The sequence below is a fragment of the Chiloscyllium punctatum genome, unplaced genomic scaffold (assembly GCF_047496795.1).
Source record: "Chiloscyllium punctatum isolate Juve2018m unplaced genomic scaffold, sChiPun1.3 scaffold_375, whole genome shotgun sequence".
NCBI lineage: Eukaryota > Metazoa > Chordata > Chondrichthyes > Orectolobiformes > Hemiscylliidae > Chiloscyllium > Chiloscyllium punctatum.
Window position 1 is genome coordinate 11,096 of NW_027310109.1, and position 72,089 is coordinate 83,184.

The 72,089-nt window shown below is 44.6% G+C and overlaps 1 long non-coding RNA gene across 1 annotated transcript; it reads left to right on the plus strand.

Moving 5' to 3' along the window:
* Positions 1-4,333: 4,333 nt before the first annotated feature.
* LOC140472593 (uncharacterized) lies at positions 4,334-36,473 on the plus strand. Its single transcript, XR_011957752.1, has 4 exons — positions 4,334-4,473; positions 14,347-14,472; positions 15,484-15,856; positions 36,176-36,473. It is a non-coding gene; the product is annotated as an uncharacterized lncRNA (long non-coding RNA).
* The last annotated feature ends 35,616 nt before the right edge of the window (positions 36,474-72,089 follow it).

Below are 72,089 nucleotides of genomic sequence, written 5' to 3' on the forward strand. Positions count from 1 at the left end.
AAGCTGATAGGCTTGTTAAAAAGGAATATATTGTGTTGGATTTCATTAGTTTGAGAATTGAGTTTTAATGCCATGAGGTTATGCTGCAGCTGTACAGAGCCCTGGATCGACCCCACTTAGAATATTGTGTTAAGTTCTGTTCCCTTCATTACAGGAAGGATGTGGAAGCTTTAGAGAGGGTAAAGAGGAGATTTACCAGGTTGCTGCCTGTACTGGAGAGCATGTCTTATGAAGAAAGGTTGAGGGAGATTAGGCTTTTCTCATTGGAGTGAAGAAGGGTGACGGGTGACTTGGCAGAGGTGAACAAGGTGCTGAGAGTCATAGAGTGAATAGAGAGAGATTTTTTTACCCTGACATAAATAGCTATGACAAGGGGGTATAATTTTCGGGTGATTAGCGGATGGTTAAGGGGAGATTTCAGAGGTAGGCTCGTTACAGACTGATTGGTGTATGTGGAATGCACTGCCAGTGTTGGCAGTAAAAGTAGATGCATTAGGGACATTTAATATACTTCTGGATAGGCACATGAATGGTAATAAAATGAAGGGTATGGAAGTTAGAGTCATAGAGATGTACAGCATGGAAAAAGACCCTTCAGTCCAACCCGTCCATGCTGACCAGATATCCCAACCCAATCTAGTCCCACCTGCCAGCACTCGGCCCGTATCCCTCCAAACCCCTCCAATTCATATACACATCCAAATACCTCTTAAATGTTGCCATTGTACCAGCCTCCACCACTTCTTCTGACAGCTCATTCCATACAGGTACCACCCTCTGTGTGAAAATGTTGCCCCTTAGGTCTCTTTCATATCTTTCCCCTCTCACCCTAAACCTATGCCCTCTAGTTCTGGACTCCCCTACCCTATGGAAAATACTTTGTTATTTACCCTATCTATGCCCCTCATAGTTTGGTAAACCTCTTTAAGGTCACCCCTCAGCCTCTGACACTCTCCCTGTAGCTCAAATCCTCTAACCCTGGCAACATTCTTGCAAATCTTTTCTGAACCCTTTCAAGTTTCCCAACACCTTTCTGATAGTAAGGAGACCAAAATTGCACGCAATATTCCAACAATGGCCTAGCTAATGTGCTGTACAATCGCAACATCACCTCCCAACTCCTGTACACGGTACTCTGACCAATAAAGGAAAGCATACAAAAGGCCGCCTTCACTATCCTATCTCCCTGCGATTCCACTTTCAAAGTGTTATGAACCTGTACACCAAGGTCTCTTTGTTCAGCAACACTCCCTAGGACCTTACGATTAAGTGTTTGAGTCCTGTTAAGAAGTACTTTCCTAAAATGGAACACCTCGCACTTATTTGAATTAAACTTTATCTGCCACTCTTTTTTAATCTTACGGTCGGATAAAGGATTGGCATGTCACCATGGCTGAAGGGTCTTGTTCTGTACTGTTCTGTGTTCTAACTGTCGTATCTTAAACTGGGTAATAAGCTCAGATCAGTGTAAAAGGATATGGCATTCAGGAGAAGCTAATCAACTGGACAGGAAGTTGGGCTTGATGGTAGGAGACAGAGGGCGATGGGAGACATGTTTATTTTCTGACTGGAGACATGTGACCAGCGGTGGAGTGGGTCCCCTGTTGTTTGTTATTTGGATAAATGGTTTGGATGGGAATATTGGTTTCCCGTTAAATAAGTTTTTTGGGTGACACTGGAATTGGTGGTAAAGTGGACAGTGATGAAGTTATCTGTGATACAACAGGATGAACAGTACTGCTGGGATAGTGGGCTGAAGAATAACAGATGGAGTTTAATTAGATAAATGTGAAGTGATCCATTTTGGTGAAACAAACCAGGGCGGGATTGTACAGTTAATGTTCTGGCCCTGGGCAGTTTTGTCAATCAATGACCCAGGAATGCAGGTACACAGTTCTTTGATAGTGGTATCACAGGCTGGTGAAACAGGCGTTTGGGCTGGTTTCCTTTATTGGGCAGAGCATTAAGTGTTGGAGTTGGGATGTCATGTTGTATCTGTACAAGATATTGGTCAGGTCACCATAAAAGTTGATCAGTGGGAAGAACTCATCTGGTTCACTTACCTCCTTTAGGGAAGGACATCTGACATTCTAACATGGTCTGGCTAACATGTGACTCCAGACCCACTGCAATATGTCTGACTCTGAGCTGTCCTCTGGGTAATTAGCAGTGGCACCCACATCCCATGAATGGATAAATAAAAATACATACGTCTGTCCCTACCTCTGCAAACACATCCAGCTGCAGCAAATCGGTGTGGCTTTGTAACACTGTTCATGCTCTGGCCACTCTCTGTAACACTCTTACCACCTCCAGCACCTTCACCTCTTTCTGTTCCTTTTGTGACATTAAATCCTGACAATGATTCCCCTTCCCATTGCCTATCCCCTGCTAGCAGACCCTTTGCAATGCCTTTAACACCTACTCCTTCAACACACTCTCATTTTAAGGACTTTGTGATGATCTGCTCATCCTCACAATCGAATATGATACATTTTGTCCTGAGTGAGGGGCCGGTGGGAATTTCGTGCTGTCTGCTTCAATGGAATGTTCTTTCGTTGAGTGATTTACACTGTTCCTTCAATGGTTTCCACTGTTCATTTACAGGCACACATTTCAGTCTGCTTAGCCTGTTTACCTTGGTCATTTCTCCTCTCAAACCCATGTAATTGGTTATTTTTGTTTCTAGTTGTCGCATGTCCTTTCTGTGATTCACTTTAAAACTTTATATTTCTTTAAACTGCACTTTATCACAATTTCCCAGAGGATCTCTCCAGGTGATATTACTTATTCACTAAGTTTCATCACACAACGATCGCACTGAGATAGTTATATCCCTAGCCAGTTGCACAATTTGTTATTCAAAGCAACACTGAAAAAAGTTCTCTGAACTCCTCTTCCAATATTCCTGTGGTCAGTGTGACTGTCTCAGATTATGGGAATATTGAAGTTTCCCAAAATTATCATAATGTGTTTGGAATTTTTTAACAATGTTTAATACAGTGATGAGCAATGAAATGCTGTTCAGTGGCTAAAACTGTTCTGCTGCTTGTGTCCTTGGCAAGTAGTAGCCAGAATTTACATTCAGACTGACTCTACTTCATGATCTGAGACCGAATGCTTTCTCTGTAATGCCTATGTTATCCATTATTGTTAGTGTTACCCATTTTGCCTGAGTTTCCGCAAGGTTGTGATCCATTGAAAACTTATGTCCACCTTTTGTTTGCCCTGTAAACACGTCTCTCTGGTGTCTAAGTCTCTTTTATCTCTGTGTCACAAATGAATCTACCTTATTGAAGAGACATTATCCATTCCAAAATAAACATAATTTACTCTTTCCCACAATTTCCTCTCACAAATCGATTCCCTGATGTACAGGTTTAGTTAAACTCTGTCCCATCCTGTTCCTTTCTGCTTGTCTTCAGTCACATTCCCACACTGTTCCTATACTTCACCTTTTCTCTGTGGATTTGGAAAGCTCCTTTTACCTGAATCCAGTCCCAGCATCCTCTCTGTCAGTTTGAAGCCCTGTCCATAAACCTACCGACATTATTGGCCAAGATACTGGTCCCTGCACAGTTCCAGTGGGACCATCCGAATGGATTATTTTAAATCAGGTATGGGATATGGGTGTCTCTGGCTGACCAGCCTTTCTTGCTCAGACCTAGCTGCCCTTGAGCTGATTAACTTGCTCGGCCAGTTCAGAGGGTCATTGAGAGGCAAACAATTTTCTGTGTGTGTGTCGTGCAGACCACATGAGGATGGGCAGATGTCCTTCTCTAAAAGACACGTGTTTGGGCTTTTTTTTGTACATCAGCAATGTTTTCATACGTAATTATGGATTGTTAATTACCATTTGTTTTAGTTATTGATTTAAAATTTCTCCATTTCTGATGGTGGGATTTAAACCAGCCTCCACAGAACATTCACTGAGGTTTGGCATACATGCTCTAGCAATAATACCAGGTCAGCACTTCACCTGTGCACAGATTGCTCAACCCTGAGCACTGATACATCATGAAGCTAAACTCGTTCTTCCTACACACTTGTTTGATCCTAAAATCATCCTGAATTCTGGTGATATCACTCAGTCTCTCTCTAAGTGGTATCCCTCACTGTCTGGATCTAATTGCTGCCTCTGTCAGTGTCTCTCACTCTTGCAGCAACTCCAAATCCTGAGCCAATAGAATTGTCCACTCCAGAGAGATACAGCAGCACAGGCCAGGGATGGAGACTGGGATTTTCCAGATATCTGTGGGACACAGTATGTTTCTCCCTGTGTAACCCTCACTGCTGCTGTCTAATTTCCTAATCTATCTATCTTTCAGTCTCCTATAGGTACTCAGGAAGTTACTGACTCAGTGGAAGTCCCAGCTGCTGGGTGTTTCGTCCATCACCACATTGAAGATGTTTGGTCAGCCAGAGAGACAAAGTGCAGGGAGATCTGGAGCCTTCAATAAATCCTGCAGTGAGGTAAGATCACTCACAGTGCACAGAGCAAGGAGCAATGAGAGGGGTCCAAACATCGGCTAACAAGACATGACATAGATACCGTGCTGGAGGGGGAGCACAGTACAGACACACCCCAGGCTCAATCACCGCCCCAACTTTAACTTACTTTGTACTGAGTCAGCATCGGAAGTGTCACAGTTATCGATCCAGGTCTGTGCTGTCTTAGTGAGTATCAGTACAACAAAGGGGAAAGCAGGCCTCCCACGAGAGGGTGGGACTGCTTCCTGGGATCTTTCTGTTCTGCGCTCCCTCTCCAACACTGTATCTATGTCATGTCTCCTTGACCAGTGTCTCCAACAGTGTGTAACCCCTACATCAGTTCCAGTCCCTGTAACCTCCTCCCTTCCCTTTCGTCCCTCTACATATTTGAAATGTACTGCATTCCAGCCTACCATCCCTGTCTCTGTAACTTGCTTCAGTATCTACAACATGCCTTATCTCGGAAGTCTCCTCCTTCAATAACTGGAGACAGAGGCATGCAGCACCATTCGGTCGAGATCCCCTTTGATAACCGTATTCACTGTCCACTACACCATTAATTTGATCATCCATAAAATTACAAACAATGGCTCCTTTATTCTCATCCAAATCGTTTATGTAGATGATACACATCAGTGGGCCCATCCCTGATCCTTATGGCACACCGCTGGTCACAGGCCTCCAGTCTGAACAACAACCCTCTCCCACCTCCCTCTGTCTCCTAATGTGAAGCCAATTTTGTATCCAGTTGGCGATCTCTCCCTGATCCCATGTGATCTAACCTTACTAACCAGTGTATCATGCTAAACCCTGTCAAAGGCCCTGCTGACATTGGTGTAGACAATATCTGGTCACAACTTCAACGAAAGCAGTCAAGTTAGTGAGCCCTGACTTTGTCTGCACAATGCCCTGCTGACGATCTTTGATCAATCTTTGCTTTTCCAAATGAATGTGACTCCTATCTGGCAGAATCACTTTCACAACTTACCCACCACTGACGTTGGGCTAATTGGCCTTAAGTTCCCTGGCTTTCCATTGCAGCCTTTCATAAATAATGGAATAAAACTATATTCTTGCCATAGAGCCATACAGCATGGAAACTGACCCTTCAGTTTGTACCAAACATTACCTAAAACTAAACACATCCCAGCTGCCTGTTGCTGGCCCATATCCCTCTTACCCCTCCCTATTCCTGTACTTAATCAAATGTGTTTTAAACATTGTATTTGTACCCACAGTCCCCCCCCCACTTCCTCAGGAAGTTTATTCCACTCTCAAACCACCCTCTGTGTAACAATTAGCCCCCATGTTTTTTTTTAACATGTCCCTCTTCTCACCCTAAAAATGTGGCCCTTCCACTTGAGACTCCCCCATCCTGAGGAAAAGGTAACTGCCATTAACTCTATCTATATCCCTCATCTTTTTCATAAACTTCCATCAGGCCATCTCTCATCCTCCTGGCTCCAGTGAAAAAAGACTGGCTGGATGGGCTTTTCTTCAAAGCTCAAGCCTTCCATACCCAGCCACATCCTGGTAAATCTCTTCTGAACGCCCTGCAGCTTAATAATATCCTCACAATAACTGGGCGACCAGAACTGGACAGAGTATTGCAGAACAGGCCTCACCAATATCTGTGCAATCTCAACATGATGTCCCAAATCCTCCACTCAATGGACTGAGCAACAGTCAGGCATGCCAAGCACTGTCTTATCCATCCTGTGATGTAAGCTTCAAGATTTATGTACCTGAACCCGGAGGGCCCTCTGCTCTAAAACACTAACCGAGGCCCGAACATTAATTGTATAAGCTCTACTCTTGTTTGTTTTACCAAGTGCACTACCTCGCATTTATTCAGATTGAATTCCATCTACGGTTTCTCAGCCATTTCAGCCATATTATCAAGATCCATTTTAGCAAACCTCCTTCACAGTCCACGATTCCACCCTCCAGTCTTCCAGCACCTCACACTTGGCTGTCAATTGTACAAATACCTTTGCTCAGTGCTCCACAATTTCTTGCCTAGCATCCCACAATGTCCTATGATACACTTAATGAAGTCGTGGGGCTGTCCATACCTTTGTGTTTTAAAACCTCCAGCACCACCTCTTCTATAATGTGCACTCTTTTCAAGTCATAGAGATGGATACCATGGAAGCAGAGCCTTCGGTCCAACTTATCTATGCTGACCAGAAGATCTAAATGCATCCATCCCATTTACCAGCATTTGGCCCAAGTACCTCAAAACACTTGTTATTGATATACCCAACCAGATACCTTTTAAATGTTGTAATTGTATTAGTCTATGTTACTTTCTCTCTCAGCTCATTCCATACACGCATCACCATGTGCATGAAAAAGCTGTCCCTTCAGTCCCTTTGAAATCTTTCCCCTCTAATCTTAAACCTATGCCCTCTAGTTTTGGACTCCCAACCCCTGGGAAAAGACCTTCAATGTTTACCCAATCCATACCCCTCATGTTTATATAAACCTCTGTAAGGTCACCCCTCAGTCTCCGATTCTCCAGTGACAGTAACCCCAGCTTATTCAGCAACAACCCGGGCAATATCTTGTTAATCTTTTCTGAGCACTTTCAAATTTCACAACGTCATTCCTATAGCAGGGTGACTGGAATTGCCGAGAACTCAATTGTGGTCTAACATATTGCTCTTGTTCCCTGAGTTCCCCAGTCTTTCTCCACAGTAAGTTCTGGAGTGAAAACATTGTTTAGGGTCTTAGGAAATATCCAGCACTTCTGCACATCAATTGCCTCATTCATCTTTAAGGGCCCTTATTTTGTCTCGAGTTACTCTATTACGCTTAATATATTTATACAACCACTTTTGGATTCTCCTTATGCTTCTCTGCAGAGGCTATTTCATGTACCCTTTCTGCATTCCTGATTTCCACCCAAAGTGTATTTCTCCAGCCCCTGTGATCCTCGTGGATTCCCTTCATCCAGCTGACATGTTCCCCTTTTCCTTGACCGGACTCTTAACAGACAGCCAGTGTTTCAAAATGCTGTCGGCATTGACCTGCACACAAACAGGAACATGCTGGCACTGAACGCTCAATTTATCTCACTTTTAATATATTCTCACTTGCCAGATTTCACTTTCCCTGTAAATGGACTCTCCAATCACCTTTTCAAAGTTCCTTGGCTGATACGATCAATATTAGTCTGGCCCCATTTTACAATTTGAACTTGTGGACCAGGCCTGTCCTTTTCCATAGCCATTTTCAAACTCATGCAACTGCCTCAGTCCCTTTCCCTACCTTGTTTCCCAAGTGGAGGTCAGGTTTTGCCCATTTCTCTTTTCAGTCCATTTACATATTGATTGGGAGTTTTCTGGAACGCAATTACCAAATTCCTCCCTTGCAAATGCTGAACACTGGCAGGCCCAGTCTCAGTTTGGAAAGTTTAAAAACCCCTGCCATAACAACCCTATTATTGTGATCGATATTTGAGATCTCCTGACATATTTGTTTCTCAGTCTGCCACGGATTATTCGGGGTCAATAGGACAATTGTGTCAGAGTGATGACCCATTCTTAATTCTCAGTTCCACTAACATAGCTTCACTGGGCGATCCCACAGGAATATCCTCTCTAAGTACTGCTGTGATGATTCATGCAATCAAAACCCACCACCACGCGTCCTCTCTTGCCTCCCCTTCCTGTAGCATCTCTACCTTGAAACAATGAGCTGCCAGTCCTGCCCCTCCCTCAGCTGTGTTTCTGTAATAACTATAATATCCCAGTCCCATGTCCCAATCCATGTCCTGAGTTCATCTTCCTGAGCTGTCAGGCCCCTTGCAATGAAATAAATGCAGTTTAATCATCGGTTTTCCACTATTCCCTGCTATGTTCTTGCCTGCCTTGTCTGTTGAAATTGCTGTCTTTAACTTGTGCACCAACCTCAATCTTCTTTCTGACCTTATGACTGTTTCCGGTCCAACACCCTGCCAGATTGGATTATATCCTCTCAAGCAGCTCTCACAATTCGCCCCACCAGGATATGGGTCCCCCTCCTGCTCCCAGTTCAGGTGCCTTCCCCACCCAGTCCACCTGTTCTGACACCTTTAGGGATATTTGGTCAGGTCCCTGCGTTCCTCAGTAGTCGGCAAGAACCAACCATTCATTATGTCTGCCCTTTGCTTATCATACCTCCCACAGGGTATGACCTCACATTGATCAGAAGTAAACTCTGCTCAGATTATCATCTGATCGTCATCAGACTGTAACGAGAGACCATCCCCTTCACTGTGAACATCTTCATCTTTCATGTCGACTGCAAACCTATGAATGATAACTTTTGCTTTCACATCGAAGTTATTATTCAATAGATTAACCAGTGCTGGTTCCTGCACAGATCCCTGTGGTACACCCGCTGGTGAAAGAATTTCAAACACGAAGAGGTTTATCCACGAATTTTGTATCCAATTTACCAACTTGCCTTGAATCCCAGTGGCTCTTCCCTTTCGGACCAGCCTTCCATGTGGGACCTTGTCAAAGGCCTTATTCAGGTCCATGTAAACCACATCATCTGCACTGCCCTCATCAATATTTTGAGAGATCATTTAAAAAAAAACGCAACTGAATTCCTCAGACAGTATCTTCCTCTGCCAAATCCGCGATGACTCAGCCAAGTTGATCCCTGCCTTTTCAAGTGTTTATTCATCCTCAGAATTGTTCCCAGAAATGTCCCTCCCCCTGTTGTCAGACTATCTGCTCTGTAATTACCTGGCCTATTCTTGCTGCCTTTCTTGAACAAAGGAACCACCTTAGCGATCCTCCAGTCATTCAGCACTTCACCTGTGGCCAGCAAAGTATTAAATATATACACCTGTGCCCCAGCAATCTCCTCCCTTACCTCCCATAGCAGCCTGGGATATATTTCTTTGGGCTTTGGGGATTTCCCCACCTTTATGCCTGTGAAGACATTTAATACTTGCTCCTTATTGATCTTAACATGTTGTAGAACCTCACCATCCCAACTGAAATCCCCGGCTACAATGTCTTTCTCCTGTGTGAATACGATGGGAAGTATTCATTGGAGACCTCACCTACTTCCTCTGGCTCCATGCACAGATTATCCCTTTGGTTTCTAACAGGCACAACTATTTAACTAGTAATCTTCTTCCTCGAACTGTATTGATAAAATACCTTGTGGCCTTTTCTTAACGGTATCTCCCAAGGGTATTTCAAGCCCATTCTTTGCTCCTCATTTTTAAGGACCCCTTGCACTCTCTATACTTTTGAAGTGCTTCGCCTGTTTTCATCGCACTGTACTTACTTTATCCAGGTCACGATATCGCGTGACCAGTATTCACTGCAGTTACTGCCGTTGTCTTTCACTCTTCTCTTCTGGGAGCACACTGGCCCAGAATTCTCCCTGTATCACTTTAACCTTGTTCCTTAATCCGAATATGAACCCAACTGTAAATAGTTCCTCCCAGTCTGTGTTTGCCAGATCCTGTCTCGTGATAATGATAATGCCCAGTGACAGTAATATTCTAATGATTAGGGGGCTTCTCCAAATTTTGGCACCTTCACTTCTGCACTATCCTTATTTCTTTCCAAAATGACTTTGACACTTAGTGTTGTGTCCACTATCCCAAAATCCCTACAAAAATCCTTATCCTTCTGTCTATCATCCTGTCCAGCATCTACAACCTACTCTGTCGGTAACACCCAGCCCTTACTGATCTACCCTCCAGCCTCTCCAGCACATGATATCACTGCAAACTTCTCCGGTCCTCACAGCACTTCTCCATCCTTTCATACAGCACCTCATTACCTCGAACTATTCAGAGAGTACGGAGGCATGGGATACAGGGAAACCTATCTGTCTGGATACAGAATTCCTGGCCTCTAGAAGACAGAGGACGATGATAGATACAAAACCTTCAGCCTGGAGTTCAGTGACCAGTCGTGTTCTGCAGGGATCAGTTCCCGGAACCATGCTCTTTGTGATTTTTATAAATGACTTGGATGTGGGAGTGGAAGATTGGGTTAGTAAGTTTGCCAATGACACAAAGATTGTTGGAGTGGTGGGTAGTGTGGAGATCTGTTGCTGGTTGCAACAGGGCATTGACATGATGGGGAGCTGGGCTGAGAGGTGGCAGAAAGAATTCAACCTGGAAAAGTGTGAAGTGATTCGTTTTGGAAGGTCGTAACTTGAATTTGGAATATTGGGTTAAAAGTAAGATTCTTGGCAGTGTGGAGTAACAGTTGGATGTTTGGTTCCATGTCCATAGATCCCTCAAAGTTGCTACCCAAGCTGATAGGGTTGTTAAGAAGGAATACGTTGTCTTGGCTTTCATTAGCTGAGGGATTGAGTTTCAGAGCCGTGAGGCTATGCTGCAGCTCTATGGAGCTCTGCTTAGACCACTCTTTGATATTATATTCAGTTTTGATTCTCTCATTACAGGAAGGATGTGAAAGCTTAAGAGATGGTAAAGAGAAGATTTATAAGGATGCTGCCTGGACTGAAGAATATGTCTTATGAAGAAAGTTTGAGGGAGGTAAGGCTTTCCTCATTGGAGTGAAGAAGGATGAGGGACGTCTTGGTCGAAGAGAACAAGATAATAAGAGGTGCAGACATAGTGAACAGTGATTTTTTCCCCCATGGCAGAAATGTCTATCAGAAGGGAGTATAATATTAAGGTGACTGGAAGAAGGTTAAGGGGAGATTTCAGAGTTTGGTTCTCCACAGAGTGGTGGGTGTGTCGAATGTACTGCAGTGGTGGTAGTAGTTAGGTGCGTTAAGGGCATTTAATAAGAGTCTTGGAAAGGCACATGGATGATAGTGCAAAATGAAATGTATGTAGGTTTGATCTTAGAGGAGGATAAAAGGTCGGCAGAACATTGAGGGCCCAAGGGCCTTATACTGTACTGTTTTATGTTCTACGTTCCGTATGGAAAACTGGGTAATATGTTCTGATCAAAGTAAAAGGATACGGCATCCAGGAGGAGCTAGTCAACTGGATATACAATTTACCACATGGTAGGAGACAGAGGGTCATTAGAGACATTTTGTTTTTCTGACTGGGGGTGTTTGTCATTTGGATAATTGATTTGGCTGAGAATATTACTTTCCTGGTAAATACGTTTGTAGGTGGCACTAAGATTAGTGATATACTGGACAGTGAAGAAGGTTAACTATGATAAAACAGGATGAACAGTACTGCTGGGATAGTGGGCTGAAGAATAGCAGATGGAGTTTAATTAAATAATGTGAAGTGTTCTATTTTGGTAAACCAAGCCATGGCGGGACTTGTACAGTTAATGTTCGGGCCCTGGGTAGTGTTGTCAGTCAGCGAGCCAGAGATGCAGGTACACAGCTCTTTGAAAGTGGTGTCTCAGGGAGACAGGTTGGTGAAGCAGGTGTTTGGGATGGTTACCTTCATTGGTCACAGCATTGAGAGTAGGAGTTGGGATGTCATGTTGTGGTGGACACTGGTGAGGTCACCATAAAAGCATTGTTGATCAGTAGGAGAAATACATCTGGTTCACTTACATCCTTTAGGGAAGGACATCTGACATTCTAACCTGGTCTGGCTGTCATGTTACTCCAGACCCACAGCAATATGGCTGATTCGGAGCTGCCCTCTGGGTAATTAGCATTGGGGCAAAGAATGCTGGTTCTGGTAGTGACACCCACATCCCATGAATGAATAAGTTAAATACATATGTCCCTCCATTCCTCTGTGAACCCCTCCAGCTGCAACAATCCGTACTGGCTTTGTAACACCATTCAGGCCCTGACCACTCTCTGTAACACTCTCACCACCTCCAGCACCTTCACCTCTCCCTGTTCCTGACCTGTCATCAAACCCTGACAATGATTTCCCTTCTCACTGCCCCCCTCCTGCAAGCAAACAGTTCACAATCCCTCTAACACTTACTGCCTAAACACTCTCTCACTTTAGAATTGTTAGTACTTTTTGGTGATCTTCTAAGCCTGATAATCTAATAAGATCCATTTGTCCTGAGTGAGGGACAGCAGGAAATTTCTTGCTGAGATTTTGACTGTTTCAATGGAATGTCCTTTTGTTGAGTGTTTTACATCATTCTTCAAGTGTTTTCAACTGTTTGCTTACAGACACACATTCTAGTCTGTTCATCCTGTTCACCCTTGGTCAGTTTTCCTCTCAAACCCATGTAAATGGGCTATTTTGTTTCACATTGTGTCTTGTCCATTCTGTGATTCATGTTAAAGCTTTAGAATTAATTAAATTTCACTTTATCCAAGTTTCCCAGAGGATCTCCCTGTGTGCCATTACTCATTCACTCAGCTTCATCAGACAAAAGTCGCTCTGAGATAGCTGCGTCCCTCGCCAGTTGCACAATGTGATATTCAAAGAAACACTGATGGGAAAAAAAAGTTCTCCTCTTCGAATATCACTCTTGTCAGTGTGATTGTGCTAGATTATGCGAATATTGAAGTTTCCCAAAATTATCTCAATGCCTTTGTTAAAAATTCCAATGAGTTCCTGTTTAATGCAATGATGAGCAAGGAAATCCTGTTCGGTGGCTAAAACTGTTCTGCTGCTTGTGACCTTGGCAAGTAGTAGCCAGAATTTACATTCAGACAGATTCTACTTCATGATCTGTGGCCAAATACTTTCTCTGTAATGCCTTTGTTACCCATGTCTGTCAGCGTTACCCAACCGTCCTTTCCCATTCTGCCTTAGACCCCACAAGATTGTGAACCATTGAATATTTATGTTCCACCTTTTGTTCGTCCTGTAACCATGTCTCTCTAGTGTCTAAATCCCATTTATCTCTGTGTCACAAATCCATCTACCTTATTGAAAATACTTTGTCCATTCCAAAATAAAACATAATTTACTCTTTCCAATAATCTCCTGTCACAAACCTGATGTACAGTTTTAGTTAAAGTTTTTCCATCCTGTTCCTGTCTGCTTGACTTCAGTCACATTCCCATGCTGTTCTGATGCTTCACTTTTTATCTTTGGATTTGGAAAGCTCCTTTCACTTGAACCCTGTCCCTGCATCCTCTCTATCAATTTAAAGCTCTGTCCATAAACCTGCCAACATAATTACCAATACTCCGTTCTCATCATGGTTCCACTGGATCCCAGTGCAATGGGATTGTTTTTATTTACTTGTGGGATATGGGTGTCTCTGGCTGCCCAGCCTGAGCTGCCTTTGAGTTGAGTAACTTGCTCGGCCATTTCAGAGGTAAATTGAGAGACAAACACTTTACTGTGGGTATGTCGTGCAGACCACGTGAGGATAGGCAGATGTTCTTCTCTTAAGGACCAGTGTCTTTTTGATGAACAAAGATTATTTTGGACATCAGCAATGGTTTCATACTTATTCATGAATTTGTAATTGCAAGTTGTTTTTAATTATTGATTTAAACTTCCCCCATTTCTGTTGGTGGGATTCAAACCTGTCTCCCCTGACCATTAGCTGAGGTTTGGGATACATGCTCTAGCAATAATACCACTCGGCCATCACTTCACCTGCTCACAGGTTGCTCATTCCTGATCGTTTATGCCAGTGCATACTGAAGCAAAACCCATTCTTCCTACACAATTATTTGATTCTGACATCTTCAAGCAGTCTGGTGATATCACTCAGTCTCTCTCCACGTGGTATCCCTCACTGTGGGGGTCTAACTGCTGCCGCTGTCAGTGTCTCTCACTCTTGCAGCTACTCCAGATCCTCAGCCAACAGAATTCTCCACTCCAGAGAGATGAGGCAGAACAGGCCAAGGATGCAGACTGGGATTTTCCAGATCTCTGTGTGACTTAGTGCCATTCTGTATGTGTAACCCTCAGTTCATCCGTCTAACATCCCATTCTGTCTATTTCTCTGTCTCCAGTAGGTTCATGACTAAATAGACTTCCCATCTGCTGGGTGTCTCGTCCATCACCACATTGAATATAGTTGGTCAGCCAGAAAGACAAAGGGAAGGGAGATCTGGAGTCTTCAATAAATCCTGCATGAGGTAAGATCACTCACAGCGCACAGAGCAGAGAGCAAGAGTGGGCTCCAAACATCAGCTCACAAGACATGACATAGATACAGTGCTGGAGGGGGAGCACAGTACACACACCCCTCAGGCTCAATCCCCACCCCTACTGTAAGTTCTGTTGTACTAAGACTCATTACTCTGCAACACTGTATCTGTGGCATGTCTTGTGCACCAGTGTCTTCAATAATTTGTAACTCCTATAACAGTTCCTGTCTCTGTAACCTCCTCACTTCCCGATAGCCCCTCCACATATTTGAAATGTACTGCATTCCAGACTACAATCACTATCACTGTGACTTGCTACAGTGTCTATCACATGCCTTATCTCCTCCTCCAATAACTGGAGACAGAGCCATGCAGCATAAAAGGGTTCCTTGGATCCAACTAGTCCATGCTGACCAGAGTCCCTGAACAAGTCATGTTTCCCTGCACTTGACCCATATCCCTTCAAACCTTCTCCTCTCCATGTACCTGCCCAAATGTCTTTTACATGTTGTTATTGTACTTTTCTCTACCACTTCCCCTGGGAACCCATTCCATGCCTGCACCATCCTCTGTGTGAAAAATGTTCTCCTCCAATCCCATCTAAGTCTTTCCTCTCCCATCTCATATTTATGCCCTCTAGAACACAGATCATGACAGTGCAGTACTGGCCTTTCAGCTCTCGATGTTGCACTGACCTGTGGAACTAATCTGAAGCCCAAGTAACTAACACTAGTCCATTCTTGTCCATATGCCTATCCAATGACCATTTAAATGCCCTTAAATTTGACGAGTCTACCACTGTTGCCGGCAATGCATTCCATGGCCCGACTACTCTGAGTAAAGAACCTACCTCTGGCATCTGTCCCATATCTATTTATTCGGATTAGTATCTACCTCAATTTACTGTCTCCCCTCGCATTAGGCATCGCGATCCAAGACAAAAGGCTCTCACTGTCCAACTCATCTAACTCTGTTTATGTTATATGTCTCAATTAATAGGCCTCAAATGTCTTCTCACGACCAGAAACAGATTCAAGTCTCTCAGCATTACTCATAAGTCCTTCACTCCAGACTCGGTAAAATCTTAGTAAGTCTCCTCTGAACCCTATCCAAATCTTCAACATCTTTCCTGTAATGCGTTGGTCTGAACCATAGTCAAAACTATGACTATGAACCATAGTCAAAATTTGAGCGGGAGCAGCGTCGAAGTAAAAGCGAACCCGGGAGACTACAGCAAAGGTAAGACAGTTCGTTTTAAAATTGCTTACCTGTAGCGGGCAGCGGTGTGTTTTTTTTTTCTCTCTCTCTCCACAGAAAGAGCGGGAGCTGCAGAGGAAGTGACGGCGAGCAGAGGGGCAGCCGGGAAGGAAAAGTGAGTATATAAGTCTGGAAGGATCTAAAGAAAGGGAATTCATGGAATGCTTACAGGATGGCTTTTTGGAACAGCTTGTCATGGAGCCCACAAGAGAGCAGGCTATTCTGGACCTCGTGCTTTGCAATGAACCAGACTCTATAAAAGATCTTAAAGTAAGGGAACCGTTAGGAAGTAGCGACCATAATATGGTAGAGTTCAGTCTGGAGTTTGAAAGGGAGAAGGCAAAATCTGATGTAATGGTGTTACAGTTGAATAAAGGTAATTATGAAGGCATGAGAGAGGAACTGACTAAAATAGACTGGAAGAAGAGGCTAACCGAAAAGACACTAGAGCAAAAATGGCAGGAGTTTGTAGGTATAATTGAGGACACTACAGAGGTTCATTCCCAAGAAAAGAAAGATTAACCGGGGAGGGATTAGACAACCTTGGCTGACAAAGGAAGTCAGGAAATGTATTAAAGAAAAAGAGAGATCCTATGAAGTGGCTAATAACAGTGGGAAATCAGAAGATTGGGAAGGATACAAAAGCCAACAGAGGATAACAAAGAGTGTAATAAGAAATGAGAGGATCAAATATGAAGGTAGGCTAGCCAGTAATATTAGAAATAATAGTAAAAGTTTCTTTCAGTACATAAGAAACAAACGACAGGCAAAAGTAGACATTGGGACACTTCAAACTGATGCAGGGAGCCTAGTGATGGGAGATAAGGAAATAGCAGGAGAACTTAACAAGTACTTTGCGTCAGTTTTCACAGTGGAAGACCTGAGTAATATCCCAAAAATTAAAGGGTGTCACGGGGCTGAGTTGAGTATGTTGCCATTACGAAAGAGATAGTGCTAGAAAAGTTAAAAAGTCTTAAAATTGATAAATCTCCTGGCCCCGATGGGATACACCCTAGAGTTCTGAGAGAGGTTGCTGAGGAAATAGCAGAGGCATTGGTTAAGATCTTTCAAGAGTCACTGGAGTCAGGAAAGGTCCCGGATGATTGGAAGATGGCTGTAGTAACCCCCTTGTTCAAGAAAGGATCAAGGCAAAAGATGGAAAACTATAGGCCAATTAACTTAACCTCGGTTGTTGGTAAAATTCTAGAATCCATCATTAAGGATGAGGTTTCTAAATTCTTGGAAGAGCAGAGTCTGATTAGAACAAGTCAACATGGATTTAGTAAAGGGAGGTCATGCCTGACAAACCTGTTGGAATTTTTTGAAGAGGTAACAAGTACGTTAGACCAGGGAAACCCAGTGGATGTGGTCTATCTGGACTTTCAAAAGGCCTTTGATAAGGTGCCACACGAGAGGCTGCTGAGCAAGGTGAGGGCCCATGGTGTTCGAGGTGAACTGCTGGGATGGATTGAGGATTGGCTATCTAACAGAAGGCAGAGAGTTGGGATAAAAGGTTCTTTTTCAGAATGGCAGCTGGTGACGAGCGGTGTCCCGCAGGGTTCGGTTCTGGGGCCACAGCTGTTCGCATTATATATTAATGATTTGGATGAGGGAACCGGGGGCATTCTAGCGAAGTTTGCCGATGATACGAAGTTAGGTGGACAGGCACGTAGTACTGAGGAACTGGGGAGGCTACAGAAGGATCTAGACAGGTTGGGAGAGTGGTCCAGGAAATGGCTGATGGAATTTAACGTGAGCAAGTGCGAGGTCTTGCACTTTGGCAAAAAGAATAAAAGCATGGTCTACTTTCTAAATGGTGAGAAAATTAATAAAGCCAAAGCATAAAGGGATCTGGGAGTGCTAGTCGAGGATTCTCTAAAGGTAAACATGCAGGTTGAGTCTGTGATTAAGAAAGCGAATGCAATGTTGTCTCTTATCTCAAGAGGGTTGGAATATAAAAGCAGAGATGTACTACTAAGAATTTATAAAGCTCTGGTTAGGCCCCATTTGGAGTACTGTGTCCAGTTCTGGTCCCCACACCTCAGGAAGGACATACTGGCACTGGAACGTGTCCAGTGGAGATTCACACGGATGATCCCTGGAATGACAGGTCTAGCATATGAGGAACGGCTGAGGATACTGGGATTGTATTCGTTGGAGTTTAGAAGATTAAGGGGAGATCTAATAGAGACGTACAAAATAATACATGGCTTTGAAAAGGTGGATGCTAGAAAATTGTTTCTGTTAGGCGAGGAGACTAGGACCCGTGGACACAGCCTTAGAATTTGAGGGGGTCATTTCAGAACAGAAATGCGGAGACATTTCTTCAGCCAGAGAGTGGTGGGCCTGTGGAATTCATTGCCACGGAGTGCAGTGGAAGCCGGGACGCTAAATGTCTTCAAGGCCGAGATTGATAGGTTCTTGTTGTCTAGAGGAATTAAGGGCTACGGGGAGAATGCTGGTAAGTGGAGCTGAAATGCGCATCAGCCATGATTGAATGGCGGAGTGGACTCGATGGGCCGAATGGCCTTACTTCCACTCCTATGTCTTATGGTCTAACTCCAAATGCGGCTGCACCAGAGTTTTGAACAGCTGCAGCATTATCTCATGGTTCTGACAGTCAATCCCTGTACCAATAAAAGCTCACACGCTGAATGCCTTCTTAATAACTCTTTCAACCTGGGTGGCGACTTTCAATGAATCCATGTCCATAGACACACTGATCTCTCTGTTGATCTGCATTACCAATATCTGCTTTACCCACATCCACCTGTTAGGTCACCTTCTCAAATACGTCAATAAGGTTTGTGAGGCATGACCTACCCTTCACAAAACCGTGCTGACTATCCCTCATCAACGTATTCACCTCCAGATGATTATAAATCCTAGCCTCTTTTACAAGCCTTTCCAACACTTTACCCAGAATCGGAGTAAGGCTCACAGGTCTATCATTACCCAGGGTTGTCTCTACTTCCCTTCTTGGTCAAGGGGTCAACATTTGCTATCCTCCGGCCATCTGGCCCTATTCTTGTACACAATGATGGCATAAAGATCAAAGCCAAAGGCTCGGCAATCTCCTTCCTGGCTTACCAGAGAATCCAAGGACCAATCCTATCTAGTGCAAGGGACTTATCAATTTTAACACTTTCCAGAATTGCTAACACCTTCTCCTTCTGCAGTTCAATCCCATCTAGTTATGGACCCCACTACCCTGGAGTAAAGACGTTGGCTAATCAACTTTCCTGTACCCATCATGGTTTTCTAAACTTTGATAAGGTCACCCCTCAGCCACCTACACCCAATGGAAATGAGAAAGACAATGATATAAATATCCCTGCTCATGTCCCTGCCACTACGCTGTCACAATGTTCTGGGATACACTTGTTTAGGACCTAGGGTTTTCTCTCCCTTTGTGTTCTAAGACCTCCAGTGCCACCTCTTCTGTAATAGGGACTCTTTACAAGCCATCACTGTTTCTTTCCTTTGTTTCCTAGTTTTTGTTCACAGTACGTTCTGACATGAAATGCTCATTTTGGCTCTTGCCCATCTCCTGTGGTTCCACACATTGATGGCCTCACTGATCTTTGAGGGGCCCTAGTGTCTCTCCAGTTGCTTTTTTGTACTTTTGTGCTGTAGAAAACCCGTTGCATTCTCCTTTACCTTATCTGCCAAAACTATCTCATCCCCCCCACCCCCATGTTACTTTCCAGCTTATCCATCCTCTCTGTTTCTGTCACACCCTCCAGTATCAGTAACATCTTCATCAATCCTTGCAGCATTTACAGTTTCAGAAAATGCTTCCTAAATCAGGATGATCAGAATTCTATGCAGTACTCCAAAGCTGTGCTGACTATCCCTAATCAATCCTTGTCTTTGGAATGCATATAACTCCTGTCCTGCGGACTTGCTTCCAACAATGTATGCACCACTAACATCAAGCCAATTGGTGTTGATGTCCCTTGGATTTCCCTCGGAGCCTTTCCTAAGCACTGGCACAACATTAGCCCCCCTCCTGGCTCCTTGGAGACACTGATAACTTCCGGCTATCAGTGATAGAAAAATCTCTTTTTGGGACTCCGCAATTTCTTCTTGAGCTTCTCACAATATCCTGAAATATACTGCATTATTTCCCAAGGACTTGTCTCCCTTATATGCATTTTAATACCTCTAGTACCTCCTGTTATCTGGAGTCTTTTGAAGACATCACATTTTTCCCCCTGACTTCACCAGTCTTCCTCCACAGTAAGTTCAAACGTGACATTTTCGTTTAGTATTTCACCCATCTCCTGTGGCTGGCTCCATTCATCTTCAAGGAGCCGTATTCTCCCCCTAGTTAATCTTGTGTTGTTAATATAATTGTAGAATCTCTTTGGAATTTCCTCAGCCTCATTTGCCAAAGCTTTCTCAGGTCCCCTTTGGGCCCTCGTGATTTCCCTCTTAAATGTATTACTCCACCCGCAATGTTCTTCAATGAATTCCCTTAATCCAGCTGGCTATATGTGACATGTGCCCCCTTTTGTTGACCAAAGCCTCAATACCCCCCCCCCCCCCCGTATCCAATGTTTCCTACTTGTGTCAGCATTGTCATTCACACTAACAGGAATATGCTGGCCCTGACCTTTCATTTTATCTCTCTTTTGAAAGTTTCCCACCTGCCTGACGTCCCTTTACCTGCAAATATCCTCCACAATCAATTGTTAAAAGCTCTTGAAGCAAGGCCAGTTTTGATCTTTAACTTGTGGACCAGGCTTATCCTTTTCCATCGCTATTTTCAAACTAATAGAATCGTGAGAACTTTGCGAAAGTGTTGCCCCACTAATGACTCAGTCCCTTTCCTTTCCTTGTTTCCCAAGGGGAGGTCAGGTTTTACCCCTTTCTGCAGTCTGACCATTTACATTCTGACTGAGACAGTTTTCTTAAATATGACTAACAAATTCTTCGCTCCCAAGCTCTGAACACTCTAGCAGTCCGAGTCTTGGTTTGGAAAGTTAAACTCCCCGACCATTACAATCCGATCATTCTTACAGATCTCTGAGATCTCCCGACATATTTGCTGCTCAAATTCCCACTGACTGTTGGGGGCCTGTAGTACAGTCATATCAAACTGATAACCCATTCTCATTTCTCAGTTGCACCATTATGGCTTCACTGGGCGTTCTCTGGAATATCCTCTCGAAGTCCTGCTGTAATGTTTTCATTGATCAAAAACTCCACTCCCCCTTCTCTCTCACCACCTGTTCTCTCCATCCTGTAGAATCTGTACCCTGGAACATTGAGCTCCCAGTCCTGCCCCTCCCTCAGCTGTGATTCTGTCATACCATGGTACCCCGGTCCCATGTTCCCGTCCATGCACTGAGTTCATCTGCCTTAACTGTTAGGCTTTTTACTTTCGAATAAATGCACTTTAATTAATCAGTTTTCCCTCTATTTAAATTCCTGTCTTGAAATTCTGTCCCAGCCTTAACCTTCAGACTGTAGCCTGAGACCATCTCCCTCACTGTGGACAACACCCTCACCTTCATGTCAGCTGCAAACTTACTAATGATACCTTCTGCTTTCACATCCAACTCATAAATGCATATAATACTGTACAAAATAATGAGAGGAATGCATAGAGTAAATAGCCAGAGACTTTTTTCCCCAGGGCAGGATTGACTGGTACGAGAAGTCATAGTTTGAAGATATTAGGAGGAAGGTATAATGGAGACATCAGAGGTAGGTTCTTTACGCAGAGAGTTGTGAATGCATGGAATGCGTTGCCAGCAGTGCTGGTGGAAACGAAGTCATTGGGGACATTTAAGCGACTGCTGGACATGCACATGGATAGCAGTGAGTTGAGGGGTCCGTAGGTTAAGTTACTATATTTTACATTAGGATTAAATCTCAGCACAACTTCGTGGGCCTATGGGCCTGTTCTGTGCCGTACTTTTCAATGTTCTATTTTCTATAATAAACAGCAATGGTTGCTGCACAGATCCCTGTGGTACACCCGCTGGTGAAAGTATTTCAAACACAAAACTTACCCTCCACCGTTGTGGATCCAGGTTGCCAAATTGCCTTGGATCCCATTGGTCTGTTAGGCCTGCGTTCCATGAGGGACTTTGTCAAGCTCCTTAATGAACTCCATGTAACCTACATCTTCTGCACTGCCCTCATCTAATCCTCAATCATAATTTCAAACAAAAATCTCAGCTGAATTTGGGACAGGATCTTTCTCTATCAAATTCGTGATGAGTATCCATAATCGATCTCTGCCTTTCCAAATGTTGATTCATTCTGTCAATCAGTATTGTTTCCAATGATTTCCCTGCCCCTGCCGTCAGACTATCTGCTCTGTAATTACCTGGCCTATCCCTGCTGCCCTTCTTGAATAAAGGAACCACATTTTCGATTCTCCAGTCATTCAGCACTTCACCTGTGGCCAACAAAGTATTAAACATATCCATCAGGGCCCCAGCAATCTCCTTCCTTACCTCCCATAGCAGGCTGGAATACATTTCATTGGGCACTGGGGATTCCTCCAACTTTATGCATGTGAAAAAATGGAACACTTCCGCCTTATTGATCTTAACATGTTCGAGAAACTTGCCATCCCAACTGAAGTCCCCGGGTACAATGCCTTTCTCCTGTGTTAATACAGATGGGAAGTATTCATTGAAGACCTCACCTACTTCCTCTGGCTCCATGCACAGATTGGTCTTTTAGTTTCTAACTCTTCCCTCAGTAATTTTCCTATCCTTACTATCTTGCTAAAATACATTCATTTTTCTGGAGCTCAACTTGCACTCCCTATACTTTTGAATGGCTTCACCTGTGTTTATTGCACTGTATTTTCTTTATCAAACTCACGATATCACTTGATTAGTATTTGCTGGACTTGCTGCCTTTACTATTCCCTCGTCAGGAACACACTGGCCCTGAACACTCACTGCATTGCTTTAACGTACTCCCACTTTCCAAATATAGACCCAACTGCAGATAGTCCTCCCAATCTCTGTTTGTCAGATCCTCTCTATTGATAGTGATACTGATAGGAGGTTCAGTTGTGAGGGGGCCAGACAGGAGGTTGTGTGGCTGCAGAAGAGACCCCAGGATGGTGTGCTGCCTCCCTGGTATGAGGGTCAAGGATGTCTCTGAGCAGTTACAGAACATTCTGAAGTGGCAGGATAAATATTCAGAGGTTAATGTTCACATCGGTCCACATGACACAGTTAGCCAAAGGGATAGTCTCCTGTGAAATACGTACAGGGAGTGCGGAAAGAAGTTAAAAAGCAATACCTCAAGGGTTGTGATCTCCAGAATACTCCCAGTGCCACATGCCAATAAGGGTAGAAATAGAAAGATTGGCTAGATGGATACGTGGCTGAGGAGCTGGTGGAGGGGGCAGGGTTTTCAGTTCTTGGATCATTGGGATCTCTTCTGGGGTAGAGGTGACCTGAAAAAGGGGAGCAGGTTAGACTTGAACCAGAGGTGCACCAGTATCCATGGGGGGAGATTTGTTTGTCTTACCCCAGAGGGTTTAAACTAGTTTGGCAGGGTTTTGGATTCTAAGTAAGAGACGGCCCATTGATCAGTCAAGGGAAAAATGCATCAGCCATCGAGAGCATGTTTTCTATCCAGGATATCTAGGGGCACAGTAAAGGGGGGGAAAAGACTTCTGGTTTAAACGACATTTATTTTGAGACATGAGACCTGACAGGTAAGGCAGACGAGATCAGAGCATGGATTGGCTCTGGGGACTAGGATATTATAACCATAACAGAAACATCGCTGGGAGAAGGCCAGGACTGGCAACTCAGTGTTCCAGGACAAGGAAGCTTCGGGCGTGATAGAAGGGCAAGTAAGTGAGGAGGGGGAGTTGTCCCTTTTGGTAAGGGAGGACATAACAACAGTGCTGAGAGAGGATACTCTTTCGGGGTGATCAAATGAGGTCATATGGTTAGAATTTAGAATCAAAAAGGGGATAGTCAGTCTGCTGGGATTGTGTTCTGGACCCACAAATAGCCAGCGGGTACTAGAGGAGAAAATGTGTAGAGAGATTGCAGGTACCTATAGAAATAATAGAATAGTATTGGTTGGAGATTTTACCTTCCCCTGGATTGCTTGGACCACCCGGAGTGTAAAAAGTCCTGTATGGGGTGGAATTTGTCAAATGTGTCCAAGAAAGTTTCCTCGATCAAAATGGAGAGGGTCCCACTCTACTCAGGCAGCTGAAAACGAGCCCTCCCCTCAGAAAAAGAGTTCAGTCATTTACTGAAGTGTCAGTCGGAGAGCACTTTGGGTCCAATGACCACAACTGTCCTCGTTTTAACATAGTTATGGAAAAAGATCAGGCAGGTCCACAGGTTAAGGTCTTAATCTGGAGCGGGGCCAATTTTGGGGCTATTTGGCAGATTGACCAGAGGTCGATTGGGTGAATTAAAAATCACACAACACCAGGTTATAGTCCAACAGGTTTATTTCAAAGGACCAGCTTTCGAAATCCAGGTGATCATTCTTAAAAATGAAAACTTCAACTAAATATGTTTGATATTACATTCCATGACACTGCAATTCTGTTGCTATAAATTCTTGGCATGTTTATTGTGCTCCACAACCACCTGCTGAAGGAGCAGCGCGATGAAACCCAGTGCCTCCAAATAAACCCGCTGGACTGTAAGCTGGGGTTGGGTGGTTTTTAACGTTGTCCAGCCCAGTCCAACACCAGCTCCTCCACATCATGCTCCTGTCAACTGGGTGAGTCTGTTTGAAGGAAATGGAATGACTGGCAAATGGGAGGATTTTAAAAGTGTGATCTCTGTTAGAGTGACGGGAAAAGCTGGCAGGTTTAGGGATCCCTGGCTGATGGAGGATATTGAGGCTCTGTTCAGGAAAAAGAACGCGGCACACGTTGTCTTCGATGTTTCCGTATCTACGTAACCTCTTCCAGTCCTGAAGACACGATCACTCGGTGGAGACACAACAACCCTCTCAGGTCCCTGCAGCACTCCCAATCTGTCGAACCCACTGAAAGCCTGTGACTCTACCGAACCAGTTCGGACAAGACTCACTCTCTGTGTAACATCATCCCATTGCTAACACCCACCTTTTCAATGTAAGCCCCTCCTGTATCTCCATCCATTTTCTCATCTCTATAACCTTCTCCAGCATTTACGCCCCTACCTGTGTAAATGTCACCCTCCCCTACAACCCTTCCCACTTTGACCATTCTGGAGGAGGTTACTAATGCTCCCTAATCTGTGAAACTGTCTCCAACCAAAATTACTGCCCTTCTGGAAAATCTGTCAGACTCCACACTCTTCATATCTAAATAATCTGCAAAGTTAAACGTCCTATATCTGTAAACATCTTCAGTCACGACTACCCTCCATATCTCTGTTTGGTCCTCCAGTTTATACAATCCACTTTATCTCTGTAATCTCCTCCATTCACCGAAAATCCTCCCTGTCTGTGTAAACCGCTCCATCCTACTAACATCCTTCTCTCTGTAAACTGCTCCATCCCTCCCAACCTCTCCATCTTCATGAACACATGTAGATAGTACAGCTCTCCACATTTCTGTAACATCCTGGGGCTCTATGTGCTCCCCGTGAAACCACCTCCACTCCCCACGACCCTCCCAGTCTGGGTCGTCTTCTCCAGATCAGATTATTGCTGTCTCTGTTACCTCCGACAATCCTAGTAAACCCTTCGTAATGTGTCTATTCATTCAGATCCCATTCTCTCCAGCCTCCTGAAACCTCTTCCTGCCATCGGAACTATCCCTATTTAAAACAAGGTACAGTACAGCACAGTTCAAGCCCTTCAGCCCTCAGTGTTGTGCCAATCTTTTATCCTACTCTAAGATCAATTTAACCTGCAGACCATTGAAAGAACAAAGAAAATCACAGCACAGGAACAGGCTCTTCAGCCCACTAAGCCTCCGCTGATCCAGATTCTATGTCTAAACCCTTCACCTATTTTGTGAGGATCTGCTCCCTGCCCATTCAGGCATCTGTGTGGATACATCTTAACTGATGTTATCATTCCTGTCTGTTCCTCCTCCGCTGGCAAAGTGTTCCAGGAACCCATCACTCTCTGCGTATGGGGGCCTGCCACGCATATCTGCCCTAAATCTTTCCCCTCTTACTGTGAACTCGTGACCCCTAGTAATTGAGTTTCGCACTCTGGGGAAAAAAGCTTCTTGCTATTCACCTTGTCTATAAATCCCATGATTTTGCAGACCTCAATCAGGTCCCCAATCAAACTTTGTATTTCTAATGAAAATAATCGAAAACTATTCAATCTCTCCATATTGCTAGCGCCCTCTATGCTGGTGCAACATCCTGGTGAACATCCTCTGCACCCTCTGCAAAGCATGCACATCCTTTTGGTAATGTGGAGACCAGAACTGTACGTAATATTCTAAACCAAACTCCTAAGCAACTGTAACATGACCTGCCAACTCTTGTACTCAATACCCCGTCCAATGAAGGAAAGTATGCCGTATGCCACCTTGACCACCTTACTGACCTGCGTTACCACCTTCAAGGAATAATAGACCTGAATACCCAGACATCTCTGTACATCAATTTTCCCCAGGACTTTTCCATTTACTGTGGGTTCACTTTTGAATTGGATCTTCCGACATGCATCACCTTGCATTTGCCAAGATTGAACTCCATCTGCCGTTTCTCTGCCCGCCTCTCCAATCCATTTATATTCTGTAGTATTCTCTGACAGTCCCGTTCACTGTCTGCTACTCCACTAATCTTAGTGTCATCTGCAAACTAATCAAGGAACCGATACCTTCTTCCAAATCATTGAAATGTATCACAAGCAACAGTGGTCCCAGCACGGATTCCTGTGGAACGCCACTGGTCACAGGTCTCCATTTTGAGAAATTAATTTTGCTGTCATTCATGTTCCTATCCAAAATGTATTTAAATGTCCTAATGTAACTGACTCTACCACCAATACTGGCAATACATTCCACTCATCCACCACACTCTGTCTAAAGTACCTCCCTCTGACATCACCCCTCAACCTTCCTCCAATTACCTTACTATTTTGCCTCCAAGATATAGCCATTTTCGCAATTGGAAAAAAAACTTAGGCCACCCACTCTATGTATGCCTCTCATCATCTCATACACCTCTATCAAGTCACTTCTCATCCTTTTTTATTCCAAACAGTAAAGCCCTGGCTCCTCAACCTTTCTTCATAAGTCCTCCCCTCCAGTCCAGGCTGAATCTTGATAAATCTCCTCTGCACCATCTCCAAAGCTTCCACGTTTTTTCTGAAATGAGGCAACCAAAACTAAGCACAATATTCCAATTGTGGTCTAACCACAGGCTGTATCAAGCTGCAGCATAACCTCACAGCTCTTAAACTCAATCCCCTACTAAGGAAAGCTGACACATCATTGGCTTTCTTAACAACCCTAACAACTTGGTTGGCAACTTTGAAGAATCTCTGGACGTTGACCCCAAGAATTTTCTGTTACTCCTCACTGTCAAGAATCCTGGCTTTAACCTTGTAACATTTCTCTGCAGAATCCTTCAATCTTAAACTCTCCAGATTTTGGTATTTTCCTCCAGTCCCCACTACACTCTTAAACTGTGAAACCTCTTCCAGTCCCTACAATCCTCCTTAGCTCTGTATCCTCTGTAAGCATGTGGTAGACGTGTGGTTTAGGCGATGGGTTAGAAATCCATTGGGGCTTGCCCACACAGGTTTGAATCCTGGCCAACAGGGCGGTGGGGTTGATTGGTGCAGTAGTTAGGAGATGTTCTCTAAAGTGCTCTGCGAGGAGATGAGGAAACTGATGCCTTCTCACATCTTGCTTCACAGAACATCTCCACGACACCTGAAAATCAACTCACCGCCCTGTGGCCAAACATTTGAACTCCCCCTCCCACTCTGCCGAGAACTTCGCCACTCCCTCACCACCTGAGGAAGGAAGAGAGAAGAACGTCTTATCTTCTGCCTTGGGACCCTTCAACCCCATGACATCAATGTGGACGTCACCAGTTTCCTCATTTCCCCTCCCCCCTTACCCGAGTTCCAACCATCCAGCTCAGCGCTACCCTCATAACCTGTCCCACCTGTCAATCTTCCTTCCCACCTATCCACTCCACCGTCCTCTCTGACCTAACAATCTTATCCCCATCAACAACCACCTATTGCACTCTCAGTGACCTTTCCCCCAACTCCCCTTCCCATTTATCTCTCCACCCCCGAGGCTCCCAGCCTCATTCCTGAGGAAGGGCTCCAGCCCAAAACATCGACTATCCTGCTACTCAGATGGTGCCTGACTTGTGCTTTTCCAGCAATACACACTCAACTCTGATCTCCAACATTTGTAGACCTCACTGTCTCCTCTTTATCAGATGAGCCAATGGAGTGAAGCGTGTCAGCTGGAGAGAAAGGCACAACAGAAGAACGTTTATTTATAAGGCTCCCGAGCAGCATTTCATTGTTCATCACTGCAATAAACAGGAATTTGTTGGAATTTGTAACAAAGACTCGAGGGAAAGCAGTCGAGTGTCAGAGGCTGAGGGGCTGGCCTTATCGAGGTTTATAATATCATGTGGAGCATGGTTAGAATAAACAGACAAGGTCTTATCCCTGGGGTAGGGGAGTCCAGAACAGAAGGCATAAGTTCAAGTGAGAGGTGAAAGATTTAAAAGGGACCGAAGGGGCAAATATTTCATGCAGAGGGAGTTGTATGTACAGAATCAACTGCCAGAGGAAGTGGTGGAGGCTAGTATAGTTGCAACATTTAAAAGGCACCTGGATGGCGATATGAATAGGAAGGGTTTAGTGGGATATGGGCTAAATGCCGGTAAATGGGACAAGAATGGTTATGACATCTGGTCGGCGTGGATGAATTGGACTGAGGGGCTTATTTCTCAGCTGTATATCTCTATGACTGTATGACCCTAATTGTTTTCCACTGTTCACTTACAACCATATATTTTAGTCGGTTTCCCCTGTTTACCTTGGTCAGTTCTCCACTCGCACTCATGTAATTGGCTTTGTTTCTGATGCTCGTGTGTGTTTTATGGTCACTTGAAAACTTGATAATCTCTTTGAATTCCACCATATTGCAATCTCCTGGAGGATCTCTGTGTTACATCACTCCTTCAGTCAGCTTCATCACTCAACGGTTGATCTGAGATAGTGACATCCCTAGCCATTTGCACAATATGTTACTCAAAGAAACACTGACAAAAACATTCAAACAGGAGCTTGCAGAATATCATTCTTGCCAGTGCGACTGTCCCAGATCATGCAAATATTGAAGTCTCTCAAAATTATCACACCACCTTTGTTACAAATTCCAACAAATTCCTGTTTATTGCAGTGATGAACAACGAAATGCTGCTAGGGAGCCTTAAAAATAAAAGTTCTTCTGTTGTGCTTTTCTCTCATAGGACATAGAATTCACATTCAGGCTGATTAAGCCACATCATCTCTGTACTGCCTTTGTACCACATCACTGTCAGGGTTATGCTCCTGCGCTCCTATTCGGCCTGAGATCCATTAAGGTTGTTTACCATTAAATATTTATGTTCCACCTTTTGTTCACACTGTAATTATGACTGTCTGGTGACTAAATCTCAGCTATCTCTATGTCACTAATCTATTACCTTATTGCAGATACTTTGGCAATTCCAGAAAAGAACATTATAATTTACTCTTTCCCACAATGTCCTGTCACAAACCTATTCACTGATGTACAGTTTTAGTTCAACTCTGTCCCTTCCCGTTCCTTTCTGCTTGTCTTCAGCCCCATTCCCCATGCTGTTCCGATGCTTCACCTTTCGTCTCTGAATTTGGAAAGCTCCTTTCACCTGAACCCTATCCCCGAATCCTCTCTGTAAATAAACCTACTGATATGACTGGCCAGGATACTGCTATCAGCAGGGTTAGTTTTAAAGCATTCATGGGATGTTGCTGTCTTTGGCTGGCCAGCACGACATGCCCACCCCGAGCTGCCCTTGAGCTGAGTGGCTTGTTAGATCATGTCAGAGGGCAGTTGAGTGTCAGTCCCATTGTTGTGGGTCTGAATTCATATGTAGGCCAAACCAGCTGCCTACAACAGATTTCCTTCCATAAAGGCTATTGAGTATTCACATGGGTATGCCTGACACCGGCATTAAATTCTGGATGAACAGTCTAGTGAGAGTAACACCAGACCATTGCCTGGCTCACTGATAGCTCCCTCATCCCTGAGTACTGATCCCAGTTCACCATGAATCAAACACTCTTCTTCCTGACTGTGGTTTGATCCTGATGCCTTCCTGCACTCTGGTGATATCACTCAGTATCTATCCATTTGGTACCTGTCACTGTCAGGGTCTAATTGCTGTCTCTGATTCCACCTTTTGCAGCTACTCCAGATCCTGAGCCAACAGAATTCTCCACTTCAGAGAGTCGAGGCAGCACAGGCCAGGGATGGAGACTGGGATATTTCAGATCTCTGGGACTCAGTGTCATTCTCCATGTGTAACCCTCAATGCATCAGTCTAATTTCCCATTCTGTCGATTTCTCTGTCTTCTGTCTGTACTCAGGATATTCCTGACTCAGCAGAATTCTCAACCCCTATCTCGTCAATCACCTCATTGAGGATGGTTAGTCAGCCAGAGAGAGATGAATTGTGAGATCTGAAACCTTCAGTAAATACTGCAATGAGGTACGGTCACTCACAGTGAACAGAGCAGAGCGTATTTAAGGGATTGATGTTTGATCCAGAAGACACAACACAGATACAGTGTTGAAGGGTGAACACAGAGCATGAAGATCCCAGGCTCAATCCCCACCCTCTTGTTTACTTTCATTTCTGCTGTACTGAGCCTTCCTCTGACAATATAGGAAGTTCACAGTTATCAATCCAGGCCTGTGCTGTCTTAGTGAGGATCAGTACAACAGAGGGGAAAGCAGGCCTCCCTTAGGAAGGTGGTATTGAAACCTGGGATCTTTCTGTTCTAGGTTCCCCTCTCACACTGTCTCTTGTCGTGTGAAAGCGTCATACAGCAAGGAAACACACCTTTTGGTCCAACTCATCTGCACTAGTGTCTTGAATGCTTGTAATTCCCAGGAAATGTCTTATTTCTGTAACCTCCACCCCTCCCATAATCCTGCTATATATTTGAAACCTACTCCAATGCTGACGACTCTCTCAATTTGTAAATTGCTCCAGTCTCAATAACATGCCCAATCTCAATAACCTCATCCTGGACTCAGTACAATAATCCCTATTCCTGTAGTCTTGCAAAACAACTACAGTCCACCCTGTCTCTGTAAAGTCCTCCAGCCCGGACCAAAATACCGACCTGTGTATCTTTCTCAAGCCCCAAGAGACCATGATATCACTGTAACCTTCTGCAGGCTCGATCATATTCCTGCCTCCTGGCCTATAGCACCACACGACCTCAGTAACAATCTCCTATCCCTAAAGACCTCCTTATCTATATAAACAGCTACAGAACCTTTTCCAGCTGAAACAACACCATATACCTCTATTTGCTCCTCCACATCCTACAACCCTCCCACCATCTCAAACTCTCTGTTTGTGTAACTCTGCAATTTGGGGCATCATGATGGCTCCGTGATGAACACTGATGCCTGACAGTGGCAGGGACCGAGATTTAATTGCAGGCTTGGGTGACTGTCTGTGTGGAACTTGGATATTCTCCCCATGCCTCCGTGGATTTCCTTCAGGTGCTCTGGTTTCCTCCCACAGTCCAAAGATATTCAGATTACGTGAATTGGCCATTCTAATTTGTCCATCGTGTTAGGTCGGTGTGGACTTGTTGGGCCGAAGTGCCTGTTTCAGTACTGTAGGGGATTTAGTCTAATCTAAACTCTACCTCTGCGTTCCATATTAAAGTCCCTAAAAATATATCTCTATCCACAAATAACCCCAAACCCTCCAAACCGCCCAGTCTCTGTAAACTCCGACAGCTCCATCATTCATCCTTTTCTATGTAAACTCTTCCAGTCCTAAAACCCTCTGATAATGTGGAGATCTTACCATCCTCCCTATCTGCGTCATCCTCTGCGTAAGGTTGCTGCACCACTCGCAACCTGTGGAACCCACTCCAATGCCTGTGACTCTCTCAATCCAGTTCCTACAAAACTCTCTATCTATGTAACCTCCTCCCGTCACTTCACCCGCCCTGTCAATGTAAGCTCCTGCTGTCTCTTTATCTTTCTAATCATGTCCATAATCTTCTCCAGCTCTTACACCTCTATCTGTGTAAACGTCACCCTCGCCCAGAACCCTCTCTACCGCAGGAACCTCCTCCAGTGTGTGTAATGCTTCCTAATATGTGTTATTGTCACCAAGCTCTATTGATGTTCCTGTCTCTGTAAGCTCTAACAGACTGTCCAGCTCTCACATCCATTTAATTTCCAGAACCTTAGTAGCCGACATTGACAAATGTCTTCATTAACTACAGCCTTTCACATCTCTGTTCGTTCCTCAATTCTATACAACTTTGTAATCTCAGTAACTAGTACCATTCCATAAAATACTCACTGTCTGCGTAAACTGCCCCATCCTACAGTGAGAAGCCTCACTGTCCTTTTGATCACCTGTGGTCCGTTCAGATCTCCCTGTATCTTCCCTGACTCCTTTGAATACAATGATATTCTTCATTCCATGCAATTCTCGTTCTCTATCTCCAGACATTCCAACTCCCCTGATTGATGGAAGGTTATTGATCCCTTGCAGCATGTTTAACACCTGTAGCAGCCTCCAACTCCTCAATGCACCCTGTCGCTGTAACCTCCTCAAATACTACAGCTCACTGTCTTTGTAACATCTTCCAGCATCTCCAACCCTCTTGATTTCTGTAACCTCCTCCATCGCAGCACTCCACATCTCTGTAACTGATGGGAATGCTGCAATCCTGCCTTCATAGACCCCACTAACTCTCTGAACTCCTGTGGCCTTACAATCCTCAGTATCTCTGACTTCTTCAATCGCAAAAATTCTCTCTGGCTCTGTGAACTTATCCAGCCACTTTGAACCTCCCTATCTCACTGATCCCTGCAGATCCAAGTACTGTCCTTGTTAGTGTAATCCCCAGCACTAACAATCCTCCCTATCCTATAAACTCCATAAGCTCCAACCACCATCCCTATCTGCGTACACTCCAGACCTACAACCGTCCCCATTTCTGTAAGTCCTGCATCTCCAATTGTCACCCTTTTCTGTGCAATCTCCAGTCCCTCAAATCTTCCCTTTCTCTAAAAACTCCTGCAGCTCCGACCACCACCACTATCTCTGTAATTTCCAGTGCCTACGCCCCTCCTTTTCTCCAAAACCTCCTGTCGCTCCAACTACCATCCATATCTGTGTAATCTCCAGTCCCGACCACCTTCCAGTCTCTGTATCTCCTGGAGCTCCACCTACCAGCCCTATCTATGTAATCTCTAGTCCCTATATTCCTCCCTATCGCTGTAACTTCTTCTGGACTGATAATCTTCTACCTCTATGAGATATCTTTCATCCCGACAACCTATTTGATCTCTAACCACCAACAGTGATCTCAAACCATCCGAACTCTATAACATCCTCCAGTCTCCCTGCTTTTCTATGTAAGCTTCCCTAGTGCCTGCATTCCCCATTATCTCCGGTTACAGATTCTTGCTCAGGGGAACAACGTCTCAGTACCGAACCTGTAAGAACACAAGGATAATTTTGCCTCATTTTCTAAATTCTAATGAGTTCAAGTTCAACCTTCTCCACCTACTCAATCAATAACCTTCCATTTTGAGCAACAGTCTGTTGAACCTTCTCTGGGCTGCCTCCAATGCAAGAACATTCCCCCTCAAGATAGGGGACCGAACCTGTTCACAGTATTCTCAGTGTGAGCTGACTGGAACTCTCTATAATTGTTACAGGCTTTCCCTACTGTTATTCTCCATTCCCTTTGGAATCAATCCCAGCATTCCACTTGCCTTCTTTATGACCTGCTGACCTTGTATACCACCTTTCTGAGGTTTATACACAAGGCTCCCCAACTTACTCTGTGGTGCAGCTTTCTGCAGTCTGTCTGAAACCAAGAGGTGACTGCAAAAATTAGGAAAATGCCCGAGTGCATGGTAAACGATATGGCAGAAAGGACAAATGCACACTTAGAAACCTATGGAATAAGCACTGTCCACAAGACCATCGGATACAAGAATAGAATTAGGCCATTCAGTCTATCGAATCTGCCACACCATTCAAATATGGCTGTATTTTGTGTGAGCCCCATTCTCTCAGCTACTCCCTGTAACCATTGATCTCTTCGTTCATGAACAGCCTATCTATCTCTGAGTTAAATGCACTGAATTACTTACTTCCATAGTCCCATGAGGTAGTGAGTTCCACTGATCCATCACCCTCTGGCTGAATAAACTCCTTCACATCTCCATTCTAAAGGGTCGTACCTTCACACGGAAGATGTGCCCTTGGCCCCTAGTCTCTCTGCCTAGTGGAAACATCTTCCCCACATCATCTCCATTTAGGCCCCTCAGTATTGTGTAAGTTTGAATGAGTTTCAGCCACTGCCTCCTAAACCTCATCGAGTACAGATCCAGAGACTTCACCTGCTCCTCATATGACAAGCATTTCATTCTGGGCTCATTCTTGGAAAACTAGTTCTTGTACCCCTTCACATTTTTTTCCAGACTGTTAATGCATGACATGTACAGCGTGGTCCCAACACTGACCCCTGCGGAGTTCCCCTCATCACCAGATCCCATCGTGAAAACAACTCCTTTATACTCACTCCCTGTCTTCTGTCAATCAGCCAATCCTCTATCCATGCCAAGCATGTTGTTCTGAACCTGAAATTCCATTTCATAAACCCTGCCGGATTTGATTTCCTGTCTGGCTGTAAACAGCAGAGTAGATAAAAGGGAGGAACGGTTTGTCGGGAATTTTATAAATATTTCAACAAGGTCCCAATGAAGAGGAGGATAAGCAAAATTAACATGTGTGGGGTTGGAGGGAATGTACTGGCATGGTATGGGAATTCTTTAACTGAAAACTAAGCGGGCATAAATGGATTAGTGCTTGACCCCTAACTATTCACAAAGGGATTCGATACATTTGATGGTGGACAAAATCGACTGATTCCATGTTTGTTGCTGACATCGAACTCGATAGGAATGTGGGTTGTGTGGAGGAAGCAAAGGGGACATGAACAGTCCATGAGTTTCCCTTGTTCAAATTCATTGATGGGATGTGGCCATCACTTGCTCGGCCATCATTACCTTCCCATTTGTACTTCCCTGGAGAAGGTGATGGTAACCTGCCTTCCTGACGCACTGCAGTCCTTTTAGGTGCAGGGACAGATACAGCGCTGGGAGGATGGAGTGTGGCTTGGCAGTCACTTTGGAAATGCTGGTGTTCCCGTGCACCTGGAACTAATGTACTTCCAGGGTATAGTGGTTCCGGGTTTGTGAAGGACTGTTGAAAGAGCCTTCCTGAGTGACCTCCGTGCTGCTTGAAGATCTTTTATTTATTTATTCACTCGTGGTCATGAGCATTGCTGGATGTATTGTTGATTTGGAGTTGTCCCTGAGAAGGTGGTGGTGAGCTGCCTTCCTGAGCCACTGCACCAGCCGATGGAAATGCTGTTATCTGTATCCCCTCCAGCAGGCCACAACACTCCTCATGTCTGTAAATGCATACAGACAATGCAGCTCTTCCTGTATATGTGACATCTTCCTCTACCGACAACACTTATTGTTCATCAGAATGTCTCACCACCTCCATTCCCATCTACACTCATGATCTCTCAATTTTTTTTATTCTTGTTTAAACTTCTGATCATCTATAACCTCTTCCTTTCTAAATTTGTAACCCCTCGGTATCTGCAACTCTCCATATAACTGTAATCAATGACAGCATAGGTTCCCTTCCTTAAATCTCTGTGAATTACAGCGGCTGGTTGTGCTAAATTGGTACTTTCATCCCCCTTATCCATGTTAGCTCTTCCAGCCGCTGCAATCCCACTAATTTGCAATGCTCCCATTCTCTGTACCTCCTTATGTCCTGAGGGTCCTTGAATATCACGAGTGCTTCAAACATCTGTAACCCCCCCAGTTACTGCGAGTCTTCTAACTCTGTAACATCCAACAGTCTCCAGTACCGTACAACACTTACTGGCTGTCAATTTGAATTTGTTGAAGTCAACACATCTCAGTAAGTAGCTCACAAAAAGCCCTTTAGAGTCTACAAGGCTCCGTAACCAACAAACCACCATCTCTCTATTTCTTTTGCCTCCCTCAGTGCCTACAATCCTCCCTGTATCTTCCAGTAACCTGCTTTAGACACTGCAGGTCTGCCTACCTCTCCAGATAACCTGTTCCATCCCCGACAGCTCGCTCAATCACTGTAACACCCTCTGTATACTCTCAACCTCCTCTTTTCCTCTGTCCTCCAAGGCACAGCGGCGATCCTATGTGGGAGCAGTGTGGAGTGGGATATTATACATCTCAGCTGAGGCTTGAGGCCTACCATTAGCTGGGAATGACAAAGGGAGAAAACCTGACCTTGAGCAGCACAAAGCTGGAGAATATAAATCAGCAGCGAGGATCGGGGCCGACTGGGACTTGGCGTTGGAGAAACAGCAGAGCAGGAGGCTCTAAACCAGCACCAAGTCACAAGGGAGTGACCACGTGAGGGAGCAACTTGAAGCAGGAACATGAGGCTCACACTCACCTGTGTGTTACAGAAGCACCAAAGAGGGAGGATATAAATCAGCACTTAGGATCAAGGCCTAATCATGCCTGGGAGTCACAGACATGGTGACCCTGTGAGGGAGCAGAGTGGAGTGGGAGCTGGAGGATTACATGTACCTGGGAGTCACAGAGACAGTGACCCTGTGAGGGAGCAGAGTGGAGTGGGAGCTGGAGGATTACATGTACCTGGGAGTCACAGAGACAGTGACCCTGTGAGGGAGCAGAGTGGATTGGGAGCTGGAGGATTACACATACCTGGGAATCACAGAGACGGTGACCCAGTGAGGGAGCAGAGTGGAGTGGGAGCTGGAGGATTACACGGGCCTGGGAATCACAGAGACGGTGACCCAGTGAGGGAGCAGAGTGGAGTGGGAGCTGGAGGATTACACGTACCTGGGAGTCAGATAGATAACTTTCTGCTACTTGGACCTGCCTGCACCGGGTTTGACAGAAGGGCTCGAGCCATCACAGAAAAGGTTATAAGTTTCATTGGCTTATAATGACGCCGTTATTAGCGACTGTCAGTTAACTGCTGTAAGTCAGCAAATGTATTTTGTCAACTTTTGAAATAAGAGTTGAACTCACAACTAAGAGGAAGAAGTGAAATTCTGAGCCAATATAATAAATTATCCTCAGTAAGCCATAGTGGAATTAGAGAGTTAACCATATTGTTATTTCCCTGATATTAACTTAATTAATTACTAAGAATGAAGTTACTCTAGACATGTTGCATTTTAAGACATGACAAGACATGTTTGTCAGATGGAAAATGTGTTCTGTTACATTGGGCTGTTATAGCCCCTGCTCGTGTCCTAGTTGGACACTGGGTGTTGGAGCTCAGACAGTGACGAGAGACTCAATGGGACATCTGTGATGCTGAGAATTAGGGGATAGCACATACACAGAGCAGATCACCCTGCAGACATGACACCTGAGAAGAAGAAAGGGAACAGGGGAATAGACAATCGAAGAGAAACATTCAAGGAATGGGATAATATCCTGATTTCTCCGTCCCAATTCAGTTTCCTGGTTTGGAAGCTGATGAAGGTGCTGGATGCTCAGGGAGGGCAGTCGGCGCCATGTCTGCTGCACCACAAGCAGCCTGACTGTACAGGAGGGGGGGTGCTGTGGGGGATAAGGAAGGTGGAGTACTAGGCACAGGGGAGTCAGGAAATTGAAGAAGGTGTCAGTATTCCTGTAATTCCAGGATAGTGGAGTGAAGAATGTCACGGTGTCTGCAGGACATTCGTCTGATGGACAGTGAGCAGCCATGTTGGTAGGAATGACCTGGGAGGGAAGGTTGAAGTGGTCTGGAAATCAGAATTTAGGGAGCTTGGTGGATGGTAAGCAAGCAGGACCTCAAATGTAGCAATCCCTTGGTTACTGCCAGTGCCGTGTCTAAGTGAGAACAGAACTCGGAGTTTTAGGTAGATGAGAGTGTGACTGGAACGATGGTGCAGCAGGAAGGGTTTCAGATTCCTGGGACATTGGGACTGATTCTCGGGAAGGCAGCAGCTGTACAAGCTGGATGAGCTAACGTGACAGAACCAGGACTAAATCTCTTACGGGGTGTTTGGGAGTGATTGAAAATAACTTGGCGTGTGCTTAGGATCCAAAAAGGAATAGTAGAGGAGACTACCAGGAATCTCAAAATAATGGGAGATATAGTTGCTACTAATTTACAACAACAAGTTTATCAGTGCAAGATGGAATGAGAAAGAAAGCCTCATGGACATGGACATAAATACTCGGGATGTGGGGCGTCCCAGATGCAGATTGGTGTGTGGAAATCTGATGTACTGATCACCGATAGCTGGCTCAGGCAATGGCAGGCCTTTGTGTTAAATATTGCCAGGTATAAAGGATTCCAAAATAATAGTAGGGAAAGGAATAGATGAAGGTAGAAGTACTGGTTGAGATTAGCGTTAGTTAAGGGGTCCAAGGGAATGAGGATCCATCCAAGGACGGAATGAATTTGGCTGGAGCTACAGAACAAAAAGTGTACAATTACACTGAGGTACAGTCTATCAGCCAGCCACCATTGGAAAGGATGGAGAGAATAAATATGCAGGGGCATTTGCGAGCGATGATAATACTACAGATTAGTTATACTGAGAAACTTAATTTATCCAGATATTGACTGGGTTATTGGTGGTGCAGGGTCATGAGGGGCCAGTATCCCTGGATTATATGGAGGAGAGCTCACTTCAGGAGTATGTGTCCAGCCTAAGAGAGTATGCACTGTTGGACCTGGTCCTTGGGAAAGAGATGGGGCAAGTGGATGCAGTGTCAGTAGGGGAACGTTTTGGGGTGCAGCGATCATTTTATTGTAAAGTTCAGAATGATGGTAGAGAATGATATACAATAATTGAGAGTGAGAAACATTAGTTGACTGCGATCAGCCTTCAATACCTTCAATAGGGCAAGAATGGAGCTGGGAACCTTTCAACAAGGCCAGTGAAATGGTAGCTTTCAATAGCTAGATCAGATGGAGCTGGGATTGTGGAGATGTGGCTGTAGTGTGCCCACGACTGAGAACTGGATAATCAAAGGTTTTCCCCATTTCTACAGGAAGGATAAGCAGGCCAACACAGTGAAGTAGCATTGTGTAAAAGAATGGGATCAGTATTATTGTGATGCTAATCAATTCGCACACTGCTACCCCCTGCCCTCACCCCTCATCCCTGTGTATTGATCCTATCAGATGTTGGTAACCTTTGAAAATTTCAGTAAATAGCACAGTACAGAGGAGATTACTCTGCCCACTGTCTGCATTGGACAAGATGTAACATTGTTGTTTGAAGCCCCAGTTCTGTCTCCCCAGACAGTGTCGGACTTGAGCTGTAGATCCCGGCACCTTTTTAAAATGGTTTGAGAGTTTCTGCCTCTACTCCACTTCCATGTGTGACTCCCAGATCCCGACCATACTCTGGGTGAAATAACAACTTTCCTCACAAACTCGCGAATATTTCAACCAATTACATTAAATATACACCACTGGTAACTGAGCTCTCCAACAGGAACAAGGTATTCTCTCCCTTTGTACCCAGGCTCCTGACAATATGTGCACCCCAATCAAATCTCCTCTGAGCATCCTCCGTTCCAATCGTTCCCCATAACTGCACTTCCACTGTCACAGGGAGGAGAATCTCCTCTGGACCCTCTCCAGTCCAATTCCACCCTTCCATGTGATGGGATGACCAGAAATGTACACAGTCTCCAAGCTGTGACTGAGCTCATTAGTTATACAGTTCCAGGATAAGCTTCCTACTCTGAAGTTCCGTATTTTGTCTGATAGAGGAAATAATGCCAATTGTTGCATTAACGAGATGATTGATGTTTCCAGCTACCTTCATTTATCCGCCCACCACAGACTATTCTCTCATTTATTGTCCATTCCTCTCTTTTGTTGATGTCCCCAAATGCACTGCCTTGCACTTCTCTGGGTTGTTTGCTCCATTCACCTGGACCCCATAGTTGCTGTTTTTAAATAGGCTCCCATGGGATCTCTCGTCAAATCCATGTAAGTCACATGCAGTTACAAGTTACTGCCTCAAACCGACACAGTCAGATTAATTACACAGAATCTTCCTTGAACAAATCCCGGGACTTTCTCAGTGACCGTTCATCCACTGTCTCAGAATTCCAGCCGCGACCTATTGTCAGTCCCTTGCTCGACATTAAACAAAGCTGCAGTGTTAGCCATTCTCCAGGCTTCCGGCACCATCCCTGCATCCAGTGAGGATTGGATAATGTGGGTAACTATAAGGCAGGGCATTTTCCTCGGCTTTATTTAACAGTTTGGAACATTGTGTTACCCCTTTTTGAGGATTTGAATCTCCTTATGATTCTCCGCTCCAAGTTTGTTGCTCCCAATATTTCACACTGCATCCCTATTTTGGTTCAGACAGACAGGGGTCTAAACCATCTTTTGATTTGGTCAAGTCCGATTTTAGTCGGGTTTCCTGGAGGGTTTCTCTCCACAAGGTGAAGTGCATTTTCTCATGATGCCATCCACAATCTGCTTCATTAACTACCCTTCCTGACCGTGTGCTCTTCCGCTCATCTGACACTAAGGTGATGATTTTTCCTTTTGTCATAACAACCACCCACTGCCTGGATTTCCCAGAATGCACCAGCCTCCCTGTTCCAGTGGCCATCTTTAAAAAGTCATTGCACACTTGGATTATCACTCTGAAACTGCCCTGGACATGGCAGAGAGGGTAAAACTGGAGCTTCACTTTGTGGCCAAGCCTCAGAGTTTCTGGTGTATGACATGGTGCAGGAGAGGAACATTATCTTCCTCCAGGACTGGCAGGGGAGGCCATGACATTATACCCTGCCAGCTTGGTACGAGGGGGTTCCCTAGTCAGTGAGGTGTCAGCCTTCTTGGTGAATGCCCAGCAGTGTAGGAAGCAGGTCAGTGACCGTCTCCCCTCCACCATGGTAAGTGCCACCATCTGCACTTAATGACCTCGCCCTCATGCTCTCTCTGTTACTGCACCCACCTCCCACCAAGGCCTATGGTCTCCCACTCTCACTGAATGCAGCATCTTCTCTCAGTCTTTCTCTAACCGCTTCTCTGTCACTCTGCGTTGGTGTTTGTGCTGCCCACTCACTCACTCAGGATACCTTGCCACCTTCCCCCAGCTGTCCCAGCACTAACAGCTGTACCAACCTTTTCCATCTCCCTTTATAACATTTGTTAATTTTCACATTCCAGAAGGATCCATTCCGCAATCGGAGAGAAAGAGCCAAACGAGGCATGGCTCTCCCCAACATTCAGCTCCTCATCCCCCTCACAGGGGAAGGAGCCTGACTGACCACATACAAGCTCCCGGATTGGGATCTGAGTCCCCTTGTCTCACTACTGGGCACCGTGACAATGATATCAAGCTTCCTGGGTTTGTGTCTGTGCTAAACACCAAAACAATACAGCAGGAGGGTGAGCCTGGTCGCTCTGGCTGAGGGGTAACACTACTAAAGACAGGGTAAGGCAAAGCAATAATTCTGTCACCATTCAAATCAGCTCAAAGTGAATGTGTACAAACACAGAGTCAGTAGCCCAGACGGACGGTCCATGAACTGGGTGTGTGCCTAAGCTCAGTGTCCTTGCAGCATCATTGAGTGTGTACAAACACGGAGTGAGCAGCCCAGAGGGATAGTCCATGAGCTGGGTGTGTCCCTGAGCACAGTGGCCTTGCAGCGGCATTGCAATGAGAGTTGTCAGTGGACCCTGAGCTGCAGCATTGAAGTACAAATGTATACTGTCAGTGGGACGGAGATATTCTGGGATGGCGTGGTGAGGCTGACGTGTCAGATGTCAGCATTGGTGAGTGTGGATTACATGCAGCTTCTCTCAGTGCAGTGTCCACCGAGACGTTGATGTCCAAGATAGAAGGCCGTAGGAGCGCAGGGCGAGATGGAGTCACCAGTTACCAGCTCGGACTTTCACGTCAAATTCTCCATATTGAGTTTCCCTACTGTGGGAGGGAGGGTATGAAACTGCAAGTTGTTGAGGAGAGACTCACTGAATGTGGCTGTTGATCATCAGTAATCATTCAGTCAACATCTCGCCACTCCCTTGTTTTCGAGATCAGTCCAGCACAGGAACAGGCCCTTCATCCCAGCAAGACCACACTGACACATGATGCCGTTCTAAAGTTAAAAAGAACGCTTTTGCTCCGACACCCTCTATGTCATTCTGTTTCCTACTTACTCATACTTGTGCCAAGATCCCTCTTAAACCTTGCTATATTGGCTCCTTCTCCTCTATCAGTGCATTCCAGGCACTTGCACATTCTGTCTGGAAAAGCAAAATAAACCTTACCGATCATATCTCCTAAACTTTCTCCCTTTTATCAAAAACCTACGGTCTTGAGTAATTGATATTTCTACTCTGGGGAAAAAAAGCCTCTAACTGTCCTTCTATCTCTGCCTCTGATAATTTTGCAAATATTTATCAGGTAGCCCCATAGTCAATGATGCTCAGGTGCAAACAAACCATGTTTGTTCAATTTCTCCTTCTGACTAATACCCTCCAAACCAGGCAACATCCTGGGAAACCTTTTCCATACCCTCTCCAACACTTTCACATCGTTCTGCTGGTGTGGCAACCAGTACTGTACACAATATTCTAAATGTGCCCGAACTAAGCTTCTCTACAGCTGCAATATGACCTGCTAATTTTCATACTGTATGCTCTGATGCCTGTCTGCAAGTTTGCCGTCAGTCTTCTTGATCACCCTCTCCACCCGTGTTACCACTTTCAGGGAACTGTGGAGCTGTACACCAAGATCCCTTCGGATGCTGATGCAATCAGTAGTTTTTCCATCCACTGTACACTTCCCTCCTGCATTAGACCTTCTAAAACACATCACGTCACAGTTGTCCAGATAAAGTTACATCTGTGTTTTCTCTGTCCAAGTCTGCAGCCCACCTATATCCTACTGTATTCTCTGGCAATGATCCTCACAATCTGCAACTCCGCTAATCTATTTACAGGTCTCCAATCACAAAACACTGTTCCACCATTACTCTTTATTCTATGACCAAGCAGTTCTCTATCCATCTTACTAACTGACCGCTGATCCCTTTTCATTTCACCTCCCTGCATAAGGAACCATATCAAAGGCCTTGCTAAGGTCCAAATGGCAACATCCAGCCCCATGCCCTCATCAATCAACTTTGTCACTTCCTCAAAATGTTCAATCAAGTTTGTGACACATGATGTTCCCCACACAACTGCCTATCACGAATAAGTCCCTATTAGAGTACTGTTGGAGCTGCACTCATTCAGACATATGATTATTCCATCATATTCCTGAATTGAACCTTGGAGAGGAGACTAGATTCCCTACAGTGTGGAAACAGGCCCATCAGCCCGAATAGTCCACACCAACCCTCAGTGGAGTAATCCACCCAGACCCATTTCCCTCTGGCTAAAGCACCTAACACTACGGGAAATTAATTATGGCCAATTCACCTGATCTGAACATCGTTGGACTGTGGGAGGAAACCCACACAGACACAGGGTGAACGTGCAAACTCCACACAGACAGTCACCCCAGGACCTTGGTGCTGTGAGCTAGCAGTGCAATCCACTGAGCAACCGTGCTGCTCGGGATGGTTACAGTACAGTGGGAGTTATATCGGGCCGTGGTGGTTACTGTACAGTGGGAGGGATCTCGGGCCGTGATGGTTACTGTACAGTGGGAGGTATGTCGGGGTGTGATGGTTACTGGACAGTGGGAGGTATGTCGGGCTGTGATGGTTCCTGTACAGTGGGAGGTATGTCGGGCCGTGATGGTTATTGTACAGTGGGAGGTATGTCGGGGTGTGGTGGTTACTGTACAGTGGGAGGTATGGCAGGCCGTGACGGTTACTGTACAGAGGGAGGTATGTCGGGGTGTGGTGGTTACTGTACAGTGGGAGGTATGTCGGGGTGTGATGGTTACTGTACAGTGGGAGGTATGGCAGGCCGTGACGGTTACTGTACAGTGGGAGGTATGTCGGGGTGTGATGGTTACTGTACAATGGGAGGTATGTCGGGGTGTGATAGTTACTGTACAGTGGGGGGTATGTCGGGGTGTGATGGTAATTGTACAGTGGGAGGTATGTCGGTCTCTGATCGTTACTGTACAGTGGGAGGTATGGCAGGCCGTGACGGTTACTGTACAGAGGGAGGTATGTCGGGGTGTGGTGGTTACTGTACAGTGGGAGGTATGTCGGGGTGTGATGGTTACTGTACAGTGGGAGGTATGGCAGGCCGTGACGGTTACTGTACAGTGGGAGGTATGTCGGGGTGTGATGGTTACTGTACAGTGGGAGGTCTGTCAGACCGTGATGGTTACTGTCCGGTGGGAGGTATGGCAGGACGTGACGGTTACTGTACAGAGGGAGGTATGTCGGGCCGTGATGGTTACTGTACAATGGGAGGTATGTCGGGGTGTGATAGTTACTGTACAGTGGGGGGTATGTCGGGGTGTGATGGTAATTGTACAGTGGGAGGTATGTCGGTCTCTGATCGTTACTGTACAGTGGGAGGTATGTCAGGCCATGACGGTTACTGTACAGAGGGAGGTATGTCGGGGTGTGATGGTTACTGTGCAGTGGGAGGTATGTGGGGGTTTGATTGTTACTGTACAGTGGGAGGTATGTCGGGGTGTAATGGTTACTGTACAGTGGGAGGTATGTCGGGGTGTGATGGTTACTGTACAGTGGGAGGTATGTCAGGCCGTGACGGTTACTGTACAGAGGGAGGTATGTCGGGGTGTGATGGTTACTGTACAATGGGAGGTATGTCGGGGTGTGATAGTTACTGTACAGTGGGAGGTATTTCGGGCCGGTACGGTTACTGTACAGAGGGAGGTATGTTGGGGTGTGATGGTTACTGTACCATGGGAGGTATGTCGGGGTGTGATGGTTACTGTACAGTGGGAGGTATGTCGGGGTGTGATGGTTACTGTACAGTGGGAGGTATGTCAGGCCGTGACGGTTACTGTACAGAGGGAGGTATGTCGGGGTGTGATGGTTACTGTACAATGGGAGGTATGTCGGGGTGTGATAGTTACTGTACAGTGGGAGGTATTTCGGGCCGGTACGGTTACTGTACAGAGGGAGGTATGTTGGGGTGTGATGGTTACTGTACAATGGGAGGTATGTCGGACCGTGATGGTTACTGTACAGTGGGAGGTATGTCGGGGTGTGATGGTTACTGTACAGTGGGAGGTATGTCGGGGTGTGATGGTTACTGTACAGTGGGAGGTATGTCAGGGTGCGATGGTTACTGTACAGTGGGAGGTATGTCGGGGTGTGATGGTTACTGTACAGTGGGAGGTATGTCGGGGTGTGATGGTTACTGTACAGGGGGAGGTATGTCGAGGTGTGATGGTTACTGTACAGTGGGAGGTATGTCAGGGTGTGATGGTTACTGTACAGTGGGAGGTATGTCGAGGTGTGATGGTTACTGTACAGTGGGAGGTATGTCAGGGTGCGATGGTTACTGTACAGTGGGAGGTATGTCGGGGTGTGATGGTTACTGTACAGTGGGAGGTATGTCGGGGTGTGATGGTTACTGTACAGGGGGAGGTATGTCGGGCCGTGATGGTTACTGTACAGTGGGAGGTATGTCGGGGTGTGATGGTTACTGTACAGTGGGAGGTATGTCGAGGTGTGATGGTTACTGTACAGTGGGAGGTATGTCGTGGTGTGATGGTTAATGTACAGTGGGAGGTATGTCGGGGTGTAATGGTTACTGTACAGTGGGAGGTATGTCGGGGTGTGATGGTTACTGTACAGTGGGAGGTATGTCGAGGTGTGATGGTTAATGTACAGTGGGAGGTATGGCGGGGTGTGATGGTTAATGTACAGTGGGAGGTATGGCGGGGTGTGATGGTTAATGTACAGTGGGAGGTATGGCGGGGTGTGACACTTACTGCACAGTGGGAGGTATGTCGGGCCGTGACAGTTACTGTACAGTGGGAGGTATGTCGGGCCGTGACGATTAATGTACAGTGGGAGGTATGTCGGGGTGTGATGGTTACTGTACAATGGGAGGTATGTCGGGGTGTGATGGTTACTGTACAGTGGGAGGTATGTCGGGGTGTGACAGTTACTGTACAGTGGGAGGTATGTCGGGGTGTGATGGTTACTGTACAGTGGGAGGTATGTCGGGCCGTGATGGTTACTGTACAGTGGGAGGTATGTTGGAACGTGATGGTTACTGTACAGTCGGAGGTATGTCAGGCCGTGACGGTTACTGTACAGTGGGAGGTATGTGGCGCCGTGATGGTTACTGTACAGTGGGAGGTATGTCGGGCCGTGACAGTTACTGTACAGTTGGAGGTATGTCGGGCTGTGATGGTTACTGTACAGTGGGAGGTATGTCGGTCCGTGATGGTTACTGTACAGTGGGAGGGATGTCGGGGTGTGACGGTTACTGTACAGTGGGGGGTATGTCGGGGTGTGATGGTTACTGTACAGTGGGAGGTATGTCGGGCTGTGATGGTTACTGTACAGTGGGAGGTATGTCGGGCCGTGATGGTTACTGTACAGTGGGAGGTATGTCGGGCCGTGATGGTTACTGTACAGTGGGAGGTATGTCGGGGTGTGATGGTTACTGTACAGTGGGAGGTATGTCGGGCCATGATGGCTACTGTACAGTGGGAGGTATGTCGGGGTGTGATGGTTACTGTACAGTGGGAGGTATGTCGGGCCATGATGGCTACTGTACAGTGGGAGGTATGTCGGGGTGTGAAGCAAACCTGAAGAAAGGCGTATGCCTGAAACGTCAATTCTCCTGCTCCTTGGATGCTGCCTGACCTGCTGCACTTTTCCAGCAAAACATTTTTCAGCTCTGGTTAGAGACATACCTGAACAACGGGGAGATGTGTGTTGTTGCAGATTGGTCATTGGACTAGAACATAGCACTGGTCCAGATGCAGTCCAACATTTGTAACAATGACCTGTCAACAACCCTGTCTTGCAAATATATCTCTTCTGTGTGCCACCTGAACTCTGTAATTCTGCTCCTTAGACCCGATCCTGAATGAAGTGTTTATAAAGGTGATGGGCTCCTGCAGCACATGGCATCTTACACTGAATCCCTCATAAACCATATCCAGTGTATGTTAGCCCCACAATGTCAGTATCCAAACAGAATTGTGCAGCTCCATTGATGGCCAGTATGATCCCAGCCCAACAACCTTGTGTGCGACTTGAGCTGGAAATGTCTGTGTAAATGTTTACAGCATTGTTCTAACCATGAACAGCCAAGTCTCTTTGCTGAAGTTTCGATAGCCTTTCATAATACCAACTTTTAGATTGTCCAATAAGCATTATATCGCCCCTTTATTTAGTTCACTTTTATAACAATAATATGATGAAAACAGTGCCCAATTCACAGGAAGGAGCATTGAAATGATGAGCCTCATTGCCACTACCAAGACTAGAAGATTATTAAGTACAAGGTCTTTGAAAATATGCAACTATTTTCCCTTGTATTAGTATTGTGAACGAATAGTCAACTCTCCTGTTCCTCAGATGCTGCCTGAACGGTTGTGTTTTTTTTTCAGAACCACACTTTTTGACTCTGATCTCCAGCATCTGCAGTCCTCACTTTCTCCCGGCTAATATTCACTCATAATCATTTTCACAGCAACAATATCACTGTGTATTTAAACATGTTACAGTCAGACATGAGTACATTTTGAATTGCTTCTTTCTATCTCAGAGCTCAGTAATGTGGGATGTGAATGGCAGTGTCTGTGTGATGTTGAATATGTAGGCCATGCATCTGAGGGATGGACAGATTGTTTCAAACATCATTTCCGTTCAGCTGTTCACAAAAAGCAAGGTACCGCTTGGACCCCACCAGCCTGAGCACACAAAACCCAAAGCACAGTGTCCAGCTATGGGCATGAATATTTTTCATTTTAATTTATTCATAGAATATGATTGGGATGGTATTTATTGCCCATCCCATATTGTCCTTGAGAAGGTGGGGGTGAGCTGCCATATTGACCCGCTGCCGTCCATGTGCTGTAGATGTGCATTCCGGAGGGATGTTGAAACAGTGACACTGACAGAACAGCAATTTCGTGGGTGGCTTGAAATGGAACGTGAATTTGGTGATGATCCCATGTGTCTGCTTCCCTTGCCCTTCTTGATTGTCGTGGTTTCGGAGGTATGTTGTAAGGAGCCTTGGTAAATTTCTGCAGAGCACCGTGTAGATGGCAGACTTTGCTGCTACTGAGTGTCAGTGGGTGAGGGATGAAGCTGCATTCACACAGGCAAATGGGGGTATTTCATCACACACACATTCAATATGTGTCTTATAGATGGTGTGCAGGCTTTCAGAAACCATGAGGTAAGTTATTTCTGCAGGATTCCTAGCTCCTGACATATTCTTGCTGCCAATCAATTTAAATGTATCAAAGCGTGGCACTGGCAAAAGCACAACCGGTCAGACAGCATCTGAGGTACAGGAGAATCGACGTTTTAGTATAATCCCTTCACAGGAATGGTAATGAAATTATATGGTCAGTCCAGTTCTGGATAACGGGAATCTCTGGGATACTGCTAGGTGGGTGTTCAGTTATGGTGCTGGCATTGAACGTTGGAAGATATGGTTCAATTTTCTATTTTTAGAGGTAATCATTGCCTGGCACGTGTGTAATGCAAATGGTATTGTCACTGTTATGCACACACCTGCATATGTCCAGGTCCTGTTGCATTTGGACAAGGACTGCTTCAGGATCTGAGTAAATCACGAATGGTGTTGAACATTGTCCAATCATTGGCAAACATTCCCACTTGTGAATTTACAGTGTAGGAATGGTCATTTATGATTGGGCCATGGGCAAAGAGCACTCTTATGGCTCATCGATGCTGTCCCTCTCTCTAAGCTAGGAAACTTGTTTCTAGTTCTACCTGGTCCAGATTTGTCGGACATTATCTAAGCAGAATAATGTTACAGGATCTTCCCCACGGAGCTGAGGGAGGACTTGGTTCGCTCAATCAGTTGTACAGCTAGATATTAATGCCTACAGCGTTGGTTCAATTCCTGCACTGACTCGGGTGACTAAAGTACTGTCCTCTCCCTTACTTGAGGCATGATGACTGTGCAGTTAAACTGCCACCAGTCATCTCTGTCTAACGAGAGAGCAGCCCTATCACCCTGTCGGGGTATGGTGCCCTAACTTTCCAATTTTGATCTTCAGGTTTACTCAGAAACCCCTCTCCGAGGAACTGCTGCAGGCCTGTCCTGGAGCTGAGATGTCTGCTCCCCACCAACCCCAGCCACCTTCCTTTCAGATATAACTTCAGCCAGTGCAGACGATTCCTATTTGCTCCAGTTTTGCTGTTAATCCTGGTTACGACATTTGGTCAAATGCAGTTATGATGCTGTTCAGTGCAGTCATTGTCGCCAACCCTCGAGATTTCAGCTGTGTGTTTTCATGTTGTACATCATGAAACCCAGGGTGCAATGAGCCCAAGGGATGAGTGCCCAAACTGAGCTTCAGTGATCAGGTTGGTGTTGAGGAAGTGCTGCTTGATCCCACTGTAGATGACATCTTCATCAATTTATTAATGACAGGGATTAGAGCAATGGGGCAATCATTGAATTGTCTGATGTTTTGTCTGTGTGTGTACAGGACATACCCGGACACACAAGGGTTTATCCTCTGGCCTGATGGTAAGGGTAAAGTGGAGCGTATGCCAGGCATGGACAGTGAAAATTATGCAGAGTAAAAAAATCTGCTTCTGTAAGTTATGACTCACATCACTTCACATAGGCCAGTGCCGAGTTCTAGATCTTTTTGAAATCTGTTCCGTTTAGAATGGTGATAGTATTTCTCACATGTGCGCTCATGCGTATCACGCACACACACACTTCACAACATAAAAGTGGGGCTTTATCTCCGGAAATACTGTGTGCGGTAGTCACTGTTCCCAATATGGTCGTCATGCAATGTGTCTGCAGCTGGTAGATTGGTGAAGATGAGGTAAAGTATGTTTCTCCCTGTCAGTCGTTCCTTCCTGACCCAGTGCAGACCCAGTCAAGCAGCTATGACCGTTTGAACCCAACCACATCAATCAGCAATGCTGCGGCTGAGCCCTTCTGGGTGGTGGTTTTAAAGTGGCCCACTCAGTATGGATTCTCCAGACTTGCTTTCCGATCTCTGTAACATCGCCAAGACTGGATTCCTCTCTCTCTAAAATCTCCAGCCTTGCTTTCCTACCTCTGGAACATCTCCAGTCATGCTTTCCTATCTCTGTAAAATCTCCAGACTTGCATTCCCAGCTCTGTACGATCACCAGCCTTGCTTTCCAATCTCTGCAACATCTCCAGCCTTGCTTTCCTACATCTGTATCGTCTCCAGAATGCTTTCCTGTCTCTGTAACATCTCCAGCCTTGTTATCACATCTCTGGAACCGCTCCAGACTGGCTTTCCCAACTCTGTAACATCTCTAGCCTTGTGTTTGTATCTCTGTATGATCTCCGGCCTTGCTTTCATATCTCTGTAACATCTCCAGCATTGCTTTCCATTTTCTGTAACATCTCAATCATTGATTTTATATCTCTGCAACCTATGCAGTCATGCTTTCCTATCTCTGCAACATCTCCAGCCTTGCTTTCGTCTGTCTGTAACATCTCCAGCCTTGCTTTCCTATCTCTGTAACATCTCCAGCCTTGCTTTCCAATCACTGTAACATCTCCAGCCTTGCTCTCCTATCTCTACGCAACATCTCCAAACTTGCTTTTGTATCTCTGTAACATCTCTAGCCTTGCTTTCCTCTCTCTGTAACATCTCCAGCCTTGCTTTCCTATCTCTGTAAAATCTCCTGCCTTCCTTTCCTTTCTTTGTAACATTTCCAGCCTTGCTTTCCTCTCTCTGTAACTTCTCCAGTCATGCTTTCCTATCTCTGTAACATCTCCAGCCTTGCTTTCCTCTCTCTGTAACATCTCCAGCCTTGCTTTCCTATCTCTGCAAAATCTCCAGGATTGTTTTCCTATCTCTGTAACATCTCCAGTCTTGCTTTTGTATCACTGTAACATCTTCATCCTTGCTTTCCTATCTCTGTATCGTCTCCAGACTTGCTTTCCTCTCTCTGTAACATCTCCGGTCGTGCTTTCCTATCTCTGTAACATCTCTCGTCTTGCTTTTGTATCTCTGTAATATCTCTAGCCTTGTTCTTCTATCTCTGTAAAATCTCCTGCCATCCTTTCCTCTCTCTGTAACATCTCCAGCCTTGCTTGCCTATCTCTGTAACATCTCCAGTCTTGCTTTCCTTTTTCTGTAAAATCTCTCGCCTTGCCTGCCGATCACTGTAACATCTCTAGCCTTGCTTTCACATCTCTGTAACATCTCCAGATTTGCATTCCTCTCTATGTAACATCTCCAGCCTTGCTGTCCTCTCTCTCCACAACGTCTCCAGCCTTGCTTTTGTATCTCTGTTACACCTCTAGCCTTGCTTTCCGATCTCTGTAAAATCTTCTGCCTTCCTTTCCTTTCTCAGTAACATCTCCAGCCTTGCTTACCGTTTTCTGTAACATCTCTAGCCTTGCATTCCTAACTCTGTAACATCTTGATCCTTGCTTTCCAATCACTGTAACATCTCCAGCCGTGCTTTCCTATCAAAGTAACATATGCAGCCTTGCTTTCCTATCTCTTTATCGTCTCCAGACTTGCTTTCCTCTCTCTGTAACATCTCCAGTCATGCTTTCCGATCTCTGCAACATTTCTAACCTGGCTTTCCTATCTCTGTAACATCTCCAGCCTTGCTTTCCTCTCTCTGTAACATCCCTAGCCTTGCATTCCTAACTGTAACATCTTCAGCCTTGCTTTCCGATCTCTGCAACATCTCCAGCATTGTTTTCCTATCTCTGTAACATCTCCATCCTTGCTTTCCTATCTCTGTATCGTCTCCAGACTTGCTTTCCTCTCTCTGTAACATCTCCGGTCATGCTTTCCTATCACTGTAACATCTCTCGCCTTGCTTTCCTATCACTGTAACATATCCAGCCTTTCTTTCCTATCTCTGTAACATCTCCGGCCTTGCTTTCCTATCACTGTAACATATCCAGCCTTTCTTTCCTATCTCTGTATCGTCTCCGGCCTTGCTTTCCTATCACTGTAACATATCCAGCCTTTCTTTCCTATCTCTGTAACATCTCCAGCCTTGCTTTCCTATCTCTGTAACATATCCAGCCTTTCTTTCCTATCTCTGTAACATCTCCAGCCTTGCTTTCCTATCTCTGTAACATCTCCAGCCTTGCTTTCCTATCTATGTAACATCTCCAGCCTTGCTTTCCTATCTATGTAACATCTCCAGCCTTGCATTTGTATCTCTGTATCTCTGTAACATCTCTAGTCTTGCTTTCATATCTCTGTACAATCTCGTTCCTTCGTTCTCTGCAACACCTCCAGCATTGCTTTCCTATCTCTGTAACATCTCCAGCCTTGCTTTCCTCTCTCTGTAACATCTCCAGCCTTGCTTTTGTATCTCTGTAATATCTCTAGCCTTGTTTTTCTGTCTCTGTAAAATCTCCTGCCATCCTTTCCTCTCTCTGTGACATCTCCAGCCTTGCTTTCCTATCTCTGTAATATCTCCAGCCTTGCTTTCCTATCAATGCAACATCTCCAGACTTGCTTTCCTCTCTCTCTGTAACCTCTCCAGCCTTGCTTTCCTATTTCTGTAAAATCTCTAGTCTTGCTTTCCTCTCTCTCCACAACATTTCCAATCATGCTTTCCTATCTCTGTAACATCTCCAGCCTTGCATTCCTTTCTCTGTAACATATCCAATCATGCTTTCCTATCTCTGTAACATCTCCAGCCTTGCATTCCTTTCTCTGTAACATATCCAATCATGCTTTCCTATCTCTGTAACATCTCCAGCCTTGCTTTCCTATCTCTGTAAAATCTCCAGACTTGCTTTCCCAGCTCTGTACGATCACCAGCCTTGCTTTCCAATCTCTGTAACATCTCCAGCCTTGTTATCACATCTCTGGAACCGCTGCAGACTTGCTTTCCCAACTCTGTAACATCTCTAGCCTTGTGTTTGTATCTCTGTATGATCTCCGGCCTTGCTTTCATATCTCTGTAACATCTCCAGCATTGCTCTCCATTTTCTGTAACATCTCAAGCACTGCTTTTCTATCTCTGTAACATCTCCAGTCATGCTTTCCTATCTCTGTAACGTCTCCAGCCTTGCTTTCCTCTGTCTGTAACATTCAAAGCCTTGCTTTCCTTTTTCTGTAAAGTCTCCAGCCTTGCTTTCCTATCACTGTAACATCTCCAGTCTTGCTTTCCTCTCTCTGTAACATCCCTACCCTTGCTTTCCTAACTCTGGAACATCTCCAGCCTTGATTTCCTATCTCTGTAACATCTCCAGCCCTGCTTTCCTTTTTCTGTAAAATCTCTAGCCTTGCTTTCCTCTCTCTCTGCAACAGCTCTAGCCTTGCATTTGTATCTCTGTAACATCTCTTGTCTTGCTTTCGTATCTCTGTAAAATCTCCTGCCTTCCTTTCCTTTCTCTGGAACATCTCCAGCCTTGCTTTCCTCTCTCTGTAATATCTCTAGTCTTGCTTTCCTCTCTCTCTGTAACATCTTCAGCCCTGCTTTCCTTTTTCTGTAAAATCTCTATCCTTGCTTTCCTCTCTCTCCGCAACATCTCTAGCCTTGCATTTGTATCTCTGTAAAATCTCCTGCCTTCCTTTCCTTTCTCTGTAACATCTCCAGCCTTGCTTTCCTCTCTCTGTGACATCTCTAGCCTTGCTTTACTATCTCTGCAACATCTCCAGCATTGTTTTCCTCTCTCTGTAACATCTCCATCCTTGCTTTCCTATCTCTGTATCGTCTCCGGTCTTGCTTTCCTATCACTGTAACATCTCCAGCCTTGATTTCCTATCTCTGTAACATCTCCAGCCTTTCTTTCCTATCTCTGTAACATCTCTAGCGTTGCTTTCCTATCACTGTAACATCTCCAGCCTTGCTTTCCTATCTCTGCAACATCTCCAGCATTGTTTTCCTGTCTGGGTGACATCTCCAGCCTTGCTTTCCTTTTTCTGTAAAATCTCTCGCCTTGCCTTCCTATCACTGTAACGTCTCCAGTCTTGCTTTCCTATCACTGTAACATCTCCAGCGTTGCCTTCCTATTTCTGAATCATCTCCAGATTTTCCTCTCTTTCCGTAATATCTCCAGCCTTGCTTTCACATCTCTGTAACATCTCCAGATTTGCATTCCTCTCTTTGTAACATCTGATTTGCATTCCTCTCTATGTAATATCTCCAGCCTTGCTTTTGTATCTCTGTAACACCTCTAGCCTTGCTTTCCGATCTCTGTAAAATCTGTTGCCTTCCTTTCCTCTCTCTGTAACATCTCCAGCCTTGCTTTCCTATCTCTGTAAACTCTCCAGCCTTGCTTTCCTCTCTCTGTAACATCTCCAGCCTTGCTTTTCTATCTCTGTAAACTCTCCAGCATTGCTTTCCTTTTTCTGAAAAATCTCTAGTCTTGCTTTCCTCTCTCTGTAACATCTCCAGCATTGCTTCCCTCTCTCTGTAATATCTCTCGCCTTGCTTTTCTATCTTTGTAAAATCTCCTGCCTTACCTTCCTTACTCTGTAAAATGTCCGGCCCTGTTTCCTTTCTCAGTAACATCTCCAGCCTTGCTTTCCTTTTTCTGTAATGTCTTTCGCCTTGCTTTCCTATCTCTGTAACATCTCTAGCCTTGCTTTCCTATCACTGTGTCGTATCCAGAGTTGTTTTCCTCACTCTGTGACATCTCCAGCCTTGCATTCCTTTCTCTGTAACATATCCGATCATGCTTTCCTATCTCTGCACCATCTCCAGACTTGCTTTCCTCTCTCTGTAACATCTCCAGCCTTTGCTTTTGTTTCTCTGTAACGTCTCCAGCCTTGCTTTCCTGTCTCTGTAAAATCTCCAGACTTGCTTTCCCTAATGCAACATCTCCAACCTTGCTTTCTTATCTCTGTAACATCTCCAGCCTTGTTTTCACATCTATGTAACCGCTCCAGACTTGCTTTCCCAATTCTGTAACATCTCTAGCCTTGTGTTTGTATCTCTGTATCATCTCCGGCCTTGCTTTCATATCTCTGTAACATCTCAAGCATTGCTTTCCTCTGTCTGTAATATCGCTAGCCTTGCTTTCCTATCTCTGTAAAATCTCCTGCCTTCCCTTCCTTACACTGTAAAATCTCCAGCCTTGCTTTCCTATCTCTCCACAACATCTCCGGCCTTGCTTTCCTATCTCTGTAAAATCTCCTGCCTTCTCTTCCTTACTCTGTAACATCTCCAGCCTTGCTTTCCTATCTCTGTAAAATCTCCTGCCTTCTCTTCCTTACTCTGTAACATCTCCAGCCTTGCTTTCCTATCTCTCCCCAATATCTCCAACCTTGCTTTTGTATCTCTGTAACATCTCCAGCCTTGTTTTCCTATCACTGTAACATCTCCAGCCTTGCTTTCCTCTCTCTGTAACATCTCCAGCCTTGTTTTCCTATCACTGTAACATCTCCAGCCTTGCTTTCCTCTCTCTGTAACATCTCCAGCGTTGCCTTCCTATCTCTGTATCATCTGCAGATTTTCCTCTCTCTCCGTAACATCTCCAGCCTTGCTTTCACATCTCTGTAACATCTCCAGATTTGCATTCCTCTCTTTGTAACATCTCCAGCCTTGCTGTCCTCTCTCTCCACAACGTCTCCAGCCTTGCTTTCCTATCTCTGTAAAATCTCCTGCCTTCTCTTCCTTACTCTGTAACATCTCCAGCCTTGCTTTCCTATCTCTCCCCAATATCTCCAACCTTGCTTTTGTATCTCTGTAACATCTCCAGCCTTGCTTTCCTATCTCTGTAACATCTCCAGATTTGCTTTCCCAGCTCTGTACGATCACCAGCCTTACTTTCCAATCTCTGCAGCATCTCAAGCCTTGCTTTCCTATATCTGTATCGTCTCCAGAATGCTTTCCTACCCCTGTAACATCTCCAGCCTTGTTTTCACATCTCTGTAACCGCTCCAGACTTGCTTTCCAAACTCTGTAACATCTCTAGCCTTGTGTTTGTATCTCTGTATCGTCTCCGGCCTTGCTTTCATATCTCTGTAACATCTCCAGCATTGCTCTCCATTTTCTGTAACATCTCAAGCATTGCTTTCCTATCTCTGTAACGTCTCCAGCCCTGCTTTCCTTTTTCTGTAAAATCTCTAGCCTTGCTTTCCTATCACTGTAACTTCTCCAGCCTTGCTTTCCTATCTCTGTAAAATCTCCTGCCTTCATATCCTTTCTCTGTAACATCTCCAGCCTTGATTTCCTCTCTCTGTAGCATCTCTAGCCTTGCTTTCCTATCTCTTTAAATGTCATGCCTTCCTTTCTTTTCTCTGTAACATCTCCAGCCTTGCTTGCCTCTCTCTGTAATATCTCTAGCCTTGCTTTCCTATCTCGGTCAAATCTCCTGCCTTCCCTTCCTTACTCTGTATCATCTCTGGCCTTGCTTTCCTTTTTCTGTAACATATCTCGCCTTGCTTTCCGATCACTGAAACATCTGCAACCTTGCATTCCTGTCTGTGCAACAACTCCAGACTTGCTTTCCTCTCTCTCTGTAACATCTCCAGCCTTGCGTTCCTATCTCAGTAACATCTCCAGCATTGCTTTCCTGTCTCTGTAAAATCTTCAGACTTGCTTTCCCAGCTCTGTAACATCTCTAGCCTTGTGTTTGTATCTCTGTATCATCTCTGGCCTTGTTTTCATATCTCTGTAACATCTCAAGCATTGCTTTCCATTTTCTGTAAAATCTCAAGCATTGCTTTCCTATCTCTGTAACATCTCCAGCCTTGCTTTCCTTTTTTGTAAAATTTCTAGCCTTTCTTTCCTATCACTGTAACATCTCCAGCCTTTCTTTCCTATCACTGTAACATCTCCAGCCTTGCTTTCCTATCTCTGAAAAATGTCCTGCCATCCTTTCCTATCTCTGTAACATCTCTAGCCTTGCTTTCCTATCACTGTAACATCTCCATCCTTGCTTTCCTCTCTCTCCGCAACATCTCCAACCTTGCTTTTGTATCTCTGTAAAATCTCCTGCCTTTCCTTCCTATCTCAGTAACGTCTCCAGCCTTGCTTTCCTATCTCTCCGCAACATCTCTAGCCTTGCATTCCTTTCTCTGTAACATATCCAATCATGATTTCTTATCTCTGTATCATCTCTGGCCTTGCTTTCCTTTTTCTGTAACATATCTAGCCTTGCTTTCCTATGACTGTACCATCTCCAGCCTTGCTTTCCTGTTTTTACAAAATCTCCAGACTTGCTTTCCTCTCTCTCTGTAAAATCTCCAGCCTTGCTTTCCTATCTCTGTAACATTTCCAGCCTTGCTTTCCTGTCTTTGTAACATCTCCAGCCTTGCGTTCCTTTCTCTGTAACATCTCAAGCATTGCTTTCCTATCTCTGTAACATTTCCAGCCTTGCTTTCCTGTCTTTGTAACATCTCAAGCATTGCTTTCCTTTCTCTGTAACATCTCCAGCCTTGCTTTCCTATCTCTGTAACATCTCCAGCCTTGCTTTCCTGTCTTTGTAACATCTCCAGCCTTGCTTTCCTATCTCTGCAACATCTCCTGCCTTGCTTTCCTATCTCTGTAACATCTCAAGCATTGCTTTCCTTTCTCTGTAACATCTCCAGCCTTGCTTTCCTATCTCTGCAACATCTCCAGCCTTGCTTTCCTATCTCTGTATCATTTCCGGCCTTGCTTTCCTATCTCTATATTGTCGCCAGATTTGCTTTCCTGTCTCTATAACATCTCCAGCCTGGCTTTCCTATCTCTGTAACATCTCTAGCTTTGCTTTTCTCTGTAACATCTCCAGCCTTGCTTTCCTATCTCTGTATCATCTCCAGCCTTGCTTTCCTCTCTGTGTAACATCTCCAGCCTTGCGTTCCTACCTCTGTGACATCTCCAGACTTGCATTCACATCTCTTTAGCATCTTCAACCTTTTCTATGTAGTTCTCAGTAACTCAGATGATTCGGAGTACATCCAGCTCCATCTCCCGAACGTGTCTCCCAGCACCTGGAGCTGGGTGCACTTCCCAAACACGTGTATTCATCACGAAGTTGAAGCCTCCCTGAACTGCCACATCCTGCAGGAGGAACATGCGACTGCCCTAACTGCCATCTCGACTGCTGTAAGACTAGAGTTCAAAGGAGTTTACCTGAGCTTATCTGCACCTTTTGTTGAGCTGCTGCTCACTGAAACCAATCAAATCAAAGCACGACTACCTACTCTGCTACTGGCAGCATATCTATGGACAAATCCACATTTAGTTTTGGCGAGGGAAGGAGGGAGACACTGCAGGGAAAAAGTGTTAGGGTCTGAAGCACTCCTTGACACCAGGCACATAATGACCTCTTCGTCAGTGCAGGTCACCGCTTGACCTTGGAAGGTGTCTTACTGAGGTCTTCCTTCTAGTAGTGGTGACTGCGCTGATGCAAGTATTCCACCGACATCCAAACCGCGTTTTTGCATTCCTCTGGTCTTTTCTGACTATTAGTACTGCATTTCTGAATACCTTGAATCTACTGATTGCATTCCAAACTGCGTCTCACTCCCTAGGGAAAGAGGTTGAAATTTCACTGAATACAGGCTATTGGGAAAAAAAGTTTACCTTTGGACATATGAGTGACAGTATGCCGATCCGCTCACTGTCTGTTTTTTCCTTTCAATTTGCATATATTTATTCTGACAACCCTCCATTCCACTTTCCTACATTTTCCCCATAACACTTGTTTAAAAATCTGTCCATCTCAGCCTTGAAGATATTTAGTGATCGAGCCTCATCAGCCTTCACAATTTTCTACAGTTGTTTTCCTCCCACTGATGTGAGACTTGGTGGTCTTTAAACCCATTACCTTTTTTTTTCTCACACTGTGTGGAATTTGAAACTACATTAAATTCAATCACACCAACTCTGTGGCCAGATCCCAAATAAAAAAAAACACAATGATTTTAGGAGTCTGCAAACTCTTCCCTCATCTTCCACATCAGCCTAGGGTACAGTTCATCCGGATCTAGGGATTTGCCACTTTTTATCCTGCATAAACGTCCAATTCTTCCTCAGCTTGTGTGTCACTTTGCTTAAAGCACTCTATTAGGGCCTGAGTGAATCCAGGAACTGCTTCTCCAAAGTGAAGCACGTGTTTAACATATTCTCTGGCTCTGTCCTCAGGCTGCATCCTCGGGTCCTAATACTCCCTATTGTTTCGCTTGTCCTTAATAAACCAATAAAATGTCTTTGGATTATTGAAGCTATTGCCCGCTAATGCTTTTTTAACCCCATTTTAATTCTTCCACTAACTTTCATGAGATTAGCCCTACATGTTCACTGCTCTTCTGGCACGTATTTTTGGATCTGAAACGTATTGTTATACGAAGTTCTCTGGAATAAATGTCAAGACATATTTTCCCTCTTAAAAATATTCACTGCCCTCATGAATGTTTGGAATTGAAATGCCTGAATACAATGATCCTATTACTGGATTTACACAACTCAATGAATTGGTTACATGTCTGCTCCTGTACACATGGGTTAGGGGCAGCAGTATATCTCCGTAACAGCCTTGAGGGATGAATTGAGGAAAAACACATGGCTGAGGGGCAGCAGTTGGCCATTTGGCTGCACCATTCAGAATGCTCATGACTGATCTGAGTTTGTCTGTCCAACCGTCTCCTGTCTGTTCCCAATAAACATTTACTCTCCTGTCCATCAAAGATCAGTCAAGCTCATAAGACCATAAGATCATAAGAGCAGAAGATATAGGAGTGGAATTAAGGACATTCGGCCCATCGAGTCCACTCCGCCATTCAATCATGGCTGATGGGCATTTCAACTCCACTCTTGTCATCTTCAAACTTACAAATCATGCCTGTACATTCTCATCTACATCATAGATATATGTAATATGTAGTGGTCACAGCACTAAACCGTGAGGCATTCCACTAGTCACAGGCCTCCAGGCTGACAAACATCCTTCTACTATTACCCCCCTGCTTCCTACCTTCAAGACAATTTTGTATCTAATTTGGCAGCTCCTCCTCAATTTCATGTGATCTAACCTTCCAGAACAGCGTACCATGTGTAACCTTTTTGAAGGCCTTACTGGAATCCATATAGACTACGTATACAACCCGGACCTCCTCAACGTTGCTGCTCACATCATCAAAGAATTCAAACAAATTTGTGAGCCATGATCTCCCATGCACAAAGCTGTGCTGAATTTGATGATGGGCTTTTGCCTGAAACATTGATTTTCCTGTTCCTCGGATGCTGCTTGACCTGCTGTGATTTTCTAGCACTACTCTAATCTTACTCCTAATCACACCCTGTCTTATCTCTCAGAACCTTTTCTAGTAAGTTACCTACTAGAGATTTTAAGTTTCCTGGTCTATAGTTCCCAGGTTTTTCTTCGTAGCCCTTCTTGAGTAAGGACACAGCATTCGCTACCCTCCAGTCCTCCGGGACCACACCTGTTGGCGAAGTATGATGCAAAAATATCAGCCAGGGACCCCGCAATTCCTTCCCTCTCCTCCTGCAGTGTTCCTGAATATATCTGGTCAGGACCAAGAGATTTAAAGAAATACAATGTCTGAAAAATACGTCTATTTATTTCAGCTACAAACACCAAAGAAAGGGAAAGTGACAAAATGATTTTTTACATAACAAAATCGAAAATGTATTAATCATAGGAAGTGGCTTCAGAAGAATTTCAGTCATTTTGGGAACTTGAGAATTTTCAGAAATTCACAATCCAGAAACAACGGCAACGAAACTGATAAGGAAATCAGAAAGAGAACATGAATGCTAACAAACAGGAACAAAAACACTGCATAAATCTACAATCTGTATTTCAAAGGAAACAAAATAAAAGCAAGGTCAAATATGGAAATTTGTAATCGGGAGAGGAGTGTTTATTGTGAAGAACAGGGAAATGGCCAAGAAAATAATCAGTTACTATGCATCTGTCTTCATGGATTACGATCCACAAAATCACCCAGTAATACCAAGTGATCATGTAGGGCTTGTGCAACGAGAGTCATAAAGTCAATTTATATCAGTAACAAGGTAGTATTTGAAAAAGTGACTGGATTGAGCATGGCTAAGTCTGACAATCCTGATGTACTTCATATTAAAATTTCAGACATAAATCAGTAATAGAAGTATTAATTGCACTGTCGATGACTGACTGTTTTATTTTCCTGTGCATTCTGAAGAGGCCGGAAGCCATTGCAGATCAATACAAGTTAGTGAACGTGGTCCAAGCACAATAGATTAATGGAAGGGAGCTAAGCATCTATAAAAGGGAAGAGGACATAGTTGGGAGACCTGCCAATCAATTAACTTGACAACTGCAGGGAAACTGTTGGAATCTATTATACAGCGTGTGATATTGGATAAATAGAAATTAACAGCAAGAATGGAGAGGGTCCGTATGTATTTCTGACAGACATCTAACTAGACGCGCTTTTAATTGTTAGACCCCATCTACTACCCCCTGAGAAAAAGAACAGGAAGTGACTTCACCACAGGAAATAACATCACCACAGGAAATGACATCAACATCCCAAAGAAACCCAAACATACGAATAGAAAGCATGAATTTTCAACATTGCTTCGCATGAGGTCCTCTGAAGATGTTACCTAGTAAGGTAATGAAATGTCTGGAAATGAACCTTCCAGCTCAGCGAGAAAACCTGCATCCATTGGTGAAAATGTGTTGCTGGAAAAGCTCACGCCTGAAGCGTCGATTCTCCTGCTCCTTGGATGCTGCCTGACCTGCTGCGCTTTTCCAGCAACACATTTTCAACTCTGATCTCCAGCATCTGCAGTCCTCACTTTCTCCTGCATCCATTGTGTACAGTTTTAGTGACACAATCGGAGAAAGAATATACTGACCACAAAAAAAAGTGCAGTGGACATTCTGCAGATGAGTCCCACAGATGGCGAGGTTGCCTGATGAGGAAACTCAGTCCATGTTCTCCAGAGTTTCGAAGCGAGATGTGTCACAGTGAAATTTAGAAAATTCACAAAACATATGACAGTTTGGAAATTAACAGGACGCTTCCCTGGCTGTCTTATCCACATTCAGGGCAAATAATGGCAAGATAAGGGATTGGCCACGTAATACGGTAATAATGAGGAAATTCATCACTCGGTGAGAACTGCCTAAAACAGGGGCATACTGGTAGGGTAGGATGAGGGAGGATCTCCAGATATTCTGCAAGTGTGTCAAGCAGAAAAGAATAACAAGGGAACAGGTGACTTGTCATTAGTGACTTGCCAAGTTGCATCCAAATTAACTTAGTGTTAGGAGACAAAGGATAGTTGTTGAAGGCTGAAGACCGGTGTGTCTGGAGAACGGTGTCCAATGGTGTATCATAGGGATCAGTGCTGTATCCCTAATTATTTGTGATTCGGAGGTGCTGGTGTTATACTGGGGTGGGCAATCCTAAAAATCACATAACACCAGGTTATCGTCCAGCTGGTGTATTCAGAGGCACGTGCTTTCAAAGTGCACAACACCTGATGAAGAAGTAGCATTTCCAAGCTAGTGCCTCTGAATAAACCTGTTGGACTATAACCAGGTGTTGTGTGAACTATAACCTTATTATTTGTGGTACTCATAAATGATGCAGTTGTAAATACAGACGGGGGTGGCGGGAATGTGACAACTATGTTTTTGTTTGATACAAAGAGTGGCCGGGTGGTTCGCAGTGAGGAGGAAGGTCTTATGTTACAGGAAGATACTGATGGAATGGTCAGATGGACAGATCAATGGCAGATGGAATGTAACCCTGATAAATATGAGGTGATGCACGTTGGAAGAAGGAACCAGACAGGAGAGGACACAATGATTGGCAGCACACTCGGGAGCTCAGAGGGTGCTTCTCCACACATCCCTGAATGTGACTAAACGGGTTAATACACAATTTGAGAAAACATCGGGGATGTAAACATAATCTTTATTCATCAAGGCATAGATTATAAGAGCTATGCAGAACTTTGGTTTGGCCAAGTTGGAATACTGTGTGTAGTCCTTGGAACTACATTACAGGAAGGATCTGATTGTCGTGGAGGGGTCTCAGAGGAGATTCACCAGGATGTTCCCTGGGATGGACCATATCAGCTATGGAGATAGGCTGAATAAGCTCGGGTTGTTTACTTTGGAGCAGAGAAGGCTGAGCGGGATGTGATTTAGGAGGATAAGATTCCGAGGGACATGGACAGGGTGGATAGACAGCAGCTGTTCCTTTTAGTCAAAGGGCCAAGAACAATGGAGCGCATTTTAAAGTGAAGGATTTGAGATTTGGAGGGAATTGAGCTTTGTTTGTCACCCAGAGGGTGTTGGGGTCAGGAATGCCCTTCCTGAGAGAGGAGTTCTCATGGTACTTCACAACCTTTGGAAAATATATGGCTGTGAACTTGAAATGCCATAAGATTCATGGCTACAAGCCTTGTGTTGGAAAGTGGGACTAATGTAGACCGTGCTGTATTTCTGATGGTACAAAGTCTGTGCTTCTGTGTCTATATGGCTGTGGAAGGTCAATCATTGTGTAGCTTAAGATAGGAATTGATGGGTTTTTGAAGAGTATATTAACAAGTGTTTTAAGATTGAACTTGTAATATCTTCTGAAAATATGTCAATGGCAAAATTAAGTGGAAAAAGGTGCAGCTTTCTTACAGTCTGAATCCAGAGAATTGAGGGCAGGGAAAAAGCAGAACTACGGAACAAATATTTTAGTTATGTCTTCACAGAAGAAAACAAAACAGAAAAGATAACTTCCCAACAATACTAATGAACATTAGTCTGCTGAGAAAAAGGGAATATAACAAAATTAGCAACCAAACAATTTTAGGGGAAGTATTGGGACTAAGAGGATTGAGCACAGACAAAGTCAACAGAGATTTATCAAATGGGAATCATATTTGAGAAAGTGACGTTTAGCATAATTATAGAGAAGCAATCAATGAAATATGATTGCATTTTCAGAAAGGTTTTTGGACCAACATATGAATGGGAAACGTTTCGAGGCATTTGGGCCAAGTGCAAGCAGATGGGATTAGTTTAATTTAGAAAACCTGGTCAGCATGGACAAGTTGGACCAAAGGGTCTGTTTGAGCACGATATTACTGGATGGATGTAGAAATTGAGGAAAATATACGAAAAGATATGATGTAATAAATTGGTAAGAAATATAAAAACAAGCATCATGAGCTTTTCTGTCAACATAAAAAACCTTGAAGATTTGTGTGTGAGCTGAGGGGGAAGTGAAGTGAGGAAAGTACATTGAGGCCATTAGGAGGGTGTGACTGGAGAACTGGCCATAAAGATCATAAAGATCCATTAATCCTGATTCTCAGATTTTTATGTGTTAAGCAACCATTATCCCATGCAAATATATTATTCATCACACTACAAGCCTCTGTCTTGTGTCAGAATGTTTATTTTGTGATACCTTGTGAAAACTTTCTGGAAAGCCTCATGTTGCCAGTGCCCTTATGGGCGGCACGGTGGCACAGTGGCACAGTGGTTAGCACTGCTGCCTCACAGCGCCAGAGACCCGGGTTCAATTCCCACCTCAGGCGACTGACTGTGTGGAGTTTGCACGTTCTCCCCGTGTCTGCGTGGGTTTCCTCCGGGTGCTCCGGTTTCCTCCCACACTCCAAAGATGTGCAGGTCAGGTGAATTGGCCATGCTACATTGCCCGTAGGCGTAGGCGTAGGCGTAGGCGTAGGCGTAGGCGTAGGCGACGCTTCGGCGGGGCGCTGTGGACTTGTTGGGCCGAAGGGCCTGTTTCCACACTGTAAGTAATCTAATCAAACAGGCAGATAATTTACACTAGTAATTTAAATCACTCCCCATGAGGAAAGTAGTGTAAGAATGTCAATAGTATAAACAAAGTGGTAACAGGAGGGAAGTTATTGAACTGTCTCTAACAAAAGGAACAAGGTATTTACCTAACAGATAAGAATAAGGGTAGGCGGGTCAGCAGTAATTCATAGTTAATTTTAAAAGAAGTGGTCACAGAGTGACTAGCGGCATTGTGTGAAATATTCCATAACTCTTTGGATTACAGGAGTGTTCCAGTGAAACTGGAGAATCTCCAATGTGGTGCCTGTCTTCAAGAAAGGAATGAGACAGAACGCAGGAACAATTTAGCCTAACCATTATTGGTGGGAATCTGCTAGAGCCTGTTATTAAGGAAGGCATTGCAGGGCAGTTAGAAAAGCTTAATGCAGAGCTGGCATGGTTTTGTGAACGGGAAACTATTTTTGCTCTGTAAAACCATAAAAATTCTGTTTTGGAGATGCCTGAGAATGTCAACATTAGAGTCATGCTCGAAAATCACAGCATGTCAGGCAGCATCCGAGGAGCAGGAAAGTCAATATTTCGGGCAGGAGCCGTTCATCAGGAATTCCTGAGAAAGTGACAAGCAGATTTGATAAAGGGCACTGGTCAACCTGAGGCTTTCCAGAAAGTTTTCACAAGGTATCACAAAATAAACGTTCTGACACAAGACAGAGGCTTGTAGTGTGATGAATAATATATTTGCATGGGATAATGGTTGCTTAACACATAAAAATCGGAGAGTCAGGATTAATGGATCTTTATGATAAAGACGTATCTACTGGATTACCACAAATAGCAGGCCGATGGCATCAGTTATGTATAATCTATACTGATAGCCTGACGGCCGGAGCTGAGTGCAATATACATCCGAGCTTGTGGATGACACTAAGAACCAAAATGCAGGCTGCTATTTGATGAAGAGGACTCCCAAAAAAGGAGTAGTACAAAGGGATTGGAGTGTTCCTGAGTATGAAACGTAACGTCAGCATGCTGATGCAGCAAGTAACTAGGTTGGTTCATGAGGCGGCTTCCTGAGATGGAAGGGTTGAATTATTGAATACATTTAAAATGGTGAGGAGATTATTCATTGTGGTTGAAATGAATGAGAGTGATATTACTGAAATGTACAAGATACAGAGGGGGCTTGACAAGGTAGATGCTGAGAAGGTGTTTCCCCTGAGTCTCGAACTCGAGGCGGTAGATACTGAATAAGGGACATCGATTTCAATCTGAGGTGAAAAATGATGAACTCTCTCAGAAGGTAGTGAATGTCTGGAATTCCCTAACCCAGAGAGTTGTGGAGGGATACAAGGAATTGGGTAGGAAAGTGGAGTTGAGCCTGGAAGTAGATCAGCCATGTTCTCATTGAATGAGAGTTCAGTCTTGAGGGGCCGATTAGCCGTCTCATGTTCCTACTTCTTAGTCTTTTATGTCATGCTTTTGGAAAGTAATTGGTTATTTTCCTGGAAGTCGTGTTGTACAATGTTGTATTCGGGAGAGGAGAAAATTTGCCTGAGTTAATCCTGGATGGGATATGGGATCTGCATTCAAAGCAATTCCAGAGCAGAAGTTACAGAGTGGGGAAGCATGGAAAAAGGGATTGCGGCTGGGGGCCACTTACTGACCAAGCCTGGAATTTCTAAGTGCATTTCCGAAACTACACCTAACCATCTGCGTAGCTTCCATCTTCCTGTTTGTAGCAGGTCCGAAGGGCTGAATGGAACATCAGAACATAGGGCTGAGGGACACGAGTGGGCTAAACGGCCCTTTGACACTACCCCACCAGTAAATAAGGTCATGGCTCATCTCCTTGTGGTCCCAGCTGCACTTTTCTCTCCATGCACCTTTATCCCTGATTCACCTGTCTATGGAAAAGCAGACAAAGCCAGCGTCGATATAATATAATGATTCAGCCTCCTAAACTTCTGGGGAAGGGAATTCCCACTTGAGTGAAATCCTACTTTGTGAATTTTTCCTCACTCCGGTTCTGACTGAGGATGGAGGGTGTCACTGTTTCCTTTTCTAGTCCCACTACTCCACTGCTCACAACAAATGTTAAATGTAACCGGGTCGGTGATATGACCGATGATAAAGGTCTCAGACGGGGTCAGGTTCAGTGACAGGAACAAGTCAGGCAGATTTCTTTCGTCAGCCGCAGGTAACAAATAGGGCTAATGGAGCAGCATGTTAGATTTGTGGTTAGCACTGCTGCCTCATATCAGCAAGGAGCTGAACTCAATTCCAACCTCGTCTGACCCTCTATGTGGAGTTTGAACATTCTTCCCGTGTCTCTGTGGGTTTCTTCCCAGTTCTCCAGTTTTCTCCCACAGTTCGAAGACGTGCAGCTTAGTTTGATTGACCATGCTAAATTACCGATTAGTCTGTTTATTTTTGTTTTCTCAGGGTGCAGTGAGTCTTTGGAACACTCTTCCCTGCAGACCATTCGAGGCAGAGATATTGAGTATTTTTGAGGCAATGTTCACGAATCACAGATGAGTCAAGGATTATCGAAGAGTGGGCAGCAATGTGCCTTGTGGGGAATATGTAGTCAGTGGTACTGAATGACACGGCTCCAGAGTATCCAGGAATTAAACGAAATGATAACATCGATAAAGGTTGAATGGGGAAACAAGATGGCAGCGATCTGAAAGGTCAGCTTTGCTGATCTCTGTATCACAATAATGCTCTACCCCACCCCACCACAGTCATTTACTTACAATTGAACACTAAAAGAGCTACAGAATCCTCACTAATCCCGTTTTGTCAAGTGGAAATGACAAAACATTGGAAAGGATCGAGTAAGTACCAACACGCAGCACACTCGTCAGAAGCTTTCAGTATGTCTGTGGCCGCACCTGTAACACCCTCTGCTCATTCAATGGACCGAGTTACTCACCAGGACTGGTCACCGAGTTCACCAAGTTACGGGAAATGACTGAAACCATGATTGAAGAAAAATTCAGCATGAAGATAGCACCACTCTCAGCAGTGCTCCAAAAACATGAACAGCAACTTGAAAGGCTTGGAAACAGAACAGATGAGGTCAAGAGCCAAACTGTAGGTGTAGAGACTGTGATCGAGTCCTGTAAGCAGCGGATCCTCACCCTTGAAAAACAGGTCCGTACCTTAACTAAACAAGGTGACGACCTCGAGAGCAGGGGCAGGATGAAGAGTGTTCATATCATCCGTCTGCTGGACCGGACATAAGGTGATCAGCCGGTGAGCTTTTCTGCGAGAACTGGCTGCAGAGATTCCTTCACTTCGAAGCTGACGAGGGACGGGTGAAGAGTGAGACAGTTCATTGGGTTACGGTGCTCAGGTCATACTCAGACCAACGCCCTCACCCTGTCCTTGTGCTATTACATTGTTGCAGGGACAAACAAAGATTTGGGGAAGCTTCCAGAACACAGGGAAGAGACCCGAAGAGGGATCCAGGATTATGTTCTTCCAGGTCTTTCCAGCGGCAGTGATTCAGAAAAGAAAATCTTTTGATGATATCAAGAGAAGATTAAGGGAACTTGAGATTCAGTATTCCTTAATGGACTCAGCGGTGCTCCGTATGCACTAGTGGATCTTTCAATAGATCCACTCTCTCCAGAGGATGAGAAAACTTTGTGGACACTTTAAGTGTGGTGTGTGCGTTAATGGAAAGCGATATCCTTGTTTATCTTTTTTAAAACAAAGTTTGTTGACCGTTTCTGGTATTAAGCAGTGTTAAATTAGAGTCGGGGATGAGTCGAGTACACACTTTTAACTTCTTCATTAGTAATACTACTGGTTTTTCTCTTGCTTAGTTTGTGTGTCGGGTTCGGCTCAAGCTGAGGAAGTTATGAAGGTGATCGTGATGACTGAATGCCGACCAAAGGGCAGTTCAGTCCCGATGTTTGTGATTAATTGCCCTGGATGCAGTATTGATAATGGGGCAGAAGATAGAGATTTGTGACGTGCAAATGCCCCCAGTCGGCGGCGGGTAAATACCCCTCCTGAGAGCCATTGGCACTTTGTATCCTTTTTTTGTTTTCGTATGTATTTAGTTTTGGAACGTTTTGAGAGCTTGTTAGTTGTAGTAGCTTTTTTGTGTATTTCTTTTAGGTTCTATGATTCTTTTTTCATTGGTGCTCAGTGATTTGTAATTTGAGTTCTTCCTCTCTGGATTTCAAATATTCTTTCAGTGTGTAATGGCTAATGTCATGCTTAAATGGCGTATCTGGAACATTAAGGGGAGCCACTCGCCAGTTAAGAAAAAGGAGAGGGTGGATATTGTCGTATTGCAGAAATGCACTTTGATAACAAGGAACATTCAACATTACAGCAGGGTGGATTTGATCGGGTTTATTTCTTGTCTTTTAACACTAGGAATAGGAGAGAAGCCATACTGGTGAGGACGACTCTTTCATTTAAATTAGTAGATTGTATTAGACACCCACGGGAGGATCATAATCCTCGAAGATATATGGGGAAGAAAGCAATAGTTTGAATGTTTATTGCTCCCTGGCTCACTGCCGTAAATTTCTGATAGATGCATTTTCCAAATTAAGTAAGCTTTCTTCGTAGTACATTATCGTAGGAGGAGATTTCAATTGTCTTTTGCACCCACAGTGGACAGTATGCCCAAAGGCCCCCAGTACCATCTTTCCAATCTAAGCAATTAGTGGATTTTTGTGTGGAACTGGGGCTGGTGGATGTTTGGAGGCAGATCCACATCATAAATAGGGATTTTACTTTCTTCTTTAACCCGCAGAAATGCAACACTAGGGTTGATCTCTTCCTCAACTTGCAGCAATCTTCGATTCAGTGGTTTTCTGTACAATTGGGAATATTACCATTTCTGACCATGCAGCAGCATACTTACTGGTTAAGATTAAGGGCAATATAGCAGGTTGGAGACACTGGAGAATCCCTTTATTCTTAAGGATAGTAAGTACATTGAGTATTTCTGTAATGAATTCAGATCTTTCTTAGCCATTAATTCAGATTCAACCAGTAACCCATCCATTCTATGGAAAATTGCTAAGATTTATGCCAAAGGAATAATTATTCCTGAGGATGCGGCAGAAGCTTGAGCAGGAAAGCTTGATCCAGGCACGTTTGAAGGCAGCTGGGAGGGCATACTGTGATAGACCCTCGGTGGCTAGGGTGCAGAGGATCACAATGCATCGGTCTGCAGTGAATTCTATGCTCACACAGACAGCCAAGGAAAAACTTAATTTTGCAAAACAAAGGCTGTTTGCGCATGGTAATAAACCGGGCAAGTAGTTAGCCTATCTTGCGATGAAAAAGAGAACCCCAAAGCCATTACCTCAACTAGGGAAGGTACTGGGACCCTTTCGTGCGATTCCATAAAGATTAAAGCAGCATTTCGGAGATTTTACTCCGAATTATATCAGACTAAACATTATGGGAATAGATGGATTAAGATGGAATCTTTCTTCAAGAACTTGGACCTTCCAGGGGTAACCCCCAAATAAGCGTCTTGCCTTAATGCACCATTGTCAGTGGTGGAGGGTGTAAAGCAGCTTCCAGGCAGAAAGGCACCCGGTCCTGACAGATGTCCACGTAAGTTTTATGAGGAATTTATAAACCTGTTGTCAGAGCCGATGCTTACTATGTTCGTCACTCACACAGTTACGACTGTGTCCCACCATCCTAAGAGAGGCTCATATCTCTCATATTCTGAAGAAAAGGAAAACACCGAAAGATTGTGCTCCCTATAGGCCCATCTCACATCTAAATGTTGATTTCAAAATTCTGTCTGAGTCCCTTACATTGAGGATGGAAACTATTTATCCTTCTATTGTCAAAGTATAACAAACCGGCTTATAAAAGGCTGCAGATATTCCAACAATGTTAGGAGATTACTCAATATGATCCAAGGGTGTCAACAGCAAATTATGCAGCTATTAATGATCTCTTTAGATGCAGAGAAGACATTTGCTTGGGTTGAGTAGCTGTATCTCTTCTATACGTTAGAATGGTTTGGTCTCAGCAAAGTTTTTATCAAGTGGGTGAGGGTCCTTGAAAATGACCCCCGGTGTGCGATCCTGTAAAATTAATATTTCTAGAGGCAGTCGACAAGGTTGTTAATGCCAATGTTGTTTACGATGGTGATGGAGCCACAGGCGAAGGCCATCTGCAGGGACCCCAACATATGTGCCCCAGAAGTGGGATAGAAGTCACGTAAGATTACATTGTTTACAGATGATGGTTTTAATTTTTTGTTTAATCCCACAGTTTTGATACCTCACCTCATGCAATGCATCAGTTCGCCTCTGGGCGAACTCAGGGAAATACCTGATGCCGTGGGAGAATCCTGATTTCCTTTTCAATAGTCCCAGGGGGTAATGGGGATGTTCCCTATTTTGGTGTATTCATCAATCCTATCTTTGGACTTATATTTAAGTGGGATTTGTCCATTTGCTTGACAAAATTAAACAAGATCTTTGAAGATGGGAGACACTTCCAATGTCCTGGCTAGGTCAGATAGCTCTTATTAACATGAATTCCCTCCCTTATTTGCTGTACCCCATGTGAATGCTTTCTTTGAGGTTTCCCAGACAGATATTTAGGAGACTAAATGGATGGTGTAGCTCTGATTTGTCACCATAAGTGACCCCTTATCAAGTTAACCAAATTACAACGACCCCACAATTTGTGGGGAGTAGATCTCCCGGATATTAAAAGCTATCAATTAAGCTCTTCTTTACACGATGTTAGTGAGGCCTCAGTGTCAATATGGTTAGATATTGAAGCTTCTCAGGCAAAGTGCTCCCTTATTAGTCTGCTACTCATAGACAAAATGAGGACAGTTATGAATTATTACCATTTCCCAATAAATATCAATAATTTTAAAGTAGGGAGGGCAATGTGTCCGATCGAGGGCAACATAGCCAAACCTCATTTCTTACCCCAAAGCGTGGTGTACCATGTTTCCGACGGGGAATACTGGATTCCATGCTTAAACTATGGACAACTCGTGCGTGTATCTTGCTTTGATGGTTTATCTGAGGGAGAAACAAGGATGTCCTTTGATCAAATAAGTGTTAACTATAGACTACCGAGTAGAGATCTCTTCTGTTTTCTTTTTATCAGATAAGAGATGTTATTCAGAAAAGAACCACGCTTTTAACAGACCCGTACAGATCCGATAAAGAGAAGAGTGTGTTTATTGCTAAGAACACTCTCTCTGTCAGTACCCTTTATCATTTGTTA